The sequence below is a fragment of the Budorcas taxicolor genome, chromosome 12, assembly GCF_023091745.1.
Source record: "Budorcas taxicolor isolate Tak-1 chromosome 12, Takin1.1, whole genome shotgun sequence".
NCBI classification, from domain to species: Eukaryota; Metazoa; Chordata; class Mammalia; order Artiodactyla; family Bovidae; genus Budorcas; species Budorcas taxicolor.
The window spans coordinates 23,284,948-23,345,895 of NC_068921.1; the positions used below are offsets into that span (position 1 = coordinate 23,284,948).

General features: G+C 41.6%; 2 protein-coding genes across 2 annotated transcripts; one reads left to right on the forward strand and one right to left on the reverse strand.

Moving 5' to 3' along the window:
* Nucleotides 1-6,728: 6,728 nt before the first annotated feature.
* Nucleotides 6,729-17,713, reverse strand: NHLRC3 (NHL repeat containing 3). The gene is made up of 8 exons (XM_052650126.1): nt 17,437-17,713; nt 16,878-17,036; nt 16,444-16,591; nt 13,811-14,011; nt 13,013-13,104; nt 11,777-11,889; nt 10,585-10,812; nt 6,729-10,147 (listed from the first exon to the last, which is right to left on the reverse strand). The coding sequence occupies exons 1-8, from the start codon at nt 17,518-17,520 to the stop codon at nt 10,117-10,119; spliced, it is 1,056 nt and encodes a 351-aa protein (XP_052506086.1). The 5' UTR covers nt 17,521-17,713; the 3' UTR covers nt 6,729-10,116.
* A 354-nt stretch (nt 17,714-18,067) lies between these two features.
* PROSER1 (proline and serine rich 1) lies at nt 18,068-46,312 on the forward strand. Its single transcript, XM_052650103.1, has 13 exons — nt 18,068-18,908; nt 21,953-22,018; nt 24,278-24,346; nt 26,900-26,994; nt 27,986-28,079; nt 29,444-29,554; nt 31,072-31,155; nt 32,645-32,723; nt 33,346-33,441; nt 38,320-38,364; nt 41,810-43,478; nt 44,149-44,299; nt 44,891-46,312. The coding sequence occupies exons 1-13, from the start codon at nt 18,864-18,866 to the stop codon at nt 45,011-45,013; spliced, it is 2,727 nt and encodes a 908-aa protein (XP_052506063.1). The 5' UTR covers nt 18,068-18,863; the 3' UTR covers nt 45,014-46,312.
* The last annotated feature ends 14,636 nt before the right edge of the window (nt 46,313-60,948 follow it).

Here is a 60,948-nt window from a genome sequence, read left to right on the forward strand (position 1 = left end):
CTTCATCAATGGATCAGGTGGGCTTAAAAGAAGGGAGGATTTCACACAATCATATTTTCATGGAAAAAATTCCATACAAAAGGAATCTGAAACCCTAGAGAAATGAATAAATGATTCAAAATCATGTATTGGCAGTCAACTTCATTTCAGACTCCAAACACAGTTCTCTTCTCACCGCACCCAATATGAATTGCCGTAACTGGTTAGATTTATAACACAAGTGTACACTGCCGCTGGATTCACTTAACTGACCGACCTTTTGTCTCAGCAATGCTGTGGCCCAGCACATGGCAGACCAATACAAAGAAGGGTGCATCCCACCACCACTCTTGTCAGAAGCTTCTTACTGAACATACAAGCAACTCAGGAAGAATAGTTATTTTTTAGAGAGCATCAGGAAGAGAAAAGCTAGGGTTTAAAATCTCAGGCAGCTTCAAGTGAAATTTCTCATTGTGACTTTTGTCACACAGTAGAGCTTCTGACCTGAAAGGTGGAGCAAATGTCAAGAATTGTGCTGAGCAGCGATGAGGCACCTGTATCAACAGTGGGAACAGCAAGGCTCTTGAGGCACGTAGATCTTGGGTGAAACCAGGTTTGGTTGCTTTCTACTCTTCCACATTGACACTCGGTTCCTTAGATAAACCATTATGCTAATAGCTGCCTTGGGGAGTAATTATAGATGAAATAATGCATGAAAAGGAGTCTGGTCTGGGATGTTCTTAGTGAGGCTTCCTCTTTCATGAGTCCCCAGGACTATTCCTCAGGCTCCAATTGGTTTGCCAGTCTCTTTTCTTCCCAAAATTCAGATGAGGGAGAGGTAAGTGAGGTCCTCTGCTTGGGCACAAAATTTAAGGGGATGCCCAAAATATGGCAATCAAGGTAAGTAATATTTTAATACAACATCCTAAAATTCAAAGCTAATGGAAAAAATGAAGACAATATCAACATTTTAAATTAAAGTAGGATCTAGGGACTTCCTTGGAGGTCTGGGCTTTCACTGCTGGGGTATTGGGTTCAACACAAAGTAAATAAACTAGGTGCAACAAAAAAATAAACTAGGGACTTCCCTAGTGGTCCTAGTGAAAGACTATGCTTTCACTGCTGAGGGAACGGATTCCATCCTTGGTAGGGGAATTGGGATCCCACAGGCTTCATGGCATGGCCAAAAACTAAAAAAAAAAAAGTAGGATCTAATCCTCCACTTGTATAATGTGGCCTCCATTGCCTCAACCTCATACATATCTTGCTGAGTCCTGTCTTTATTTAAAAGTCTGATACTTTCTTCATCAGAGACTTTTTTGCATTTTTTAAAAAATACTGCCTTAAAATATCGTTTATCTTGATGAGTGTTTTGATGAGCCTTAAATTTCACACCCAAGCCCAGCAGCTCACTCATCCCCTGGCTAGTCTTCCAGGTTCTGGAAGTCTACTGCTGGGGGAGGAGGGAACACAGATGACCTGGGTAGCTCATGCCTTTATCGCATCTCTGTGTCGCTTTTCAGTCTTCTCATGATGAGAAAAGTTGGGGGAAAAGTTTTTATTTCTTAAAAACAGATCTACTTCCTTGTATCAGATGAAAATTACATATTCATGTTTCCTTCTTTACTATGGCTACAAGAAAGTTTAGAATTAACTTACTGCTTAACTGCTGTACCTATTATTAATCTAGGTTTTGAATAAATGTACTTCCCTCATCTCACACAATTTTTGACATTATATTAACATATTTAAAACATTTTATTGTGAAGAAACTCAAATTCCTTTTGAAAATGGGTGGAAGTGTATATAATGAAGTATATAAATGGCACTCTACTGCCCTCTTTTTTTCAAGAATAAAATCCCAAGCAAGAAATTATGAGCAAGTAAATTTTTTTCTAACAATAAATGTGGAAAATACTATAACTTTAATTAACATATTGCAAACATCAATCCCCAAAACCATTTTATAAAACTAAGTATTTTTAACAAAATTCCAAGACGGGAATTCCCTGGTGGTCCAATGGTTAAGACTCAGCACTTTCACTGCAGTGGCCTAGGTTCAACCCCTGGTGGGGAAACTAAGATCCTATGCCCTCCTGCTCAAACGAAAAATCCAAGACATTGAAAAACCTAACTATTAAAATTATCAAAACTTAATAGCAAATACTGTATAAATCGGTGAAGTACCATTTCCATTAAAATCAGAAATAAGGATATTCTATATCACGACTATCATTCAACATTGTTTTGAACAGTGTACCTAATGCAATAAAAGTTTAAAAATCAAACAAGCAATAAAAATATTGAAAGATGTATACCCACCCTTACTTTCAGAGTTGTATACCTAGAATATCTGAATATCTCCAATAACTAATTAAGATGAGTAAGACTTATAAAAGTGAGTAGATATATGTAAAAAGAATTGATACTTTTTCTCTATATTACCAAAAACTAATTAGAAATGGGGGGCAAAAATCCTACTATAGTAACTACTATTAATAAACACACAGGATAAATTCGACACAAGAATCAAAATGTGTCTAAAAAGAAAGGCCTGGGATGTGTATTTTTTAAAAAAACACCAATACAATCTTATGAAAGGACATAAGACACAAAAGCAGAGTGACTTATTTTCTTAGATACAGACCCTTAAAACCATAAAAAATATCCGTCCTTCCCAAATTAATACAGGTTAATTCAACACTGAATTTCTTAGGAATAATTTAATCTGCAAGAAAATATTCAACTAACAGAGGCTTAAATAACTAAAATATTTAATTATCTCACATCATAAGTCTGGAGACAGGAACTAGAAGACCAGTTCGGTAGTTTCCCAATCATAAAAATCCAGGCTCCTTCCAGCTTTCTGCCTTCCTTAAGAATGTTGGCCTGCTGCTTTATAGTTCCAAAAGGGCTGCTGTCACTCCAGGCATCACATTTAAGTTCAAGAGAGAAGATGGTGCTAAAGATACATTTTTCTAAGTCAAAGAAACCAGATGATCTTCCAGAAGTCCCAGGGCCACATTGGCCAGACCATACCACATCATATGTTTACCTCTAGATGCCGCAAAGCTGAGGAAGCAAGCACCTAGCTCTTCCAGTATCTAAGGTGGTAAAAGGTAAAGAAGATTGGGAATGGATATTTATTTAGCCAATCAAGTGTTAACATGCACCACAAATTCTCATCAGTGTCTCACTGTTCCATTCAAACTGTTCTGTCCCCCCCAAGCAGAATGTAAATTCCAGAAAATTTACCCTGCGTATCACTGGATTCCTGGTAATTGGCAAGTACGTATCTGATGGTTTGATAAATAGCTTTAATGCAAACTGAAAAGTATTTTTTAAAAAAATAGCATTTCTGTGTGATAGGTACCTTAGTCTATCACAACTATACATTTAGTTTTCAATACTGTGACTAAACACAAGAGTCATAAATAGGGAGGGTCCTCTTCCCAGTCTAAGTGTCCAAGGTGGCATGGCTGCCCACCTTTGGCTTAAATGCTGCGGGGGGCTCTCTCCAGGCTTGTTAAGTACTTCCTGCATGTTGGGGACTGAGTATAATGCTCTCCAAGCATGATCTTATTTGTATTCACGAGAATCCTGAGGAAAATACTATTATCTTCACAAATCAGAAAAATGAAGCAGAGAGCCTCAAAATGATACAGTAAGTGGCAGGGCCTAGATCAGAACTCAGGTCAAACTAACTCCAGGTTTCTGTACCAATAAGCTTTACCACTTGCAGTATTAACACAGTCCATTGCACTGCTAAGGGCTTCCCTCATAGCTCAGTTGGTAAAGAATCTGCCTGCAATGCAGGAAACCCCTTTCAATTCCTGGGTCGGGAAGATCTACTGGAAAGGGGATAGGCTACCCACTCCAGTATTCTTGGGCTACCCTGTGGCTCAGCTGGTAAAGAATCTGCCTGCAATGTGGGTAGACCTGGATTTGATCCCTGGGTCGGGAAGATCCCCTGGAGAAGGGAAAGACTACCGACTCCAGTATTCTGGCCTGGAGAATTCCATGGACTGTATATAGTCTATGGGGTCGCAAAGAATCCAACACAATAGAGGGACTTTTACTTCACTTTCATTGCAGCTCTTTGCTAGAAGGTTCTTTCACTGGGCTGGGCCAATTGGCTACTCTGCCATTTCTGTTCATTGTCTTAGTTCTAGAGGAAAGCTCACTGAGTCGTTTACTACTATAGGATCACATTACAAGGTCTCAGAATTATTTCCTAACATTGTGTTATCTTGGTCACCTGCTTTGGGACTGGAGTCTATTTGTGGGGTTTTCCCTTAAAATGTGGCATTCCAAAGGAAAACTTCAAGACCTCAGATTTGTTTACCAGGATCACAGACTATCCTGTCTTATAAACTTGCCATTATATTTACACCTACTGTTATCTGAGATTGCAACAAATTGTTTCCTAACAAGGCTTGTAATACTTTTGGCCAACAAACCTTTCAAATCTTTTTTAGACAATTTGTTGCCAAATAAGGCTTTCCTCCCAGTCTTTAAATGTATATAACTAACCATGGTAATTTGCGTTAATTTTTTTGATACAGTTGTTTTGACCTATCTGAGCATAATGCTCTTTACATATTTATTTAAACAGACACACACACACAGAAAACACAAAGAAAAAAACTAGATAAAATTTTAAAATTAGTGATCAAACCAAATGTATACACAGTTCCTATATCCCTTTAATTAAAAATTAGTATTTAAATACAGTAAACATCAAATCATTAAAATACTCTTGTACATTTAAAGAAAAATGTTACATAAACTTCGGTGATTGTGGCCATTTGTATGTAAAAGTCCTATGGGGAAAAATTTAACACATTATAGTATTTTAATACATCGATTTTAACACTGATTCTGGTAAAGAATAAATCTGAGATTTGGAACATGCTACTACGATTCTCTTTCTTGAGAATGAAGTGGCTGAAAACTGAGGAGCAAGTTTGGGATATGACACTGTTGTACCACATTACAAAGGTAACTTAATCTACCTTTTAAAAGATTTTATTCAAAAGATTCCACGTAACAAGATGCTCATTTCAAAACATGCTTGTTTCATGTGTTACATCATGTAACACATTTTCTTTACAAATATCACAGAAGCAGAACTGAATCATAACAGTATCATTACATTGCTTACAATGGAAGAAACAAAAGTTCCAAAGAGTGCTATTTTTCATTGTTCAGACGCCACTCAGTTCTTACATACAAAGAGAGTATCTGTATTAAATGTCATTAAATGTTCAGAGGATTGATTTACTTAATACACTCAGGAATTCTATGGGTAAGTACATAGTGGATAAATCACTGGGCCTCTCTATAAAATAATCCATCATTCTTATCGGTAAGAGTCAGCAACCACGTGACAAAATTGTTAAACACAACAAGGCCAGTAGGAAGAAAAATAACTCTCTGGTAACAGATACATTTTCTACTGTACTAAGCATGCCTTCAGGTCACAATTTTAAATGTTTAAAATGAGTTATTCACTTCTAGATATTAGTTTGAATTACTGAAAAGATTTAACCCTTTTTTTCTTAAGCATGGAAACGTCCAATAAAGCAGTAAATATTTCCAACAACCCTTGGAAGATGTCACCTATAAACCAATTTCCTCAAGATGCAAACAAGCTGAAGGAAAATTAAAAAGTATGGTTAACACTACTGCCTCAGATTTTCAAAAATCAGAAATACAAAGAAGGTCACGTATAGGTCAAGTATAAAGATGCCCACTTTGATTTCAAGAAATGCTTATCATAAGCAGGACTCTGCTGCCCTCTTGTGTATCAAGAATGTAACACAAGTGTCAAATGGCCCCTTCCAGAAAAGCTGAAAAGCAAGCCTGCTTTGTTTTCCAAACTAGGTAGCTTGAAGAGCTAGGGCAGATGATACTCACCTAAGTGTCTTCATTTGTGCGTTGTTTTGAATATTTCTGTTGAATAAATAAACTTGGTTTATTCTGACTCTCTATGAAAGACTTTGATTTGGATTTACTCTCCTGAGTCTGAGGAGCAAAAAAACCTGAGTTTCCTGTTTTAATGTTGGCTATCCAATCGATCCTATTTTAAAATCCAGTAATGTTTAAAATAAACAAAGGCAAAATGGAAGTTGAGCCTTGATTGCTTTTGACCTAGCAGCCTCATTGTTTGAAGTTGTTCTTTAATATGGCCTGAGCTTTACAAAGTATATAGGTCTCCTTAGCTTCTCATCAGATTGCATGTATGCTTTGATGGATAAACATTCCAATCTAAAGGCTCAATGCTTTAGTGGAGGTTAAGAAAGATTACCTGTATTCTTGATTTCCTTTTTTTTAGCCTTGGTTTTCTAAGTTAGAACACCCTATCCCTCTCTCCCAGAACAGATCTAGATGGTAGAGGCATAAAGAGATTCCATTTCTAATGCAAAAATAGAGTTAGTTCTCACTATCATTTGTACCCCATCCACCATCTTAAAGTCACAGCCTCTCCCAATATTTACCCACTTCAGCCCTCACTTCACATGTGAATGAAGAGGAGGATATACTCTCAGTATCAACCAGTGATCGCTGAAATTACTCAATGGCATAATTATATACTGCTTTTATAACAACAAAATCAAACGTTAATTGGAAAACCAGACAATACTGCATTTTCTTTGCAAAATTTTTATTTAACAGAAAATACAACACATTTCTCAATTAATTTAACCAATTAATCCAGAGAAAAAAGGTGAAATACCATGATTACAAGTATGCTAATAAACACGTTAGCAACGTCCATGCAAATATTACTTTCGGCAAGTTGTATAAGAATCTTGCATAAAACAAAGTTAAATACAACATTTTTGAAATGACAAAAATCTAACCTATATTCCTTCAAAGAGACATTTGCACTTCTCGATCTGACTTGAAAGCAAAACAAACAAAACCTCAAACTATTTATTTTCATCCAAATAGATTTATTATTTGGCTAACTGCATAAATTTATGGCATTTTGATAAATGCAAAACTAAGGCAAAACTGATAGCTGGTATCAGGTAAACAGCCCATTTAGAAGGACCTTTTCTAACAAGACACCTTCAATGTACTTGGAACTACAGAATTCAAAGGGCACATCTGTGCCTATTGCACATGTGAACCTCACTATTGCACATGTGAACCTCACAGCCTTCCTGAAGAAGGAAACACAATGACAGTCCAATTTACAGAAGAGAAAATGACGGTGACTCGTTCAGGTCACACAGCTTAATCAGTGGCACAAGCACGCCTTGGAGCTCAGGACAGAGTTCCGTTGGTAGATTACCATAAACACTGCGATAAAGAGGCTTCCCTGGCAGCTCAGACAGTGAAGAATCTGCCTGCAATGCAGGAGACCTGGGTTCAATCCCTGGGTCAGGAAGATCCCCTGGAGAAGGGAATGGCAACTTGCCTGGAGAATCCCATGGACAGAGGAACCTGGAGGGCTACAGTCCATGGGGTCACAAAGAGTTGGACACGACTGAGTGACTAACACACATGACACATGATTAGGATGAAAAGGGAGGCTGATATGAGAAATCATATGAATGGTATGGACCTAACAGAAGCAGAAGATATTAAGAAGAGGTGGTAAGAATACACAGAACTGTACAAAAAAGAGCTTCACGACCAAGATAATCACGATGGTGTGATCACTCACCTAGAGCCAGACATCCTGGAATGTGAAGTCAAGTGGGCCTTAGAAAGCACCACTATGAACAAAGCTAGTGGAGGTGATGGAATTCCAGTGGAGCTATTTCAAATCCTGAAAGATGATGCTGTGAAAGTACTGCACTCAATATGCCAGCAAATCTGGAAAACTCAGCAGTGGCCACAGGACTGGAAAAGGTCCGTTTTCATTCCAATCCCAAAGGCAGGCAATGCCAAAGAATGGTCAAACTACCGCACAATTGCACTCATCCCACACACTAGTAAAGTAATGCTCAAAATTCTCCAAGCCAGGTTTCAGCAATATGTGAACCATGAACTTCCAGATGTTCAAGCGGGTTTTAGAAAATGCAGAGGAACCAGAGATCAAATTGCGCTGGATCATCGAAAAAGCAAGAGAGTTTCAGAAAAACATCTATTTCTGCTTTATTGACTATGCCAAAGCCTTTGCCTGTGTGGATCGCAATAAACTGTGGAAAATTCTGAAAGAGATGGGAATACCAGACCACCTGACCTGCCTCTTGAGAAATCTGTATGCAGGTCAGGAAGCAACAGTTAGAACTGGACATGGAACAACAGACTGGTTCCAAATAGGAAAAGGAGTACGTCAAGGCTGTATATTGTCACCCTGCTTATTTAACTTCTATGCAGAGTACATCATGAGAAACACTGGGCTGGAAGAAGCACAGGCTGGAATCAAGATTGCCGAGAGAAATATCAATAACCTCAGATATGCAGATGACACCACCCTTATGGCAGAAAGTGAAGAGGAACTAAAAAGCCTATTGATGAAAGTGAAAGAGGAATGAAAAAGTTGGCTTAAAGCTCAACATTCAGAAAATGAAGATTATGGCATCTGGTCCCATCACTTCATGGGAAATAGATGGGGAATCGGTAGAAACAGTGTCAGACTTTATCTTTCTGGGCTCCAAAATCACTGCAGATGGTGATTGCAGCCATGAAATTAAAAGACACTTACTTCTTGGAAGAAAAGTTATGAACAACCTAGATAGCATATTAAAAAGCAGAGACATTACTTTGCCAACAAAGGTCCGTCTAGTCAGGGCTATGGTTTTTCCTATGGTCATGTATGGATGCGAGAGTTGGACTGTGAAGAAAGCTGAGCACTGAAGAATTGATGCTTTTGAAGTGTGGTGTTGGAGAAGACTCTTGAGAGTCCCTTGGACTGCAAGGAGACCCAACCAGTCCATTCTGAAGGAGATCAGCCCTGGGGTTTCTTTGGAAGGAATGACGCTGAAGCTGAAACTCCAGTACTTTGGCCACCTCATGCGAAGAGTTGACTCATTGGAAAAGAGTCTGATGCTGGGAGGGATTGGGGGCAGGAGGAGAAGGGGACGACAGAGGATGAGATGGCTGGATGGCATCACGGACTCGATGGAAGCGAGTCTGAGTGAACTCCAGGAGTTGGTGATGGACAGGGAGGCCTGGCGTGCTGTGATTCATGGGGTTGCAAAGAGTCGGACACAACTGAGCGACTGAACTGAACTGAACTGATATGAGAAAAGGCAAAGAATGACGTGAAACAGACTGTAATATGGCAAGTTTCCTTTCAACCCAAGAATAAACTAGAACAAACTGAAAAAATGGTCTTAATTGGGAGGCTAATATTCAGAACAAATGGGTTAAAAAAAGATACAGAAAGAGAAAAGCAGGAAATTATTCATCTTAATAGCTCCAAGTGTTTGGCACACACCCTTATATAAATAAATCTAAAACTTCTTTGAGGCAGACAAAAGTTAGTATGGACAGAGTCCATGTGAAAAAAAAGAAAAAGGAAGAAAAGAGGCACCGAGAAGAGAATCTATTTTTCTTGCTACCTTTAAAAACATTCTAGTTATTTTTAAGATCCCTTGCTAAAGGGCTTAGACACCAGCCACTTTATTTCTATGTTTAAGGATTGAGATGAAGCATCTTACACCTAAAGCCGCGGTCCCCAACCTTTTTGGCACCAGGGACCAGTTTCATGGAAGACAGTTTCTCCCCAGACCAGGCGATGGGAGGATGGTTTCAGGGTGATTCAAGTGCATTACGTTCATTTGTGCACTTTATTTCTAACCTAACGCTGCTGCTGACCTGACAGGCAGTACCAACCTGTCCACAGCCCAAAGGCTGGGGACCCCTGAGCTAAACAACCAAAGCCAAATTGGGCCATTAAAAGAAAGCCTGCTGAGGTTCACAGCAAGGGTGCGATTTTTCATCACTTCTCTACCCGAAACTCATGGTTTTTTCCTCCTCAGTTTTTCCAGTTGGAGCTGAAACTGATTCCCCTGCAAAGACTCCTCAACTCAGACCTGTCGTTCCTCTTCCAGAAGTCCAATAGCACGTGTTACTGTCACCACGTCGTGTGGACTGTAAGCTACTCAAAGGCACGCAGACAACCCTGCCTCTTCACGTCTGCATCTTCAGGGCCCGGCGCCCTGTGGGTTCTCGTTAATCAAGATCCCATCTCTCAAGCACTTCACTGTTTATGAAGCAAATAAAGAGAAAGTTTGTGCTACTTATATGAAATTCAACAAATTATGCTGCAAACCCATGTTAATTTCTCTGCTTCCCTGCCAGGGAAAATGAGTCTAGAGGGCAAATTACTGGGTTATTACCCTAGTCTCTCTTTCCCGTCCTATTCTTCATTAGTTACATTTCTTTAAAACATCCTTGTGCACACTGAAGTGGAACTAAATCACAAGAATGCCCCACAACCTGGTTCATGATGATATAAAAACATGTATCTCTCTGACAACAGGGTCAGGCAAAAATAAAGAAACAAATCCTTGTGCCTCAACATCAGTTGAGAGTATCTAACAGCAAATTCGAGAATCTGAGGATCTGAACTTCCAATTAAAAAACCTCCAGAAAACAAAAACAAAAACCAACAGTTATGAACTGAATAAAGAGAAATACCTATTCACGGGGATGTATTTTTGCACTTGCTTTGCTCCAATTTCAGCTACGTAGACTGCTCCGGTCTCCCTGCTGACTTCTAAGAGATGCGGGGAGACTTGATCGGCCAGCTGGATCGTGCTGACCACAGAGCAGTCGCCGATGTTTCCTACCGGGGGTGCCGCCAGGATTAACAGCCGGCTCAGATTCAGCTGGGCCACGACCACGTATTTACCATCAGGAGTAAACCTGAGGAGGAGATGTCACACCATCAACCGTGCAAAACTAACATAAATGTTCATTTTTGCAATATACGTACGTATCCCTACAATATTACATCTTGTACAAGGACCCACCTGCTAAAGGGTTCTTTTAAAGGACATTTAAAATTGATCTGACTCTGCCCCTGAGGGAACAAGAGATTTGTGATGACAGACTTAGCCAAAAATGATTAGCTTACTACTTTTTTTTTTAACTTTTTATTTTACACTGAAGTAAAGCCGATTAACAATGCTGTGGTAGTTTCAGGTGGGCAGAGAAGGGATTCAGCCATTCATATCCATGTATCCATTCTCCCCCAAACTCCCCTTCCATCCAGGTTGCCACATAACACTGAGCAGAGTATTAAAAATAACACACAAATAAACTAATGGAGAATTGGTGTCAAGCTGGGTCTGAAACTACAGACTCCAGGTTTTACTTTTTATTCTATGTTTAAAAATACACCACACCTCAAAGGCAGAGGCTGCAAGAAGGGCCAGCCTTTATTATCTCCAACACATGGGAGTTTAACGGCTTGCACTCTGCCTGGGGGGCAGGGGAGGGGGATGCGGGGTGCGGTTCCTAGATGGTGCTAGTCGTAAAGAACCTGCCTGCCAATGCAGGAACTGCCAGAGACATGGGTTCTATCCCTGGGACAGGAAGATGCCCTGCAGGAGGGCATGGCAACCCGCTCCTATATTCTTGCCTGCATGGACAGAGGAGCCTGGTGGCTACAGTCCATAGGGTCACAAAGAGTCTGACACGACTGAAGCAACTGAGCACTCTGCCTGAATCTGAAACGTGATTCCATGTTCTCTGAGTACTTCTATCCTTCCCCCTTTACCCTGCTTAACATCCACAACAAATATTTTAAACTTTCAGCTAGCTCTTCAGAGAAACTAACAAAAACCAAATTAAACAAGCATTTAAAGACCAAAAAAGAAACAATTACCTGACTGCAGAAGGCCCCTCTTCCAAGAAACAGTTCTTCCACTCTCCCAACCAATCCCCTGTGTCTTTATCAAACACCTGAAGTCTTTTATTGCCTCGGTCAGCCACCCACACCTGCGAACGCAGAAAGACGGTGACTGGAGAATGTCCACATCATAATGAAAAGGAAGGAAAAAGAAGGGGAGAGAATGACTGTTTATTTTCAGTAGTTTCATAAGCACTCCCATCGAGGACTTGGAGGACCCCAAAGGAGAGCATGTTAAAGCCCCATTTTCAGATAAGAAATTCAACTACAGAAAGGCTAAATAGTTTGGAGTGAGCTTACAATAGATGGGAAAGCCACACATGGGTTTGACCCAAAGCCTAGCATGTTCTGGCTGCTATGCTAAGCATCTGGCTAGCTAAACAGCTGGAGTACTCCACTGTCACGCAGGGAATCAGGAGACACTGAGAAGCAGTCATTCACTCACTCCTCTAACAAGCGTCTGCTATCACTGAGTCCCTCCAACCTCCCGGTTCCTGGATCAGCCAACAAGACCAAGATGTGGAAAAGCAGGCCACATCCTTAGGGGCTGAGGCCAGTGGGAAGCCAGCTGTTCACGCGTACCGCATCCTTAAACTTCCACCCTATTTACGAGGGTTTGTCCAAAGTGCTAAAGCACTTAAAGAGGAAGCTTGAGAGATTTCAGTGACATATAAAGCATGATAACAGTAGGTTTCATTAGGTTTGCGACAGGCTGTCTTGAGTTCTTCAGGGAACTGTTACTGTAATACAGGAAGGCAGACTGGCTCTAAGTGACATTTGGTGTACTGGGTTTGATGTATACCACCCACGGCATACATACAGTGAAATGGATTTTGTTTTTTGGTTTTGTTTTCTTCTTCATCTTTTGGCTGCCCCGAACAGCATGCAGGATCCCAGTTCCCAAACCAGGGATAGAACTTGCACCCCCTGTATTGGAGGCATGGAGGGTTAATGACTGGATGGCCAGGGAAGTCTCAGTGAAATGGTTTTTAATGACATGTGCCCAGGGCTGCAGAGGTATGTAGAAGAGTACGTGGGTATACCCAGTCCTGGAGGAACAGCCCAGATGCCCTGAGATACACACATTCACTAACATACACACACATCCAGGTGTGCAGACAGGCATATGTACACCAAAATCCATATATATTGATACATGCCCCACCCCCATATAATCAGACAGTCCAAACAGAGATCAGACCATATACTTACCCGACCAGCGGAATCCACTGTAACACTGTGGGGTATGTTGAACTTAGCAGGCCCTGTTCCATTTTCTCCACGCAGCCAAAGGATCATAAAATCTATAAATGGTAAACACACCTGGTCGGTACAACATGTAGAATGCCTTATGCATTAGCATGTTATATTGTATGTCATGAGTTACAAACTATTCAATTACACCCTAAGCTGATTATGCCTTCCTGGCTTTCTGTTTATGTAAATTTGTCTAATCTATATGCTTAAAAAAAAAATTCCTTCTCTGTTTCAAGCAATCAGCTTCTTCAGTGGTTTTCTCCACTTAAATTTTTCATAACCCAAATATCATTGTTTAGGGTTCATGCCAACCTCTTCTTCAAATTGGTTCCCCCTCATAATCAATATGTTATTTCGTATTACCTTGTCTCTGAGCTTACAAATTACGATTTTGTAGGTGGCCATTTTTAATGCCCCTGTATCGTGCTGAAGATGTCCCTCTCGCCCCCACCCCCCCAAAAAAGAGGCAAGCCCAAGTCTCAAATCTCCAAAGCTGTGAATGTGACCTTATTGGAAACCGGGCCTTTGTGGATACAGTTAAGGATCCTGAGGTGGAGATTACTCAGCTTAGAGTGGACCCAATGACCAGTGCCCAGATAAGAGAAAGGGGAGGAGGTGTGAAGACACAGGGGCACACAGAGAAGGCAATGTGAAGACAGAGGCGCTGACTGAAGTTCTGCTCAGTGTCAGACAAATTAGAGCCAACTAACTGAGTGATACTCTTAGAACACCACACAAAACTAAGCCACGTACCTTGGGACAATTTGATCAACCTGTTATTCAATCCTCCATCTCCATCCACAATGTAAATATCTCCTGTGTCATCTACATGTAATTCCGCAGGGTTATCAAACTGCAGGGGGTTCAAACCAGTGCCTTTTTTGCCTGGGGTCCCCAAAACTTGAACAAGATCACCAAAGGAATTGTATTTTTTAATAGTATGACCATAGAATCCTATAAAGACAAACATGCATATTTCACAAATATAACCACTGCACAAACATTTACATGTTTCAAGTAAGCTGAGGGCAAAAAATCTGAGAAAATTCAACAGCAATAAAAAGTTTAAACACTAATAATTAAATATATTATATCTGACAAGCAATGAAGCTTCATTCGTTATAGCCAAATCTATTCAGACTAGCATCTCATGTACTCCAAAATAAATAGATTCTAAATAAAATATATACAACCAAAGAGAACTGACTCCTAAAACAGAAGGCTCATGATGTAAAAGTATTGGCACATCATTTTCTTTTTTTATCTTATGACTTTCAATAAACATTATTTGAACAACAACATCAAGCTCCATCTATACATATGACTGAATCACTCTGCTGAACACCTGAAACTAACAGAACACTGTTAATCAACTATACTCAGGTGTAAAATTTAAAAAGAAAAAGGAATCAAAAGAAAATCAAGAAGAACTTGGACAACTCATATTTGAAAACTGTTATTTCAATTACTCATGGGCACATCTCAGTTTCAGTAGCTCAATGAAAAAGTTCTTTATAATACAGACACATATATCTATTTTCGTGTTAATTTTTTAAAGCTTTTTTTTTTAATTGAAGCAACACTGGCTCATAACAATACTGACTTTTTTTAAGCCACATTTTCTCCAAGTGGAAACAAATACAAAATTTAACCCATTAGCTTTTCTTTCCTAAATAAGGAATAAATCTTTCCATAGCGTTAAAATTATTACAAGCAAAGCATAAGCTGGAATATTAATAAAAAAGGAAAAACGATAAAGCAATTTAACAGAAACCAACTTGAAGGCATATCAAGACCAAGTAACTGGTAGGCATTCAAATGATAAACTGGAAACAGTGCGAATCAGCTTGCATTGCATCCTATCTTGACAATTTATTATTATACTTCTTTTGGAGACTTGAGCTAAACTTTGTTCTAATAATTGGGAGCAAAACAGTAAAGAAAACAAACTTCAAAGTCTCTAAGGAATTGGAAAAAGGATACCAGTTAACAGTGGTTTTTTTTTTTTTAATGGCTAACATGCAGCCATGTTTTAACTAAAGAGCATTTATTCTTTGAAATATAGGATGAAATAGAAAAACTGTCTTCAGATCTGTGCATGGAAAAACAAGCTATAATGGAAAGAATGAAAGCAAAATGTGTGTTCTTTCTGTTTCTGGGAACCAGTCAAGTATTTTATAAAAAAGGATCACATGAGTGGAAGGAAGTAAAAAGTGAAGGCCTCCTTTTAACCGTGAATCCTGAAAAGGGAAAAAAAAAAAAGAAGCAGAAATAGTCAAACTTCAGTAAGGTCTAACAATGAGCTCAGAAGTAACCAAGATTTTCTGATTTAACCAAAATCTTACCATACAAAATATAGCTTGAAATAAAGGACTCACGGACTAAGGCTCAGAAATCTTCTGGGTACTGAGAACAGATATGGTTAATGCACTGTTCACAAAACCTGAGACCTCTTTAATTCCAAAATGGTATCTGAATTAACCCAAAGTGGGGAAACAGAATGACTTGCAAGCCATGAACTTATCTGGCACAAGACTAGAAATATTTTCTTTAAGATCTCTTCCTTTCCTGAGATCCTGAAATAATAATACCAGGTTATCTCTTGAATCATCTTATCTTAAATCACAAGCACAGGCAACAGCTATCTCTGAACACTATTCTCACAGCTGTAACTTCAACTGTGCTTACTTTGGCAGCATGTGTGTGTCCTAGGTCACTTCCGTCATGTCTGACTCTCTGCAATTCTATGGACCAGGCTCCTTGGTCCATGGGATTCTCCAGACAAGAATACTGGAGTGGGTTGCCATGCCCTCCCCCAAGGGATCCTCCTACCTTACAGATCAAACCCAAGTCTCATGTCTCCTGCATTGACAGGTGGGTTCTTTACCACTAGCACCGCCTGCACACCCTACTAAAATTATTTAATGGAAAGGTTTCAGACATGCTAAAGTCAGCAGGTCTTCAGAAGCATTCACACCACCAGCAGTTTCTGCAAATCTTGCACTCTGGGCAAGAAAGCAGTTCTGGTTTCTCAGCAAAATCTCTCAGACAAGTGGTAAAGGAAAATAACAGGCAAAGACCCCATTTATTAGCTTTTAGAAACTACCATTTTATTTGGCTTCACAGAAGTAATCTAAGAAGAGCAACTGATATTTTAACATGCAAAAGTCCCGTGACAAATTACAGGAAAGATCACAATGATAGCCTCCTTGTTAAATGTCTCAATTATACATAACGACGATATAAAAATTTAGAAAGGCGATTTCACAAATCACTGAAGAAATTACAAATAGATTAGGCCACTCTGATTTTAAAATGGACAGGCAAGAACATGGGCAAAGAGGAGGTTTCTAGCAAGATAATTTAAGAGATATTACTACACATACCACTTCCTACATCCGTGATCCAGACGGATTTTTCCTGTGGTGTACTGGCTGCAAATATACCATGAGGTGTGTCAACTGTATAATTCCAGGATCGTAGGAAATATCCATCCTCTGTGAACACTAATACCTTTGGGATGTTATCCCCTCTCTGAAGGTATACAAAAATAACTGCTTAGATAGGATCAGTTTTAAGGAAGCAATCATTATTTTCACAACGAGAAACAAAAGTCAAAGGTTAACCAAGAAATGATGTAATGTTTACAAAACCAAACAATATTAACCTCTATCAAGCTCAAAACCAAAACACTAACTTAAAAAAACAAATTCCACAATTGGCGTAACATAAACGTACATAGATACTTAGTACAGTAACACAGGAAAGCTGTTTTCTTTGCGTTCGTAACTTTAAAAACAAAAATCCCAGTTTTACTCACCTGGGCTACATAAACCAATCCGTTGAGGGAGTCAACTGCAACACAAAATGTTGCTCCGGTGAAGTATTCTGAATACTTCGGCCAATCCACATCTAGCCGGTAAAGAATCTCCTCAGCTCTCCAGGAAATTTTAAAAGCCAAGTGCAGATGTGATGGGAGCTGGGGAGGAAGAAAAAATAAGGAAACTGACAGTGTACTTCCCTGGTGGCTCAGACGGTAAAGAATCTGTCTGCAATGCAGGAGACCAAGGTTCTCTCCCTGGGTGGGGAAGATGCCCTGGAGGAGGACATGGCAACCCACTCCAGTTTTCTTGCCTGGAGAATCCCATGGACGGAGGAGCCCGGCTGGCTACAGTCCATGAGGTCGCAAAGAGTGAGACACAACCGAACACATATACCACATTACAAACTTTTTAACGCTAATGGGCGACACGGCGGCGGTTCGGCCTCAGATGCAGTTTTGAGAGGAGCCAGTGAGAGAACCAGCTCCATCTCCATCCCAAGACCACCTTGTAAGAATGCTGCTACCCGAGAAGCAATTTCCTAACCATCCAGCTCACCCGAGAGGCACAGAACCGCGAATGCAAAACCAGAAGCGCTAGAAAGAAGCCAGCGCCGGCTATGCAAACCCAGAATCTCGTCATGACCGGACGGGAAGACTGGCGAGGGAGAAGGACTGGCAGGCGCCTGGGTGCCGGAGGACAGCCTCAGGCAGTTCGTCGCCGCAGTGAACTCTTAGCTCCAAAGCGCCTACCCTGGATGCCCGAGGTTTCAGAACCAAAAAGCACCGGACACCAGAGCGAAACACAGTCCCCACTGGGATTCCGCATTCCCGGCGCGTTCCCTCCCCGCTGCCCCGTCACAAGCCCCGGGCTTACCACGTGACCGCCCTTCCGCCCATCCAAGCTGTGGACCTTCCCTGGCCACCAAGTCGGGGTGCCGGTGGATATGCCTTAACCACTCGACGTACATTCTTTTAAATTCGGACTTACCAATCAAAAACGAGCACAATCAAACTCTCGAATTAAGAGCGTGACCCTCCAAAAATAACTTTCAGGCTTTGGGAAGGACTTCTACGGCATCCAATTCCGAGACGTACAGGCATCTGACAGGGACACCTACATTCCCACACCAGGACCCCTTCTTGGGCTCTCAGGCTAGAGGGGCCTAATCTGGCGGCGCAGTGTTGAGTTGACTCCGGCGCGACGGGCTCCATCGAAGGTCCCCTACGAACCGGGGGAAGCCGTGGGGGTAACCAGGAAGCGCTCCCGGCGCTGTTGGCGCTGCGGTGTTCGGGAGCCCCCCTACCCGAGACCGTGACCCCCTTCGCCCGGCTCCCGGTGCTCGCCGGCCGCCGGCCCGCTCCCGGAAGCGGTGGCAGCTGGTAACAAAGAGCCGGCCAGGCCGCCACTGCCCGGGCTGCGGGCCCCAGGAGTCCGGCGGTAGCTGCGGGGAGTGAGTGAGAGCCGGGCCATGAGGCCAGCTTCGCGGCGGTGAGGGGCAGCCGAGGCGCTGGTGCGGGCCGAGAAGCCGGTGCCTCCCTCCTCGCCGGCCGCAGGATTCGGGGCGCGGGTGCCTCTGCTTCTCGGGCCGCTACACCCGGGAAGGCTGCTTCCCCGATCTTCCTCCGGCGGCGCCTGGCCTTGCGTTGCGGGGACAGACGCTCTGCCTCGGGCCGCCAAACGCCGGGTTTTCTCTGCGGGACTCAGAGGACCCGGCTCTTCCCCGAGCGGTCCTGAAGCTTTGTGTAAAGAAGCCGGGGAAGCCTGACGGGTTTTGTTTTGTTTTTAATAAAAAGTTTTTGTAAGTCCCCATTTTTAGAAATTTTTGCAGACTTTGAAGTCCTCTACCTCTTGCGCATCCTTCCTCCTGCTCCTTGAGTCTTTTTCCTTAGCTGGAAACATTTTTTACTCTCGGAGCTGGCCGGGGATGATCGTTTTGTAATTGAAACTGTAACTGTTAAAACCTCGTCGAGATAGTAGTCAAGATGGACAAAAAGTCCTTTGAAATGGTGCTGGATGAAATTAGAAAGGTAATTGCACTTAATTCCTTCAATCTATGAGTTACGAATTCTCATGGTTTGTTCTCTCTGGGGGACTGCGAGCAGATTGTGTAAAATACGGATTTAAGGATTGCAAAACTGGTTGGAGTTTTAACGTCTAGTGTAGGAGTTTGTATCTTGATAAATTTCACGATACGAAACGGAGATTTGCTAACTCCAAACTGCTCGAGAATCAGACCGGTATTGCGGCGCTTATATTCAGTGCCCTCGGTTCCCAAGCCCGCCCTACAAATCTTGAATCACTGTATTTTTGGGTAAGTGATTTCGTATTTCTGAACCGATTTCTTCATCCTTCAGTAAGATTGACTGAAAACTAGAAATACGTAGAAAGTTTCTTTAATGGTGGTTATAATGACAGGATTTTTACGTTTGAGTGTGAGCAGACTGTATTTGTTGCTTCGGCGGGACAAAGTTAGTATCCTAATAAGTGTGGCATTAAGCTTAAAGGCAGATTCTTAGGAATGGGCTTCAATAACTCACATTTCAAAACTTTTTTTCCTTCTGCTTGCCAGGTTTTTGCTTCATTTTGAGACTATTTCTAGGTAGCCTACATCCCACCAGACAGCAAAAAATTCTAAAAACTTGGAATGTAGCTTTGAGGCTTAACAGTATTTTAAGCGCAAAAAGTTAAGCCTTTACAAAATTAAACCTGAAAATACTGACTAACCATTCGTATGTTAATACAGGGTCCTTTGCTTAGAATATCAGGGCTGTTTCCTTGCCATTTTCATATTTTCAAGACCCTTGATTGAGGCAGAAAGACTTGTTACCTTGTGCACTGGTGATTATTATTTATTTCAGCTTATAAAATTGTTAATGAAATTGCCTGTTTTTCTTCATTCTGTATAAAGCAAAATGCTGTTTTCCTTCATCCTTTGTAAATTTTTTTTTCAAATTTGCATGTTAGGTTACATTTGCAATGCTATTGAGTATTCTTTTTTTGAATCAAAATAAAATTTCCTCTTTTCCAAATCCAATTTGCCCAATAAAAATCTGCAATAAAATGTCAGCCTGCTGAGTACATACTTAGAATTTGCCACAATTTGTTAATGAGCTGATGTTAAACTACTGTTTATGAGAAAACAATTTGTTCAGGGAGAGGAGTCAATTTCTTTTGGAAGCTCTAGGGTGTCGGTTTGTATATTCTCTCCCTGCTAAACTGTGGAAAGATGACATGGTAAATACTAATGAAAGGAATAGGAACTTTTCTAGAGATTAAAGTCAAATTCATAACATAAGTCCCTTATTTCTGGCCTGAAATCAAGATGTATCTTTTTCTGCCTGTGCCAAATAATTAGATACATCAACATAGTACTAGGTTATTAAAATAGAATAAAAATATAGTGTGTCAAGTATGAGAGTTACTGTTGGCTTTTCAAAATTGCTCCCAGACTTTGTAAATCAGTTTAAACCAGGTAATCGCTTCCTGAGTGTTACCATTATGTCTGTAGGTAATACTAGCTGTCACTATTGTCATTTAAAAACAAAGGCATGTAAGAAGACACTAGAAAAAGAAATAGGAAGAAGAGAGGGGGGAAAGCAATATGTAATCTGCTTTCTAAGAAGAGGCTAATAATAATATTCATTATTGAGCACTTGTGAGTGTGCTTGTTCCAAGCACTTCCTCCATGCTTTATTTGATTTAATCTGCCAAATAGCTCTCTAGGTGTGAGTTATATACCCCTCATTTCACAGATGGCACGTCTAGTCTCTGGAGGTTAACTAGCCAGCTCAAAGTTACCCAGCTGATAAGGGAGGGGGTTCAGTGTTCAAGGTCAAGGGTTCTGACTCCAGCTATGGTGTTGTGCCTGGGGATACAGCTGAGCCTCTCAGGTGCTGATAAAAGAAATAAGACATGACTTGGCATCAACACAGTCCAGGATTTGGGCCAGAAACTTTCTCTTGATTGTGTCCAATAATGGCAATAATAAACCCCCAAGAGCACATTATCCAGAATCCCATTCCTTTCCCTTTTCCATGAAAATTCAACTACTGAGCTCCCTGCATGTTTCTTTGTTGACTCGTCATGGCGTTCTAGCAGCATGACGCATGTAGAAAGTACACTTACGATTGTTCTGGAATGAATGCAAAGGGATTCGTTCATTTTTGGGGGGGAGGGGTATGATTGACCATATTTCCATATGCCAGAAAGTACTATATACTGGTACTGTCCATATTTCTAGAGACTAGAAAGTGACCCCTACAGTAAATCTAGTTACGCTCTGGCACCATACAAAGGGGATTAGTGGATTTTTAATGAGTGGTTGTTACCAGATTGTGATAGTCTGGTATTTCCATCTCTAAGCTTAGCATGTAGTTGCCAGGAGAATCATAGATGATTTCCTGTGGCTCTAGATGGTGCTGGGTCAAGGCCACGAACTTCTCTCTGAACTTGTGTCACATTTACTCTTGACTGTTTTAATCCTGAGGTGGGTAGTGATTGGTGTTCCCTTTTGTGAGTGAAGAGGCTCTCAGGGCAATTAAAATACCTCCCAGAGACCACACAGCCAGTTAGTGGCAGGCACAAGGCTTGGCTTCTGGGTTCCTGTCTCAGTAGAAAACACCGAGAGCCTGGACTAGACCTTGTTTTACCCATGTTTCTCTATCAGTTAGTGCATATAGATGTGCAGTAAATAATTATCTGCTGAATGAGTAATGCCTAGTACATTTAACCTTAAAAATGATGGTTTGGTTGAATTTGGGGCGATTTAAAACTGCAGTCACTTTTACAGGAATACTTAATTTCTATTAATGTAGAATCTTATCTGTTACAATTCTATTCCCTTCCTTTGTAGGAGTGAGTAGGCAGGCCAGGGGTTTTCCTGGTGTCTAATTGTATCCCTAACAGCATGGAACCCCAAAGGTAGAATGTCACATCACCATGGTGGCTTTGTCAGCCTCCTTGTCTCTGGGCTGCAGAAGGTCTGCTGCTGTTTGAGTTGCGTAGGCAACTTTCATGTATGTATATTGCTGCTCTGCTTACATATATTTATTCTGTTTTTCTGTGTTTTTAGGCTGTTCTGACAGAGTACAAATTAAAAGCGATTGAATACGTACACGGATATTTCTCTAGTGAACAGGTATTCTTTTGTTTATTTAAGCAAAACCTTTTTTAAAATATATATTTTTTTAACAGTGATGTTCTGATTAGTGCCTTTACTTATTTACCTACTGATCAAGTTCAGAATTGCTTTTACTTTGTTGCTCTGTTTATTCAGGAACTTTAGAAGCTTTTGGTTTTAACAGAAAACTTGACATAATTTCTAGTTGGCATATTTTATAAGCATACCCACTTTCATCATGATATCATATGCTAAAATGATTTTAAAATGCAGTGTCTGAAAAACACAGTTCAAAGTGTTTATATTCTGAGCACAGTATCCTATGTCTGTAAACTTCTAATAGTTAACATACCCAAATTTGTACAGTGTTTATGAGTCAGTAATTGAAGAATTCACTACAATTTATACAACTTGGAACAAATGGTGATATATGTTCTTATGTGAAGCCACAAATAAGAAAAAAAATAGTGTCTCATAAGTAGTTCCTGTATCTTCCAGAAGACTGATATTATTAGTGGGATTGTTTAGTGGAAACTTTCACCCAACTTTAGGAGTTTGCTGATTTTGAAAAATAAGTTTGCGTGTATATACACACATGCAGAGACAGCTGGATTTCCAAGGAATACTTGGAAAGTACTCGGTAGAGATATGAAGCAGAAATAGGTGTACATCTGGAGAAGAGTTCTGGGAAATGGTGGGAACAGGAGTAAGGTAGACAATGGATGAAACTGTAGATTGAGTTAGTAGGTAAATGCCCCAACTTTTCATCTCTTTCTCAAGACTTTCAAAACTGGAATAACATTAAGCCGGTAGTTCTGCCTCCTAAATTCCTGAGAGCTACTCTGTGATTTGCACATGTTGCTGCCTGTTTAATGAGTGGTTTCCAGATGTCCCATAACTTTTTACAGTGCTTTTTTTTAAAAACTTGAATGTTTCAGGAAGATTTGTAATTTCACATAGCTGATAGCTTTTCTTTCCTTCTCTTGTATGTGTTTCTGTGTATACATGTGAAATTTTGTAGAAAACTTCCCATAGTAGAAATTTAATGACTTTGCTACAGTCATTAAAAATTTTATCAAGCTATTTCCTAAGTGTGATCTTATAAGCCTACTTATTATAATGAATATCTCCCATCCTATATCATACATGATAGTTTATAAAATGTTATGGTTGGTGTAGTCCCAGGTAGCATTCACTGTGTATAGTAAAAACATTATTCCCATAAAAGTAAGGACATACTCTTACCAAGTTGTACAGAAAGTACACACAGTAACTGTTTGCTACTTATGTATCTCTCAGTGAGGAATGAGAAGTATTTTTACTCTTCTTTACATACCACCCCATTTTCTAGTGTTAACTTTGCTTTGTGGAATAATTGCACCGGTAGCATTGTGAGGAACTCAGAGTAAAATAATTCGTTAACCCAGATTTCATTATCCTCTCATCCTGAGTCTTTGTTGCTGTTCCTTTTGGGGTGTCCTTGGAGGCGGTGAACCCGGAGACTGCAGTGTTGTGGTTTCTGCGCACCTCTGGCTGCCATGGCACAGTGTGTCCCTCATGCACTTGAACTTGGCTGGTGGTAGTACGAGAGCCTGGCTGGCTGTGCTCCCAAAGGGACTTACTATTTAGAAGCTGCTGGCGTGATTCAGGGTAGTTCTCACCTTTTCAGAGAATAGCTCTGTGGTCTAAGTCAGAATAGTGTGCGCTCCACATCTGAGTGAGAGAGTAGAAGTTGGTGGACCACCACTAAACCACGCCACTGAAGACCTTTCTCTATGACTGAGACTGTAATTCCCCACTAAATGTTTGAAAGCTTTCCACTCATACTGTATCTTTATATTCCTAAGTGCACATTTTAGGTCCATCTAGTACTTTTCCAACTTTCTTTTTCTCCGGGTACTCTCTTCTTTCCCTGCCTTATGCATTCCTTTATTTCTAGACCAGTGCTGTCCAAGACTTTGTGTAACTGTGGAAATGCCGTCTGTCTGCACTAACCACAGTGGTAGCTTCACACGGCTGTTGAGCCCTGCCTTACCACGTGGCTTATGCCAGTAGGGAACTGAGTTTTCTCTTTGATTTAGTTTCAGTTGATTTAAATATAAGTAGCTGTGCGTGGCTGCTCTGTCTCACAGTCTAAACTCTGGTGTCATGCTTATGCCTCGTCATCTGGGCCCCGGAAGCACACTTTGAATAGTGATTCAGAGTACGGGAATACATCTTGTAGAAATGTTTGCAAACACGTTGTCGGTAGAGCTAAATTAGTTCTTTGCTTTTCAGGTGGTTGATTTACTGAGATATTTCTCCTGGGCAGAGCCTCAGTTGAAGGCAATGAAAGCATTACAGCACGTAAGTAATTTACTTTTCCTTAGAATGTAGAATTTTAAGTATTTTGAATTCTCCCCTCGTTTTCTGTAATTCATCTCAAGTTGCAATTTGTTTGCTGTAGTTGCAGACACTAAATTCCGTTATACTTTATTCAAAAATAACTATGTTAAAAACATTAAAGCTTCCCAAATTGTAAATTTCAATCATATGTACTATACTGTTAAATTGTACAGAGTTCTAATTGGCAGACTGGAGTAGAAAATATTTATGGGCAAGCAAAACATAGGATTCAAATTCTAAGTATTTTTATTTACTTCCATTTTTGTGTGTCTTCACCTTCCTGTATTTAGTCTTAGAAGAATAGTCAGACTGATCTATGCCTGCATTTTTTTAGACCAGTGCTGTCCAAATGACGTTTCAGTGACAATACAAATGTTTTGTATCTGCTCTATCCAATATGGTTACATGTGGTTTTTGTGCACTTAAAATGTGTCATCTGTCTGAGGAATGGTATTTTTAAGGTGTTGTTTGATTTTAATGTAGGCAGGCAACATGTCTAGTGGCTACCATATGGGTGGCACAGTGCTAGAGCCTAGATTTTCAGAGGCTCTGAAGTCAAATGGGGTCTGACTGTATAGAGCATTTTCCTGGCAATATCAGGCACTGATAGCTTTAAAGAAATCTGCTGATCTTGAGGGCTTCCCAGTGGCTTAGTGGTAAAGATTCCGCATGCCAGTGCAGGAGAAGCTGGTTTGATTCCTGGGTTGAAAGATTCCCTGGAGGAGGGCATGGCAACCCACTCTAGTATTTTTGCCTGGAAAATCCCATGGACAGAAGGGCCTGGAGGGCTACAGTCCATGGGGTTGCAAAAAGTCAGCACAACTGAGCCAGCACGCAGCACATACAGATTCTTATCTTCCTAAACTAATTTGATTAAGAAAGTGTCTGGGTCTGTTAGTGCTTCTTCTCTTTAACAATTGGTTTTTTTCCTGCTTTATTTAAAAAAAAGAAAAGATTGTCTCACTTGTTCACCTATCAGCAGGGGTTGAAAAATCTTTCTCTAAGGACCAAAGAAAAGGAGAGCAAGGCAGAGAGCTTCTGTAAAAAATACTGTTGGGGACCTTGGCTTATTTTATCAGAACAGCAAACTCATGACAAAGCTCTGAAGCCAGCTTGCCTACCCACCTACCTTAGAATTAAGACTCATAAGTGGGAAGGCTGCACAGGCACCCCTTCATGCACTTAGACACAAAATAAATCTGATTTGACTGTGTTCATACTGAAGACTGACTTTGACGATTAGGTTACGTTCTGGACATTTTCATAAATGAGCTAGAGCAGTAGATCCAAAGTCTTCAGAAATATATAATAAACTTACATATAAGGAAATCAATCTTTTGCAGATATGTAACCTTCCAATAAAACTTTTAGATGTCCGTTTACAAACACGTAAGGGGGTATGCAGTTTTACCAGTTCTTTTGGTGATACAGGTTAATAGTGTTTAAAAACAACTTCAGTTGATTCTAACTGATCTCCTTATATTGACTTTGATTTTGAATTTCCTCCACTGCTAACATAAATATATAAATTGACCTGCTTTTCAAAAACATAGGTATCCTCGACAAATATTCAAGTACGTTCAGTTCAGTCGCTCAGTCGTGTCCGACTCTTTGCGACCCAATGAATTGCAGCACGCCAGGCCTCCCTGTCCATCACTAACTCCCGGAGTTCACTCAAACTGTGTCCATCGAATCGTTGATGCCATCCAGCCATCTCATTCTCGGTTGTCCCCTTCTCCTCCTGCCCCTAATCCCTACCAGCATCACAGTCTTTTCCAATGAGTCAACTCTGCATGAGGTGGCCAAAGTACTGGAGTTTCAGCTTTAGCATCATTCCTTCCAAAGAAATCCCAGGGCTGATCTCCTTCAGAATGGACTGGTTGGATCTCCTTGCAGTCCAAGGGACTCTCAAGAGTCTTCTCCAACACCACAGTTCAAAAACATCATTTCTTCGGCACTCAGCCTTCTTCACAGTCCAACTCTCACCTCGTGTCACAATGCACATTAACTTTCTTAGAAGTTCTTCAGTAAAAGAACCTGTTAATATTTAACCCATCTTTCCCCTAATCATGTGATTGGAGTACCTTTTTTTAATAACACTATTCAGCACCATGGACTTCACTAGAAGTGCTGATTGTGACATAACCTAGCACTCCGAATTACAGTTTTTTTCTAACTTTTCGAGCAATGTGTCTCCCTTATTTGTAAATAGCCTCTTTTTATGTAGCCTTTCTAAGGAAAGTAGAATATGTAATTTTTTTCTATAGATGAACATATTGAGAGATGTGGATAAGAAAGAGCACATAGGAGAACTTAGTTCTTCAATTAAAGTAGTTACATTAAAAAAGCCTAGTTTTAATCCACATAGTTGTTAGGGCTTACTTTTGATTAAGCAGCTTTCATCTCACATATTTATATTAAGAACATTTAATTACACTACCCCCCACCCCCAAAAGGCAGATTCTGGCATGAAAATTTCTCATGTTGAAAGTAAAATTATTTTTTTATTACTAGAAAATGGTGGCTGTTCACCCAGGAGAAGTGGTCAATATACTCAACTGTTTCACCTTCAGTAAAGACAAACTGGTTGCTCTTGAACTGTTAGCTTCGTAAGTATTTCTTCTTTTTACTCAGAGAAAAATTTGGAAAACTTTTCAAACATCTTTTAACTCATTAGTGTATGTTAATGTGTCAGAATTATATTGGTAAATGGAACTAATAAAATGTATGAAAGCATAGAGCTGAATTCTTATATCTAAGTAGCTAGTGTGCTCATTACACATGATTATAAACTTGTAAAATTAGTGGGCTTATTGAGTTTCATTCTTTTGATTTGGCTGCATATCAGTGACTTGCTTTGCCTTCCCACTCAGAATAACTTGAAAGGCATGTTGACAAATCCAGAGGACTGATGGTTAGATGGGTTTTCCACATTCTGACAGTATATATTTTTTTGCTTCACATACACTTATTCTCTCTGGATCTTGTTTTCCTCAATTGTGAAAGTAAGGATCTTATCTATGTGGTAGGGATGCAGATTTTTAATACTGTAAGATTTAAAACACTCGGCACAGCATTTGAGAAATGATTGTGAAATAAATTTGAGAAATGAATGTTAGAGAAAAGGAACCTACTCTCCTATAATGTATTTATGAGAGTCTATAAATTGCTATTTATTTCCAGCACATGCAGTTTTTAAGTCCCTAATATATTTATAAACGACCACAGAACACAAATTTAAAATTAAACATAACTTCATTTTTAGATCAACCTTGATTTTTATCCATTTAGCATAGGGGTTTGTTTTATTGCCATTAGCTCTCCTGACACAGACAGGGTAGCTTTGCATGAATCTCAAAATAGTGATTTTTTTTTTAATTTGAAATATTACTTTGTTACTTTCAAGTAGCCAGATAAACATCATTGAGTTACTATATTTACCATATTTATATAAACATGTTAATTACACTCATTAATCAAAACTGAATAATCATACTCTTCTTATTACATCATGGAAAAAAGCTTACTCAGATATATCTGTGTATTAAATGTGTGTGTCCAGGTTCTTAAATGAAAAGCTAAATTGTATTTCCTTGGTAGAAACATTGTTGATGCACAGAATTCTCGACCCATTGAAGATTTGTTCAGGATAAATATGTCTGAGAAGAAACGGTGTAAGAGGGTGCTTGAACAGGTAATTTCCTCAAGATTGCTATATAAATGGCACATGGTTTTCCTGAATGCTGATGAAGAAAACAGTACCAATCTTATTACTATGCTAACTTTTTTTTTTTTTTTTTTTACTATGCTAACTTTTGATGAATAACCTGATTGCTATTCTGTGATGGGTTAATAATGACAGCCCTGCAGTCTGTGGCGGGGAACTAGAGGTTTTAGGGGGACACTGGGGTATGAAGAGATGGCTTGAGAGTGAGAAGCCAGTGGCGCCTCAGTATGAGCCTCATGGGGTGTTTATTCTCAGTCCCTTGGTAACTCTGCCGTGTCTCCAAGCTTTTGTCTTTATGTGTTCAGGAGGAACTGACTCAGACTGTAAAGAATCTGCCTGCAGTGCAGGAGACCTGGGTTCAATCTTTGGGTCAGGAAGATCCCCTGGAGAAGGAAATGGCAAACCCATTCCAGTATTCTTGCCTGGAAAAATCCCATGGACAGAGGAGCCTGGCAGGCTACTGTCCATGGGGTCACAAGAGTCAGATACCACTTCAACTAAACCACCTCCAGGAACTTGACTTATTTGTCATCAGGCTTATTTTCATCAAACTTACGAATAATTATAAGACTAAATTCCAGTTTGTTCTTTTAAAATCTCTAATAGTGAGAGAAGTTGTACTTGTCCAAGTCTAGAAAACTTGATTCGTCATTCAAGGTAGTTATTTCTTCGGATTTTGACAGGTGGCAACTGGATTAGTGGTTAGAAACCTGCTCGAGGAGGGCATGGACTGTTCCCCTAGGAGCTGCAGCCCAGTCGTATTTAGTCCTTGCACACAATTTACAGAATCCGTCGTGAAGAGATCTTTGGGTAGGAGTCTACTAGTTGCGACGATAAAAACATTCTGTTACCATTTAAATAATTCCATTTAAGTGAAGTGATTTTACTTACTAATTTTAGTCATGTTCACCAGTGGAAGTGCTGACTGATGTATGAACAGATTGAATGTGATGCTCTTCCTTAATCCATCCTATTTAGCAGGGCTTCCCAATATCCAGCATACTAAATTTCGTGCTGCTGCTGCTGCTAAGTCACGTCAGTCGTGTCCGACTCTGTGTGACCGCATAGACGGCAGCCCACCAGGCTCCCCTGTCCCTGGGATTCTCCAGGCAAGAACACTGGAGTGGGTGGCCATTTCCTTCTACAATGCATGAAAGTGAAAAGTGAAAGTAAAGTCACTCAGTCGCATCCGACTCTTAGCGGCCCCATGGACTGCAGCCTACCAGGCTCCTCCGTCCTTGGGAGTTTCCAGGCAGGAGTACTGGAGTGGGGTGCCATTGCCTTTTGTGAGTTTATTTTTTTAAACAGTCCTCCTCTTTGTTATGTTTCAGGCTTTCAAAGGGGGTTGCAAAGCTCCTCATGCGATGATATCTTCTTGTGGAACAATCCCAGGAAATCCATATCCCAAGGGAAAACCTAGTCGCATCAATGGAATTTTCCCAGTAAGCATACTTGTGTGGCTACATGTGCAACTTCTTTGTATAAAATTGAACACAGTTATGGTATGTAAAGAAAATGCCAGTTGATGATGCTTCTACAAAGTAAAGGAATTTTACTATGTCAGCAACATAATTCATAGATTCACCACTGAATGAAAGCTCATACATAAGCTATATTAAAATATTTCTATAAAATATATAGAACAACAAGCCACAGAAGAGAGAGTGATTTAGTTTTGACTTGTTTTGGCAAGTATTTTAGAAGCACTGATTTACATATAATAAAGGACTATTTCTCAGATTCTCAGTATTCTTCAAACAGTTGCACACACTTAAGTGTGTTTGGGAAATCCTGCATGCAGTGTCTCTTTTGAAGAATCACATTGCAAAATAAAGGCTCTGAGAAGTCCCACAAGAAAGACTTATTTTTATGTCACCCAGTGTTTCACTCAGATTTCTTTGTGAAATAATTTTTTCAAAGAATGGTATATTTTTAATGGCAATGTGACAGATAGCCTCAAAACTTACTGGATTGAAACAATAAACATTTAGCGTCTCATGCAGCTTCTCTGGACCAGGAATCTAGGAATAGCTTTGTTTGGTTCTGGCTCAGGGTTTCTCATGAGGCTGCAGTCATCTGATCGCTTGATTGGAGCGTGAGCCTGAGCTTCCAAGGTGAGTCACGAACCTAGCAAATTAGTGTTGAGGCTGGCAGGCGGAGGGAGGGTCTTTGTTCTTCGGCATAAGGACATTTCCGTAGTGCTGCTCGAATACCTCTTGATACGGCAGCTGACTTCCACCAGAGCGGATAGTCCTGGAGACGGCCAGCCAAGGCCATGTTGTCTGTTATGGCTCAGCCTTGGGAGTCAAATGCCCTCAGTTCTGGAACATCCTGTTTGTTACATGGGTCAGTCCTGTTCGTGTCGGGGGCTGCACAGGGACACACAGGAGCGAGGATCACTGGGGGCCACCTTGGAAACTAGCTCCAAACTAGTATGTACCACTTAGAACACAAACAATTAGCAGGACACATTGTAATAGGGTGTCAGCTTATTTTCATCTGTTAATTAGAGCAGTCTCGAGTGAGGTCAGTATAAGTGATCACACTTAATACTTACAGAGAACACCATTTCTTGTTACTTATTTTCAACTGTAATATAAGTACTGTTTTTGATTCTTTGAGCATCAGATAATATAGCACTGGAGCTGTCTCTGGCTGCTCCTACTGTGCAGTGAAAAAATTAGAACATACTTTCTCCTCCTCTGTCTCCCCATGTGTATTGTGTGTTGCCTTGAACCTCTGTACGTATTATGAGGACTGCGTCAGGATCGTGAGCCAGCGCAGGACTGGAGCTGTGGTCCCTCCTTACACTCCTGCCAAGTTATGTCCTTTCTTCAGGGTAGCACAGCAAGGGTCTGGATTTGTTTTGTTTTGTTTTTGCTTTGGGGTTTGTATGGGTTTTGTTTTGTTTTGATCTCAGTTATCCTTCCTTCTTTTTCTTTCTTTTTTTTTGAAATAGGGAACCCCTTTGAAGAAAGATGGTGAGGACTGTACCAATGAAGGCAAAGGAATAGCCGCACGGATTCTCGGACCATCCAAACCAGTATGTTTAGAAAATAAGTGACAGGACAAGTCTTGATGCTTATATCTGGTTTTCTGTCTATTCAAAGCATAAATTTCATGTTTTGTTGGGCAGTCTAAAGTGCAGTAGAAACTCTAGGAAAGTGAATGGGTTCCTAGGGAAATACACTACAATTAGTTAACAGTGTTAAAGGCCCCTTTAAGGATGAATGGCGTATGTTAAAGGTAGACCAGTTGAACTGCTATTACTGTTTTTTTTTTTTCTGCAGCCATATTCAGCAGTTCGCTTGGAGACGTGGAGAGTGGAGAGTTCACTTTAACTAAGGTTGAGGTGTGATGGCTGGATTAGTGTTAGTGTTAGTGAAGTGAGGATGGAGCCAGGAGGTGGAGTGTATTTTCAAGGGAGTGATTGGAATATAAACTGAGCAGAGAAGACAACCTCATGAGTTGAAGGATTGTACTACAAGAGGCCAACACTCAGCCGCCTTGCAGTCCTGACTGCCCACCTGACAAGAATTTGGGTGGCTGTTGTTTACAGTAGAACAGTTACAGACCATCGTCCTTGCACAGAACTAGCACATTCTCCAGGGCTGCCATTAAGAGTGCTGGAGAGAGTATAGGTTCGTCACTCCAGGGCATCCCGTCTGCCCCAAGATGTGGGTGCCAGCCCCCTCGAGGGGGTGTGCGTGATCTCTCATCCTCTCCATCTCTGTAGTTACAGTTGCAGCATGTGGCCTAGCTTTGCTTACCTCTGGTCCTCTGGAGACCAGCTCTTTGAATGTTCTTTCATACCTAAGTCTGTAAACTCTAAAATGGAAGATTTGTGGATTTCAAAAGGTAAAAAGACTGAGCTACTGAATTCATAATTCCAGTCTGCATTCTACAAGAGTTGTCAGAATGCCAAATGCCAAAGGAAATAGTGCTTGTTTCTTTCAAAAAGAGAAAAGGGGGTAAGAACAAGATGATGACTTTCCAGGAGGATGTGGGAAGTTCTTGGGTGTCCGAGACTCCAAAACCTGGTAGGTTTCTTGTGTTCCATGGGAGGAGACAGGAATCCTTGGATTAACCTAGACTGGGTCAGAGAAGAATTTGCTGTTCAGGACGAGCTTGGGCCTTTTGTTGGAGATGATCTTCAACTGAAATGAAAAATTAACACCTCTAGAGCAGACCAGATGGCGTTGAGTTTGAGCAAACTCCAGGAGATTGGAAGCCTGGCGGGTCGCAGTCCATGGGGTTGCAACGAGCCGCACATGACCGAGCGACTGAGCAACAGCAACCGCAGCAGCAGTCTTTGGCAGGACCTCTCTTTGGACTTTAATAGGAGCCACATTTATTAAAGCAAAGAAATTTCCCTCCTTTGTGCCATTTGTTAGTGCAGTGGCAATGGATATGCTGGGGCATTTTTGTCCTCTTAGACCTAAATGTTTTGAAAGACAAGTTGTATTTTGTTTTGGCAGGAGACAGCTTCCTTGATGTTCTGCTGACTGCTGTACTTTCCCCTCTCATTCTAGCCTCCTTCAACATACAATCCACATAAGCCTGTTCCTTACCCGATACCTCCATGCCGACCACACGCAACTATTGCACCAAGTAAGGAGCTCTTTCAGGGTTCATTTTTTTTTCCTTTTTGCTCCTTATTTATTAAGTTGAAAGTAAAGGTTGGTATATATACTCTGGAAATCTGGAGCACTCATGAAATATGCTATGCTGAGCTTTCCTTTGCCCACAGGTGTTTACTCTAGGGTGTTGGTCTATAACAGTGCAGAAGACTAAGAGTCTCATTTAGGATATTTTCCTTTTAATAAATTAATTGTAGGTTTTTTTTTTCATTGTTAATGATTTATATAAGCTTTTGCTTATGGGTAAATCATCTTGAATCCCTTTTTTGATAGTTGGTATTCAAAGACATCATTAGTGCATTTAACTTGAAAGGGCCAAGTGTGTGTGCTTGACATAAAAGGCAAATCATACAAGTCTGGCAGGTTCTGCCCACTGTGCCCTTCAGTGAGTTAGGCCTGGAGTGTGCCTGCACTGGGAAATAGAAGTCTCTGCTTGTCTCATTCGATCTCACTCTTCACCCAAGCCTCCGTGTAAGACGCAACTGTACCAGATAACACAGTTTCAGAAATAAAGTAGTTGGCTGTGCCAATACAGCTTGAACTCGGAATGATGCTAAATTGAACTTTTTTTTTGTATTATATTTTTGTTTTAGGTGCTTATAACAATGCAGGTCTGGTACCGTTGGCCAACGTCATAGCTCCAGGAGTGCCCCCGCCACCTCCATATACTCCTAATCCAGTAGCAGCAGGTAAAATCAGGTTGTTTTGGGGTGTTAAAAGCCAATACCTTTCTCACCTTGCATTCAGAGGGGACAGATGTGTGGTGTGGTGGTATCCTAACGGGGAGCACAGCCCCCGAGCCTGCTGATGGAGCCGAGTGTGACATCCAGGCTCCACTAGAGCGATCCTTGGCCCACATGCAGGATTTCTGTGTGTTAGTTTTGTAGCCTGCAGCTTTACCAAATCCATCGGTGAGTTCTGGTAGTCTTCTGGTAGCATCTTTAGGATCAGCATCTATTTAGGGTCTTCTGTGTATAGTAAGTATCATGTCATCTGCAGTCAGTGACAGTTTAACAGCTTCTTTTCCAATTGGGATTCCCTTTACTCCATTTTCTTCTCTGATTGCCATGGCCAGGATTTCCAAAACTATGTTGAATGGAAGTGGAGAGAGTGGGCATCCTCGTCTTGTTCCTGATCTTAGAGGAAATGGTTTCAACTTTTCACCATGGAGTATGAGGTTAGCTGTAGGTTTGTAGCATATGGCCTTTATTATTATGCTGAGGTAAGTGTGAACACGAGCAGGCCGTAGAAACGGGAACCGTTTCTCCTGAGTAGGACACTGACAGGCAGTGGAAGAGCATCGCTGACTCAGCGAGTGTCGCTGTTAGGGCCCCTTGTGTCTGCCGTGGGCAGGAAAGGCTTGTTAGGAGGTGCTCAGAAGCGCTGAGCCTGCCCACACGCTTTCCAGGCCAGCCTTTCCTTTGGGCCCATTGGGAACTCAGGATACAAAGTGTAAATGTTTTTTTCTGTCTTGTCAAATTCTTCCCCCAAAAGACTGCACCTGTTTATACCAGCCAGTGAGGGTATATGAGCATACCATTTCTTCACACCCTTTCAATGGAATGAAAACAGGCTGTTTGTTTTACTTTTGCCAATCTGATACACTGATTTGGCTGATAACTTCTTTTGTCTGTCTTTTATAAAAGTTTATTTCATTCAGCTATTTGACTCTCCTGAATTTTGTCTTGTTTAGGAAACCCTTCCCCAACCCAGCAGTGCAGCAAGATCTGTATTCTCTAATTACTATTGTAATGATTGTTTTTAAGTGTATAGCTTTTCATTTACTTGCCATTTATTTCTGTACGTGTGTAGGGTAGGGCTAGAACTGAAGTTAAATTCTGTCTTAATTTACTTTTGCCCTTCCCCAAGATTCAGTTACTTAATAATGTTTAATAAATTCTTTTTTTCTAGTCAGAATGGCTCTGGTGTTTGCTGCTGAGTACTCTGATTAAAGTTGCAAAATCTTTTTTCTAAAATCTGTCATTCTATTTCTTGCCCTTATTCACAGTATGTTTTAACCTAAGGGTTTTACATTTTTGTGTAGACAGACAGCGGTTGTGAAAGAAAAGCTAGAACCATGTTACCTTCCCTGGTGGCTCAGATGGTAAAAGCATCTGCCTGCAATGCGGGAGACCCAGGTTCGATTCCTGGGTTGGGAAGATCCCCTGGAGAAGGAAATGGCAATCCACTCCAGCACTGTTGCCTGGAAAATCTCATGGACGGAGGAGCCTGATAGGCTGCAGTCCATGGGGTCTCAAAGAGTCGGACACGACTGAGCGACTTCACTTTCACTTTCCAGTATCCTTGCCTGGAGAATTCCATGGACAGAGGAGACTGGCCAGCTACAATCCATGGGGTCGCAGTGAGTCAGATGTTACCTTAGTTCAGGCATTCTTAACCCTAAATAGTTAGGCCAGGTAGTCTGAGTCTTTTAAGATTCCTACTCCGTCTGGAATTCATTTTCATGTGGGGTGAAGTAGAGGGTTATCTTAATTTTTTTTCCAGACAGTAGTCAGTTCGTCCATGCCAGCACTCTTTATTAACTAATCTGTTTTCCCTGCTGCTTTGAAATAATACGTTTATTTTAAGTTTTCATTTACACACCTGGCTCTAATTCTGGGCTCTTTATTCTGTTCCAATCTAGTTACTTTATGTTGCGATGATACCATATTGATTTAATTAGCAGATTTACAGTGTATTCTGACATCTGATAAGGCTAGCTTTCTCTCACTGTATTTTCATATCTTTCTTATCCACTTTTGGAAATTGATTCTTCCATGTGAACTTTTAAGATCACCTTATGCAATTAGAAAAGAATTGAATTTATGTATTTATAGTTACATAGTAATTTGGAGAGATGACTTTTTTTATATTAAATTTTACCATTTAATTATATAGGTATGTCTTTAAATCATGGCAGGTGGTAGTGTTTTTCCAGGCTTTATGTTATTGCTTGCAGTAAGTGTTTTTTGAGGGTGGGGGAGGTTTATTTAAGTTATAGCTGATTTACAATGTCTTAATTTCTGCTTCATTCAAGAAGATTTTGTAGTTTTCTTCATATAGGTTTTTTGCCTTAGATTTGTATCTAGGAATTTTAGAGGAGTTTTTTGGTTACAGTTATAAATGGATATTTCATTTGTAGGTGCTTGTTACTGATTTCCTATTTTAGTGTTTTTTTCCTTTGAAAGTCTCTTATTCTGGGTATAAAATGTCAGCTGACTTATACTTTACTGAGTATAAGTAATCCACCTGCCCTCCGCCCACCCCCACCCCCACAACCCACCCCAGCCTTATTGCGTATTGACCCTTATTGGGTCCACACTTTTTTGTTTTCATTTTTCAGAAGTCTTTTGCTTGTATCTTTATTTATAATATTTTTTTAGGGTTTTGTTTATTTGGTAAGTTAGTTGTTTTGTAAATTATATATACTAGAATCTGATTTTTGTAAACCAGTGGGAAAGAGACTTTATAGGGGTTTCAGTTCAGTTCAGTCGCTCAGTCGTGTCCGACTCTTTGCGACCCCATGAATTGCAGCACGCCAGGCCTCCCTGTCCATCACCAACTCCTGGAGTTCACCCAGACTCACGTCCATCTAGTCAGTGATGCCATCCAGCCATCTCATCCTCTGTTGTCCCCTTCTCCTCCTGCCCCCAATCTGTCCCAGCATCAAAGTCTTTTCCAATGAGTCAACTCTTCGAATAGGAGTTTCAGACAATCATAAAAATTGCATATTTGTTCTTAGTCCTTCCATTTTATTTTTGTGCTCATTATTATTCTTTTATCCCAGTTTTTCATTTTTCTTGTTTTTGTTTATTTGGATTCATTCAAATTACTTTAAAATTTTTTAACAACTTTTCTTTTCTTGCTCCTACTCAAACTTAGAATTTCTATCTTTAAATATCACTAGTGATCATCTTCATATTCTTAGTGGTTGTCAGTGTACAGAAAGTAAAAACAGCTGTCCTGCATCCCACCACTGACTTCCATACTCCCTCTCCTTGATCATCAATTTGTGTCTCTTGATGGAATACATTTTTCTTTCTATGCCTCTGACTCATGGCTTCTTAACTTTGTGGCTTCTCTTTGATGCCCTGTCCTCATATACTCATTCTAATTTTCTTCTAGTAGAAAATTTCTCTAATCAGCTTTTTCAGAAAGGGTAGAGGTGTAAGAATATAGATGAGAAACCCATTTCTCACTAGTTTTATTAGAACCTTAGTCTCTTTCTATAAACTTACAAGGAAGACATTCCTTATCTTTAGAGTTCACAAATGTCTTTAGTCTTGGAGTTCAGATATTTCACCAGGATATTTAGGTGTGGATCTTATGGTTAATCCTTCCTAGAACTCTGTAAGCCCTTTAGATGTGAAAACTCAAGTCTTTAAAGCTTTGGAAAATTTTGTCTTTTTAATTAATGATATTTAATCTCTTTTTTTCTCCTTCTAGTACTCTTATTTTTCAGTGTATTTGTTCTGAGTCTCTTAGCTAGTCATTCAGTACCTTAAAAAATTTTTCTTTGCCATTTTAAATGGAACTTTTAATTTCAACTATGTAATTTAGCTTTCAGTAGTGTTATTTCTGATCTTCACCATTCTTTGCATTTATTAACTTGGAGTACATTTTTATATCGAAAGTCTTCAGCTTCTCTGCTCATTTTCTTACAATATTATGTGAGTATATATCATTAGCATTACGGATTTTAAAGTTCTTTTTCTTTCATTAAATCTCTGGATAGACACTGTCTTAAGTTTATTTGTACTCAAGTCCCTTAAACAAGCTTGATCTTTTTTATTCTCTATGTCAGGGCTTGTGGGTTCCCTTTTTGCATTTTACACCTGTCACACTGATGCTTTCTTGGGCAGTTAAACTGTCAAGCCATGAAAGGTCATTTGCTTGCCACTGTATCTCTGACTAATGGCTTAGTAAGAGGGGTCCTTTCCCATGGGGCTGGAGAGGGTGTGCTTTAGGCTGTTGGTCTCATGGGCTTCAAGTCAGCCTCAGCTCGGGCAGTTCCCCTTGACATCTCCTAGCATGGGGCCTTTTCTAGAACTGAGTACAGCAGTGGACAGAGCCACTTTCTCTCCATTTGCTTGGTGACGCACCCACCTTGTGAGATTGGCCCCTTGGGCGGCAATGGATTCTGCCCTCAGCGTTCACCTCCCCCTTCCAGGTCTCCCCTGCATTGTAGGCAGCGGTGCCCAGCAGTGCTTGTCCGCTTAGCCTCCTGTCTGCACTCCTACTGCACTCCCTCCTAGAGGCACACGAGGCCTTCCACCGTCTTTCCTAAAAGCCTTCTTAAATGAATCTGTGAAACAACAGTGTTTCCTTAAAGCCCAATATGGAGAAGTGGTGGGGACAATTGCTCATAATCCTTGCAGTCTTTGTATAGTTACTACTATGATTTTTGTTTATTTCCTTTTTTTTTAATAGGCATATGTTGTTTTTCCTAACACAGTATACATACATATTCTGGATTGTTTTCCTTTTACCCCAGTCTCTGATTATTATGATGGTGAATAATTTGATTAAAGCCGGAAATCAACTTTTATTTATTTATTTTCTCATAGAAAATGAAGACCTCTCCAGTCAGTCAAAACCTACACAGAATCAAGGTAAACACCAAATGTGATGTCTGTCCTGGCTGCCTGCTCTGTTTTTCACTGAGATCAATTTGAGTTTGAGTGTATTTGAAATCTTTATGCTTTAGGGAAAGTTCCTGGTTAAAAAATTTAATTAATCGATGCTTGCTAAAAGTGACTGAAGAGTGATACATTTTACTTAAAAATAAAATTTTAATGGTGCTACATCTTACACGCATAGCATGCAGTATAGAAAATATAGTCTATAAAATGTCTATCTTATAGAATCATCTAAGAAAGCTTTTAAATCCATGTTAACTGGATTTAAAAATAACGTGTCTCTGTGTGTTGTTTGTAAAACTTTGAAGCCGTCTCAGTGCTATGTGACATTGTATCTGCATTCACTTTACATTATATGATATTCGAAGCCTCATTCTTTAAAATATATAAACAACATTTCTTTTTGATAAAATCCCTTTTTTGACAAATGCTGTGTCAGATAGATTTTTTAGACTTAATTATTTCAACAAGTATTCGGAGTGGTGTAATTTAACGTAAGGAAAGAAGAAAGAGTTGAAGAAGGGGCAGCAGAGCAGGAAGCGCAGTCAGCAGGTGAGGGTGAGGCGAGGCCTCCACGAGGCATCGGTTCTGTGACATTTTCCCCTCCCCGTAGTGGAGGATATGTGTGCTCAGGAAAGAGGTGCTGTCTGCTGTGAGACAAAACCTGGGACCAGTTCTTACGTAGCAGAGTAGCACATGAATCTGATCATCACAGTGCACGGGTAGGAATCTTGGTGGGAGAATTCCATTCCCCGAGAATGTGTGGAAACAGTGCTTTTTAGCTGGTAATTTCTAAGGCAGTAGCATAGCAGGGAGGAAAGGAGCCTAAGTGAGATGTCAGGACATAACAGTGTGTGATCTCTGGTGCCACCTGGCTTTGTCACCTTAAGCAGCCGATTTAGCTTCTAGCAAAGGGGGATGAAGGAAACCTCAGCCTTTATGCTCGGCTTTGTTAATAGATCCGTTTTTGAAGAGAATAAACCATCAGCACCTTTGTTAGGAAGAGCACACTTTGCTTTTCCCTTGCTGTGTTATGTTAGCATGCTTAAGATTGTTTTTCCTTTTTGAACCATATTAAGGAACAAACAAGTATAGTGCTTAAGCCCACAAGTATGACAGACCTTGCGGAAGTCTTGGTTCTGTCACTTCATGGCTGCATGACCTTTTTATCATCATCATTGTTATCACTGCGGTGAGATCTCTTATTGAGATCTACCCTTGTAGCCAATTTTTAAGTACACATTATAGTATTGTTAACTGGAGGCATGGTGTTGTGCAGCCAATGTCTAGAACTCACTCATCTTGCATAACTGAAACTTTATGTCCTTTGAACAGCACTCAATAGCTGCATGATCTTTTAACAAATTGCTTAATCACGCTAAGCCTGAGACTGCCCATCTATGAAATGGGGGTGTTAGTGCCTGCCAGGGTTCTCTGAGGACAAATGAAATGACGGGCGTAAAGTAGTTAGCACAGGACCTAAGACGCCGTGTTTCGTGGTTACAGCCACATTAGATGGCAGGAACGGGGATTCCCATGGTGTGGCTTTGGGGGGTGGGGGGGTCCACTTTTGTTTCGTTCCATTTTGCCTGCAGGCACTGTGATTAATAGTGCATGGCTTTTGTGTCATTATACATAAAGATCTCCAACAGAGGTTGCTATAAAGAACACTGTGGGACAGCTTGGCTTTCCCTTGCCATCTGTCATTAACTACATGGTCCTCAGCATGAAGTTAAATAAGACAGGGACTTCTCAAATGTTTTCCCCACCAGATGTTTCCCAGCCAATGTTAACCTAAATCATTTTTTGGTATATTATTTACAAACACAAAACTAGGCATATATTCCTTGTGCTTCTAGTTCTTATAAAACAAATGGAATACAGAGCTACAAACCTATTTTCATATGTACTCTCAATTTAAAATGATAGTGATTTTCTTAAAACTATCATGATATGAATATGGTATGAACTGCTCATGATATGAATATGGTATGAACTAAGATCTTGTGTGGAGAAGGCAATGGCAACCCACTCCAGTACCCTTGCCTGGAAAATCCCATGGACAGAGAAGCCTGGTAGGCTACAGTCCATGGGGTCCCAAAGAGTCGGACACAACTGAGTGACTTCACTCACTCACTCACCCACAGATCTTTTGAGTTTAATGTTTATATATTTATGTTTTACTATCTGTCAATTCTCCTCCCATATTGATTATCTAAAACAGCTGTAAGATTTGTTCAGCCCCGTGTAGCACCCTTTGGCCATCACTGAGCACAAACGTATTATGTGGGTGTGGGCTTCCTCTATTCTTTTCCTGTGGTCCCTTCTCTGTCTGTGATTAACACAGTTCGTCACTTTATGGACCATGTCAGCTTCCTTATGTCCAGAGTCCTTATCATGCATAGATTTAAAAAGTGAAGTCTTAGTCCACAAAAAGGTCTTTCAGTTGACTATCACTGCAAAGGGGACATTCTCTGTTTACAACTGAAACAGACTTCAGTGTGAATATAGCATGGACGGTAGTTGTCATCATGACATCACCTACCTAAGTCTTGCATTCCGTTTGGCACCAACAAGATCAGAAGCTAAGGTTTCCATTAATTGATTCAGGAGGGAATCGCAGGCATTCCCAAAATGCCTGTATTATTTGTAGAGTTTATCACAATAAAAGTACTGTAGCAAACTCTAGAAGTGTTGAGAATAAGTCCTTGGGTGGGTTTGAGAACTGTAGCTGAAGTAATCATGAGGTATCCAGTGCAACAAACACTTACTAAACACATAAATGCCAGGCACTGGGCTAGGTGTGAAGACTAAAGAGGAACTTGATATGGCTTTTGCCCCTAAAGCCTAGGACAAGCCAAGTAAAGTTAGAGGTTAAAAGGAGTCAGTATGAGAAAGTGCTTGGGGGAAAATCTGTAGAGATTGGTAATTAACTCACACCGTGGCAACCAAGAATGCTACAGAGATGGCCTGAGTATACTCGGTGACCTTGGGTGCCTCTAGAGGGGGCGATGTCCTGACAGCTCTTAAGAGAGGGAATGACTTGTCATACTACCCTGGACAAGTAGCCTGAGAGAATGAGCACACCAACACTAATCACAAAATAAATTCTTTGAATTTTTTTTAAATTGGGAAGCTATGAAAGGAAAGTTTTATTTGCTCACTGTCAAGGCTTCCTCGCTGTGAAAGGGAAGGCGGTGCTGATCAGAGTCCAGAACTCTGCAGGATCTAACCGAGGCTGCCTGGTGAAAATGGAATCCAGCAATGTGTACACTTCAGTAGCCTCTTAAACCTGTCATTGGTTTTTCTTTGACATCTGTTAAATATCACATAAACTTTTATCCATTTTCTTTTGAGTTAACATTTGAACTCTCAGCCGTGATGATCACCTCTTGCCTCTCCTCCCCTCCCACCGCAGCATTCTCCACCCCGGCCAGTCAACTCTTTGCCCCGCATGGCTCCAATCCCTCGACACCCGCTGCAACTCCAGTTCCTACCGCTTCCCCGGTCAAGGCAGGAACTCATCCGTCAGCGTCGGCCACCGCCAGCCTTCCAGGGATGAACTTGGCGAATACCGTCCTTCCTGTGTTCCCGGGGCAGGTCTCCGCCGTTCACCCGCCCCAGCCAATGACGCCGAATCCCACGGTGATCAGGACGCCTTCGCTGCCGGCCGCCGCAGTGACCTCTGTCCACAGCACCACGGCCACGCCCATTCCTTCCGTGTTTTCTGGCCTCGTTCCCCTGCCGGGGCCTCCCGCCCTCCCGGCCCCAGCCCCGCAGGCCACGGCTGCGCCTCGGGCCACCCCGGCTTCCAGTGAAACGTTCACCAGCCTCCCCTTCCCCGCCGCCTCTACCGCTGCCGCCGCCACCGCCAACAACCTCAACTCCGCTTCGCTGTCGTCGGTTTTCGCAGGGCTGCCCTTGACCCTGACGCCGGTGTCCCAAGGCGTGTCCAACCCGACCCCCTCCGTCATCGCCGGGGGCTCGGCGCCTGGTGTCGCCTGTCCCCTGGGTGTGAACAGCCCCCTCCTGTCCGCCCTGAAAGGCTTCCTGACGTCCAGCGATACCAGCCTCATCAGCTCCTCTGCCCTGCCCTCCGCGGTGACCAGCGGGCTGGCCTCGCTGTCCTCCCTGGCCAACCAGGGCGCCGACGCCCCGGGCTCGGCCCCTAACAAGGGCTACGGGCCACCGCAGGCGCCCACGCCGGGCCTGGCGCTGTTCCCCGGGCTGCCCTCGCCCGCGGCCAGCGCGGCGGCCTCCACGCCGCCCGCCCTGCCCGCGCCCGCCGCCCCCTCCTCGGCCTCCTCGGGGCCGGCCGCGGCGGGCTGCGGCTCCTCGGCCGCCCACCCGCACGGCCCCGCGACCCCCGCCGTCACCACCCTGCCCGTGGTGGTCAAGACGGAGCCCACCAGCCCCACGCCCTCGGCCTTCAAGGGCCCGGCCGCCGCGGGCGCGCTGGGCCTTTCCGGGGCGCTGGGCCGGGCGTACCCCGCGGCCTCGGTGCCCATCAGCCTGCCGTCCTGCCTTAACCCCGCGCTGCCAGGCCTCCCGGGGCTGAGCGCGCCCCTGACGGGCTCGAGCGCCCTGCCCGCCCTGCCGCTGGCCCCGCACGGCTCCTCCACACCCATCACCCCGGTCTTCACCGCCCTGCCTCCGTTCACGTCCCTGACCAGCAGCTTCCCTCTGGCCGCCACCCCAGCCCTCAACCCCCCGGCCTCCGCGCCCGCTGCCCCCGCCGCCTCCACCTCGGCGGCGCCCCCGCACCCCGGCCCCGGCTCCGCGGCGCCCGCGCTCCCCGGACTCTCAGCCCCAGCGCCCGCCTCTGCGGCCGCGGCCTTCCCCCTCAGCCTGCCGGCCGCCGTGCCCTCACTCTTCTCTGTGGCCCAGGGCCCGCTGCCAGCCTCGGCACCCTCCTATCCCGGCTTCGCCGTCTCCAGCGCCCCTGGGGCCCCCGCACTTCCCACCTTCCCGGGGCTACAGCCGCCCGCCACTGGTGCCGCCACCGCCCCGTCACCAGCGCCCGTCCTCCCGGGCTTCGCCTCTGCCTTTAGTTCCAATTTCAACTCTGCTCTGGTTGCGCAGGCCGGGTACGTGCATGGTCTGGAGAGACGGGAGATGGTTCTTCACACGACTGATCGTGTGTGATCTTGAAGTCGTTCAAATGAGTCAGAAGCGAATTGTTGGTGCAAAATTATCTTTTTCTGGGCCGACACTTAAAGGGGCTTAAAATGTTTCTCCTAACATGTTTGTTTTTGAGATAAATGTATAAACTATCAATGCCTGCTCAGATAATCAGCAGGGATTCCCTGATGGCTCAGACAGTAAAGAGTGTAATGCGGGAGACCCAGGTTCTGTCCCTGGGTCAGGCAGATCCCCTGGAGAAGGAAATGGCAACCCCCTCCAGTATTCTTGCCTGGAGAATCCCATGGACAGAGGAGCCTGGCCCAGTACAGTACATGGGTCACAAAGGGTCGGACAGGACTGAGTGACTTCACTTTCACTTTCTTTCAGATAACTTTAAGATTTGCATTTGGTGATTTAAAGTTGACAAAACAGCAAAATGTAAACTCACTGAAATCAGAATAGCCTTAATAATGGAAAGTAGGTTTTACATCAGTGCGTGAAACCTACTTGTAGTTCCCTACAATAGAGAATTTCTAGGATGCTTTTTAACATCTTAAGATAGTATTTGACAGATGTAGAAGCAATAGCTTTTATGTTTGCCTTGCATGTTGACCCATTCTCTCTGTGTTTCAGCTTATCATCTGGACTTCAAGCTGCAGGCAGTTCAGTTTTTCCAGGCCTCTTGTCCCTCCCAGGCATCCCGGGATTTTCCCAGAATCCCTCACAGTCATCCCTGCAGGAATTGCAGCATAATGCAGCCGCACAGTCAGCATTGTTACAGCAGGTGAGCAGCCCTGCCTGGAGCAAATGAGGATGGCAACAGGTGTAACATAGCTTCTGTAGTGATAACCTTGCAATACAGATAGTGGTATTCCAGCACTGACCCAAAGTGGCTCTTAGCAGAATGTCTAGAGATTTGATGACTAATTCCCTCACCCAAATCTACAAATTATCCTTGTTTTCCCTCAGGAGAGTAACAAAGGTGGTAGAATAGATTCATCTATGTGTTTTTTCTGCTTAGAGACTTTTAAATCTCAGTCTGGAGATTTTTACATACAGAATCTTTAGATGTAACAGTTAAATTTTAGCTTGTCGTCTTTAGTTAAAGCTAAAGTAGTGGACCGTTGAGGCAAATTTTCTCCAGAAAACCTGTTCTTTTTTTAAAGGATGTTAAACATTTTAAAGGCATTTCTATGTACCTCTACCATCTGAACTAGTCTGAATGTTTCTTAAAAATTTCAGGAGACTGAACAGACTTACCTTGCCCCAGCATTTTGTTTTTTCTTTAAAAAGAAAAAAGTGGGACTGGCAAAAGCAAGCACAGGCCTGGTGGAATTTGGCAGTCTGCTCACCTGTGCGTTCTTCTTTCCATCAGGTCCACTCGGCGTCGGCTCTGGAAAGCTACCCAGCTCAGCCCGATGGGTTTCCTAGTTACCCTTCAGCACCAGGGACACCATTTTCTCTGCAGCCAGGCCTGTCTCAGAGTGGGTGGCAGTGAATACATTTTAACGCATATCATCCTGAAGAGCAACGTCAACATCAGAATTGCCCAAGGACCCCAGACTTGCCCAAGGACTGCAGTGAAGTGTCTAACAAATGTGAAGTCGGCCAGAAGTCAGGAAATGAGGCTAAAGGATGATCCTGGGGAAACTGTGATAAGAGTTTAAAAAAAAAACAACACACAGTTGCATTCTTTAAAAATGTTTTTAAGTGTGAACACTTCCCTGTGTAAATATATTGATGACAAATTGTACAGAGAATAGTATTTTAAAAAGTGTTTGGGGACTTTTCACCTGCACCCTATGACATTTTGAACGGTGTACATGAGTGGTGTAGGGGGACTACTAAAGAGGATGTCAAACTCTTTATAGCCGAATACAGCCTTAACTCTGCCTGTACAGCACCCACTGACAGAAGTAATGGTCGTGCCTCAGACTTACGGGTTGCATGTGGCCCTGGGGGAGTTACCACCCTTGATACGCTTGAGTGGTTCCTATTAGCATCGCTGGAACTCAGTATCCATACTCCAGATATATCCACAAAAGGGAACTTGAGACCCACCATTATTTTTAACCCCTGACATTAACAAACATACATGTACTGCTGAATTTAACCCAATGTATTTCAGGTAAGTGAAAATGGTGCTTCATATAGTCCTTAGAATGACTTTCAGGTGTTTTCAACTAAAAACATATATATATATATATATCCAGAACTACTTTCTTACAGAAATACAAGTAAGGCCTGTGATAATTTGCCTTCAAAACATATTTCTTAATCTCAGCAGTATCCAAATGTGAGTGAGGAACATTGGACTGACCCTTGGGCCACCTCTATTACTCATTGTACTCTGGAAGCTCTTGGTGAATGTTTACAATCATGGGATGTAGTATTTCTATTTGTACTTAGAATCAAATGCTTATCTAAAATAATGATGTGGCAACAGATAGAGAAGATTTTGCTCTGTTAGTAAATATGCAGTGTGTACTCTATTTAAGGACCTGTGGTAGTATAACATGATTGAATGTCATTAATTTAAGTAAAATAACTGCCACATTCAGGGGGATCGGGGGAGTAGCAAGAATGATTTCCAATCCTGTGATTAAAAGTATAAACTATAGAATCTACTGTAGTACATTTCAGCATCTAGAAGTTTTACTTTTATAAAAACGGTGTCTAGAAGATGTTGCTAATGTATTTTCCTTCAACATGGGGAACAAACTTTTTAAGTATATTAATAAATATTCCTGTATGGTCAGTTTTTAACAATTTTTTAAAATAAACTTTATGGATACAACATATTTTATGTGTTTTATTCAGCGCTTGGATAAGTATTTTAAGTTTTTGTCTTGGAGCTAATATATAGGGCATATTTGTCTGAATTTAGTTGGAAGTCAGTGTCTACTACTGATGCTCACTTAACACCTCATGTGAAAGTTGAAACACACAACTAACACTTGAAACAGGCTGTTTATGGCTTTATCTTCCAACACAGACTAGAAGTTATCATTTGTTCTTTTTGAGTCTACACTTTGTGTGTGTGTGTGTGTGTGTGCGCGTGTGTGTGTGCACACACGTGCATGCTCAGTCACTCAGTAGTGTCTGACTCTTGGTAACCCCATGCACTGTAGCCCGCCGGGCTCCTCTGTCCATGGGATTTTCCAGACAAGAGTACTGGAATGGATTGCCATTTCTTCCTCCAGGGGGTCTTCCCAACCCAAGGATCAAACTTGTGTGTCCTGCATTGGCAAGCAGATTCTTTACCACAGCGCCACTGGGAAACCCTCATATAATTGATGAAGTTTAATCTTAAGCTTTATACTTGGCTTGCTAGATGGGTCTCCTCTGCATTTATAAAGTAGTGTCCCAGAATTTTAGAAAAGGCTTAACACCAAATCAAGTTTAATGAGCCTTTTTTGTTTTTAAAGGTAACAGAATAGTAGGTTCAGTTAACATATGAAATAATGGACAATATTAGGTAAGTTGAGAAAAAAGATCAAAGTTAAACATATCCCCAGGGTCCTTGTACTCAGGAGGGACTTTATGATAAATTTTTAACTTTTAAACTTTATGCCCAATAAATATGATAAGGGTTAAAAGTTGTGTTTTCAACTCCTAATTGGTGAGGAGGAGAAAATAGAATAAGAAAAAATCATCCAGAAAGAAAGCACGGAAAAGTGGAAGAAATAAGCACACAGTAAGGTGTTAGCTCTGATTGCCTATGTGTTGGTTTCAGAACAGTGGAGACAAAAGGAAGAAGCAGGCTCAGATGGTTTTACAGGCAGGTTCAACTGAACAGACTCTTCCAAGAAAAGAGAAAAACACTCCTCAACACATTCTTGTAGACCATTATAACCTTGAAACAAAAACTGAGGCTAGAATAGTATGAAAGAAAAATGTAAGTCAACCTTTTTCAAGTAAAGAGTAAAACATCAAAATATGTGCTACGTATGAAAAAGAAAGTGAAGTCGCTCGGTCGTGTCCGACTCTTAGTGACCCCGTGGACTGTAGCCCGCCAGGCTCCTGCGTCCATGGGATCTCCCAGGCAAGAATCTGGAGTGGGGTGCCATTTCCTTCTCCAGGGGATCTTCTGGACCCAGGAATTGAACCCAAGTCTCCCACATTGCAGGCAGACTCTTGACCATCTGAGCCAGCAGGGAAGCCCCTTGTGCTACATATACAGAGCATTATTCTTAAACAATATGATACACCACAACAAGTTGCATTTACATGAGGAGTGCAAGGATAAAGTAACATAGTCTAAAAGTGTGAGACTTCCTGGTGGTTAGTGGCTAAGACTCCAAACTCCCAATGCAGGGATGGGTTTGGTCCCTGGTCAGGGAACTAGATCCCAGATGCCACAACTAAAGATCTGGCGTGTCTCAATGAAGACTGACAACCCCAAGGGCTACAACTAAGACCTGGGGCAGCCAAATAAATATTTTAAAAAAGAAATCTAAAAGTGCAATTCAACACATTAGCAAGTAGAGAAAAAATTTTCTCAGTTTCTCTTAAAAAAAAATCTGATAAAACTTAATCACCATGATGTTTCACATACACATAGCAAACTAGGAAAAGGAGGAGACTATCAGGTAAAGGAATTATAAAAGTATAACACACACTATTTTTAATTATGCAAATTAGAAATATCCTTTTACAGAGACTGATCAAGTAGCATCCTAGCTAGCATAGGAAGGTACAGAAAAAGAAGTAAAAGGTATAATTATTGGAAAGAAATACATTGCTTAGTGAGATTTACAGACTGTTATATTCAAAAGTCAATCGCAGTTTCAAATATGAGCAACAGCAGAAAATCACTGGATCTCCAAAGAAGTCCTATATGTATATTATTTTAAAAGCTTTAAAAGCGAGAGAACACAATTACAGATTGTGGTTATAGTTATAGGGTTATAGGGTGAGAGTTAGGAAAGAATATTCAAATAGCTTATGGTGTTGGTAATGTTCTTATTCTAAAGTTGGATGGTATATTCATTGTTCATTTTATTCAATAAATATACACATACATGCATGATATATAATTGTATATATTATTGTAATAATACTGTATATATTATTTCACATGCATCATAACATTTGCATAATTAAAATGTCTATCCAATGAAATAGTATCTAATGCGTAGACTATTCTGTGGGCTGGGTGTTCAGGTAGATCTCTTTTGTGCTCCAAGGAAAATAAAATTTAGTGCTTCAGGATACATTATCCTGTCTATCAAAAGTATGAATAGAAATTAGACTTAAAAACTTAGCTGTCCTATGCGGGGAATATTGCCAATATTTTGAAATAAATGTAAATGAGAAAGTAGCCTTTAAAGATTGTATATAAATTTAAAATTTTTAATTAAAAGAGTGAAGTATATAGCTGTGCTACATGTGAAATAGTGCCAATTTTTATAATAATTATATATGGGAAGTAACTTTAAAAAATTTTATTAGCAATCAAAATTTCTTTAATTAAAAAAAATAGCTGTTCTCATTTCAGGACTTTCCCTAGCTAAGGAACTGACAGAATGAAAGTTTAGAACCATAGAAAAATCTTCATCAGAAGTATGTTACTGCAATTCTTAATCTGAAGGAGAGAAAATTCCATGAACTGGCACACAATGGTTTCTATTTTAAGCAAAGGAAGAGGAAACATTGCAAATAGTCTTATGTTTCATTCCTTTCCTGAGACTCTTGGTTAGGGACTCAGCTTGTCCTAAATGTTTCTTAATTGTTAAAATCATTCTTGCTTTCCTGAGATATTGGAAACATTTTGCAGGAAGAAGAAAAACAGTTGCTTAGTCATCTTCCAAGGGCAATGTGTTTGCCCTAAGTACTCTGGAGGCTCTCTACAGCTCCCACCAGGGAATAATTATTGTTACAGTTGTTTGGAACCTTGCACCTCAGTAACCGGCGGTGCTGGCGTAAGTGCTATTTGGCCAATATTAAGGAAAATAGATTGGAGAAGGAAATGGCAACCCACTCCAGTGTTCTTGCCTGGAGAATCCCAGGGACAGGGGAGCCTAGTGGGCTGCCGTCTGTGGGGTCGCACAGAGTTAGACACGACTGAAGCGACTTGGCAGCAGCAGCAGCAGCAACCCAGCACTTGCAAAACACATTGTTTTCATGACTGTGAAGGGGTATCCCATTTGGAGGGAAAGTGGCTTCCTATTCCAGATGAAGACTGTCTATGACCTAGTCTCAAGAAATGATGGAAACAGGAAGTTTTCCTGTTGCTCTTAACATCAGAGGTTAGTCCCAAAGTGGAAGTGACATAGTCATCAAGTAGAGGCCAGGAGGAAACAGTGGAATCTACAGATGGACGGTATAGGAGGAATGGACTTTGAGTTTTCAAATGTGCAGCAAACTGGAAAAGCATTAGACAAGAAGAGAAGTGATAAACGTTTGAACACACCTATCAGTCAAAGGCTTCCCAGGTGGCGCTAGTGGTAAAGAATCCACCTGGCAATGCAGGAGAAGCAAAGTGGTTCTGTCCCTGGATGAGGAAGGAAGTGGGAAATGGCAACCCGCTCCAGAACTCTTGCCTGGGAAATCCCGTGGACAGAGGAGCCTGGCGGGCTACAGTCCAGGGGGCCGCAGAAAGTTGAACACGACTGAGCACAGCGTGGCAATCAATGACTCAGCAATCTTCTATCCGGACAACGCTGTGAAAATTAACACCAAATTCCCATTTTAGAAAGAAGACAGCTGAGTCCCGAGAAATACAGCTCAGTTCCCACTCATGGGAATAATAGTTATCGTGTATTAATGCCAGTTATTATTCTGAATTTGTTTGTTTGTTTGTTTTGGTCTGTGAATCATGTGGGATCTTAGTTCCCCAACCAGTTCCCCAACCAGGGATCAAACCCATGTTCCTGCAGTGGAAGCATGGAATCCTAACCAGTGGACTGCCAGGGAAATCCCTATTCTGAGTATTCTCCATGCACTATTTCATATATTTCTCACAGAGATGACCTTGGTAAAGACAATCTGCATGCCCACTTTACAGATGGCAGAGAAAAACATGAAGGGGTAAAGTTACCCAGTGTCACACAGTCAGTTCATGGTAGAACCAGGATTTCTTTAAGTCTAGGCAACATGGGCGCAGAGCCTATTTCTTAACCTACTATGACTGGAGCATCATTTGCATATCAAGCCATAACCCAGGGTGTATGAGGAGCACGCAGAGGACAGGAGTCTAAAGCAGAATGTCTCTGACTGTGCGTGGGCTTGTGTGTCCATTTTAATCTGTTTCTGGTCCCCAGCCGCCTTTTCTTAAGTTCTAATATTCCATATTAATTCTTATAATTACAATCTGTGGATGACAGCCCTGCCTGGTTATTACTGTAATTTGAGTTTGTGGAGAAGGCAATTATGGTTATCAAGCAATTGGCAAAAGTAACCCACAATCTGGGAGGTTTTTTTCAGATGAAGTTGCTAAGAAGAAAATAACTACATGTTTGGGAAGAAAAAAGACCAAGAAAGTTGAGATGGGCTGGGAAATCTCAGAAGTTGTTTTGTATTATTTTGTTTCCACCAACAAAATATGATTTGGAATATTGGTATGAGAAAGATGAACATCAGAAAATTAGAAGATTAGTGTTTTTGGTATTGGAATGAGTGCAAAATTGCCCTTGTTTCCAAGCGATATGATGAAAGAAGGACTCCTGGGGTAGGAGCCCGGGGATCTGGATTTGAGAAAGACCTTTACAATTTAGGAGTTGTTATCTTTGATAAGGGCTCCTTGATGGCTTAGTGGCAGAGAATCCACCTGCAATGCAGGACAGACGGGTTCAGTCCCTGGTTAAGGAAGATCCCCTGGAGAAGGAAATGGCAACCAACTCTAGTATTCTTGCCTGGGAAATCCCACAGACAGAGGAACATGGCAGGCTACAGTCCATGGGGTTGCAAGAATCGGACATGTCTTAGCAACTAAACTACCACTGTCTTTAATAAATTACTTATTCATTCATACAAGTGTCTGTTGTATGATAGCTATGTGTCTGCATTGTTCTAAATGATAGAGGTGCCATGGCAGAAAAAAAAAAAAAATTCAGTTATTCCCTCACAGAAGTTACAGTCTACAGGTCAGGAGTCAACATTTTCTGTAAAGGGATAAACAGTAAATATGTTAGATTGTACAGGCTATACAGTCTCTAAAAAGCAACCACTCAACTATGCCATGGCTGTTTAGTCGCTAAGTCACGTCCAGCTCTTTTGCAACCCCATGGACTGTAGCCCACAGGCTCCTCTGTCCATGGAATTTCCCAGGCTAGAATTCTACAGTAGGTTGCCATTTCTTCTCCAGGGGATCTTCCTGACCTGGGGCTTGAACCCTTGTCTCCTGCACTGATAGGCGGATTCTTTACCACTGAGCCACCAGGGAAGCCCAAGAGTGACCAAAAACAACATAGAAACAAAAAGACATGGCCATGTTCCAGTAACAGTTTATTTACAAAAAAATCAGTGGTAGGGCAATTGCCCAGCTGATTGCAATTAGCCAACTCCTGATCTAGAGGAAGAAACAAACATTAACCAAATAATTATATGTATGGTCACATGTGCAAAGGCCCTGTGGCACAGAGGACACATGGGTTTAGTAGGGTTTTAGTAGGGTTTAGTTTAATAAGGTTGATCAAGGCCAATGGGGCAATTGCTAAATGAGTGAGGGACAGATCATGTGAGTGCGCCTGGAAAAGGAGGGAGAGACAGACCAGCAGTTCTTTTAGGGCACATACGATTTTCATCTTTACATACTAACCATTGGCAATCATTGGATTATTTTAAGCAGGATTGAGATATCAGATTCGAGGCTCAGAAGATCACTCACTGCAGTGTGTACAATGCATTGGATGAAATTCCTCATCGGAAACTTAAGGGTGGAGATACGTGCCCTGTGGATTGGACAGTTCATTATGATAAGCAAATTACATGTGGTATAGATGTGTTTTATAAGATATCAGCGATACAGACAGCTACACGGGGATAGTCTGCAAGAAGCACCACAGGCAGAAGGTCCTACACATAGCTTTGAATTTTCTGTATGAACAGTGGCAGTTTGAACTCAGGAAGGAGATCGTTTTGTTTATGTGAACAGACTTCCTTCACCAGGGTAACTAATCCTCAGGGTGCTCATGAAAGAAGAGGAACTTCTCTCACTCTCTCACTCTGCCTCTCTGCTCTTTCTTCTCCCAAGCACATCTGGGTGCTTCCTGGAGCCCAGGTCTGGCTCCACTCCCATGAAAACTTGCCAAGTATAAAAGCTTCTCAAGAATGAGATGGATCCCGGGGCGTCCTCTCCAGAGAAGCTGGATAAAGAGAACTTAGTGGGTAAGTTCATTTTTCCTGCCTTAAGTTTATTTTATGTATATTACACAAAATGGGAGGTGTATCATTGCAGAGAGGGAGCACGAGGTGAATTAATGCATATTGAAATTGGCTTCAGTTTCATTTAGAGCCCAGAATTTTGAAGTCATGGCATATTGTGGTTTTTATTTGCTTCGTGAAGACCAGTCTATGACTTCCCCTTTTTTAGTATTAGATAGAATTTGTGTTTATCTTTATATTCATTTTTTGGCATTAGCTAGCAAAGTTATGTTGAGCAGGCTAAAATTTATTCATTCTCAAATATCATTTGATGATACTTTGATTAAATAGAAAAGTTGGTTTGAGCTGCACTATGTTTGATATACTGATCTCTCAAGTTGAGGAAAATAGAACAGCCTGTAAATATGAAGTGTAGCTTGAATACTAATGTTCTTCTGTACTGCAGAGCATTTTGCTTGCATTATTTTAGATCTTAGGGTATTTCTAAAGTAGATCGTTTTATAACTTCATTTTATGGTGGAGAAAACTGAGCCTTCGAGAGTTTGAAAACTTGGAGGTCCAGAAAGTGGTGATGGTGATAATGGCGATGATGTTGGTATATATGTGTGTGTGTGTGTGTGTGTGTGTGTGTGTGTGTGTGTGTGAGTCCTAACCTGTGCTCTATACAAGTAACCTGTGCTCCATAACACCAGTTAGAAATGCTGGACACATTTGGTATGATCAGTTTGTAAAAAAGAAAATATATGTTTAGAGATACCTACCTGAATTGGAAAAGAGACTTTTCTCTTGAAGTAGACCTAACAACGCAGCTATATTGAAGACCATGGACATCATTTGGAAGGTGCACGTGGGAGGACTCTTCCAGTGAACCCTTGATTATTTTCTTAAGCAAGAAGTTTCATGAGACTTTTTAGCTTCCACTTAACAGGTTAAGATATCAACTGGATAAAGGGCACGGCTGAATCTGTATCACCAATGAAATATTTTAAAGTGTTCGTGGGTCTACTTGGTTTTGATTTTTGACTACAAGGAACAACCTGCCCTATCACAGAACTAACAGAAGTAGGGCTTATACACTACAGCTTCTGATTTCACGTGCTGGAGGCAGTTTATGAGGTACAATGTCGGTCCTTCTCTGAGATGTGTGGGATATGTCCTCCATCTTGGACACACTGACAAGACAACACCATTTGGTTTTTCAAGCTGTATAGGAAATTCCACACACAATGTTGAGAGTATTAAATTAATAACTGAGTCCTAGTTATCACCCCCAGTAGAAGCTCTCTGCAGAATGTGTCTCAGGCTTGTCCCAAATTTCGAAAGCCCCAAGGGTACATTTCTGCCCGACTTCAAGTTCCGTGACGTCACAAGGATAAATCAGAATGTACAGAATGCTATAAATTAGGGCTTTCCCTCCCCACCCAGGGACCTCATTAGACTTCTCATTAGCCTTGGACAGAAAACCCTACCGCTTCCTTTTTTTCTTTCTTGTTTTTCTTTAAGAGGTAAAGTGAAGTTAGTTGGCATCTCGATCATCTCCATCCTAGAAATTCTTCTCAACGTCAGTGTGCAAAAGAATCTTCGTGGGGGTTGTTTTTAAAGCACAGATCTAGTCCTCACCTCTACAAGTTTTCATCCTTCTCAGACCTTCCGAGTCTGAGATGGAATTAGAAGTTCGCCTCCAAGTAAATTCCGAAACTAGTGAGGTTGCCAGATTAAGATCACACTTTGAGTGATTTAATTTAAATTTAGTTTCTTAAATTTAGCAATTCTGCATTTTTCCTTAAGAAAAAAAAAGCTCTAGATACAATCTGTGTGCATATTTGAGAGAAAAAGGGAGGAGGACAGACAAATTGCAGGTGATGAAAAGATAATGTTTACCTGTTGGGTTTTGCTTTAGATTTTATGTTCCGTACTTAAAATCCTTGTTTCACTAGAGAAAGGAAGTTGCTGAGACACTGTTTTACTGGCTATATCTCCCCAGGATCAGAAGCAAACAGAAAAGGGGAAAGAATTTGTGACACTCTTTGCCTGGCTCAGAGAAAGTGATTGTTTTTATTCCCCGCCCAGCAAGAAGCATCTGGTCTTTCCTGCTCTGAAAACACAAAGGACTTTTTTTCACTTGACTTGAGTAGTTTTTTTGCATAGAGAGTCCCATGGACAGAGGAGCCTGGAGGGCTACAGTCCATAGGGTTGCACATAGTCAGACACGACTGAAGAGACCATGCAGATGGGTAGATTTTTATTTTTAAAGTGCTTCTAAAAATTATAATGGTAGCAAAAAATAAGAAAATTCTGAGCAGTATAAACTAGCCATACTTCCATCACTCAGAATTAACCACTGTTAATATTTCAGAGAAAGCAGTGGCACCCCACTCCAGCACTCTTGCCTGGAGAATCCCATGGATGGAGGAGCCTGGTGGGCTGCAGTCCATGGGGTCGCTAAGAGTCAGATACAACTGAGCGACTTCACTTTCACTTTTCACTTTCATGCATTGGAGAAGGAAATGGCAACCCACTCCAGTGTTCTTGCCTGGAGAATTCCAGGGATGGGGGAGCCTGGTGCGCTGCCGTTTATGGGGTTGCACAGAGTCGGACACGACTGAAGTGAGTTAACAGTAGCAGTAGTAGCAATATTTTGGTTAATTTTCATCTGATATGGTTGTTTTCTTTTTTATTTAATATGGGCCATTTAAAAAACTTGTATTGATTTTGTTACACTACTGCTTCTGTTCTATGTTTTGGTTTTTTTGCCAACAAGACATGTGGGATTTTAGCTCTCCCCGCTCCCAGCATTGGAAGGTAAAGTTTTAACCACTGGACCACCAGGAAGTCCCCATCCAATATTTTTTCTAAGCATACTGTTTTACTAAGAAGGATTATACTGTCCATATAATTTTACATCTTACTATTTTTTTCTTTTAACAATATACCACAGCAATTTTCAGCTTCCCTGGTGGCTCAGATGATAAAGAGTCTGCCTGAAATGCCGGAGACTCCGGTTCCATCCCCGGGTTGTGAAGATCCCCTGGAGAAGGGAATGGCAACCCAGTCCAGTATTCTTGCCTGGAGAATTCCATGGACAGAGGAGTCTGGCAGGCTATAGTCCATGGGGTTGCAGAGTCTGACACCACTGAGTGATTTACACATATAGCAATTTCTTCATGTTTTTGTAACTTAAAAAATTTTTATGGTTTTGTGGCGATATGTCATGGTTCACTTAATTATTCCTCCATTGTATTTTCAAGGTGTTTTGATTTACTGCTCTTATAAATAACACTATTATGAGAATGTTTGGGCATAAATCTTAAGGACAAAGTATTTGTACTTATTATGGGTAGTTATTTCAGACAGAAAAAGGAAAGGGAGAGATGAGAATGATTTTAAGGAAATTGTTTTCTCTTTATTTTCTTGCTATAATGGTGGGAGTTGAGAGATAACACCTATGAAGGAGAAAACTTGAGGACATGTGCTTCTCAGGTTAATTGACTCTCTTGAGAGCAAACAGAATCTCCTCTGATGGATCATTATTTCCAAACAAGAAGCTTCAAACGTATCACTACATCTATCCGTCCTGTTGCTGAGCATCGTTTTTGATAGTCCAAAGTGTTGAGAGCACTGCCCACTTCATTCATTCAATGAATGAACCCAGAAGCCACTGTGTTTCAGGAGATGGAGATGTCAAAAGAAAATAACTGCTCTCAGAGCAGTAAAAATCCACAGGAAAGTCAACTAAAAATTACAATGTACTATGAAAAGTGATGGTAGAGGGTGTTGTAGAAACTCAGAAGAGGAGCCCCTGGAGGTGTAAGATTGGAAAGTCTTCCTAGAAAAGAAAGAGAGAGAAAGGAGAACGTAGGGTGTGCAGGGGGTCTAGGGAACACAGAAGGCCACATAAAGCACAAGAACGCGTGAGGACTTGGGTGTTTTCTCTACTAAAGGGGATGTTTATGTGCTGTCAGTGTGTGATCTAGTCACCTAGATCCAGAAGTGAGAGACTGGGAGTTCCCTGGAGATCCAGTGGTTAAGACTCTACCCTTCTAATGCAAGGGGCGTGGGTTCGATCCCTCATCCAGGAACTGAAAGCCCACGTGTTGTGCAGCAAGTTCACAAAACTGAAACAAACGAAAACCAAAAAACAAACAACTCCCTCCCCCAAAAGAGAAACAGCAGAAGTGAGAAAAGAAGGCACTGCCACTTGAAAAACTGGATCGAAGATGCTCTAAGAGCGCATGTGTCAAGCCTGGTCTCTGAATGGCAGGTGTGGGCATGGCTACTGCGTTTGACCGATGGCGATGGATGGAGTCCTGCTGGAGGCTGTGGGCCAAGCTGCCCCTGGGTAGGAGAAGGTCATATAAAGAGGGGCATGTGAGCGGGGCTTTGTGTTGGCGACGCTTACATTCTTGGGCTGAAAGGGAGCATGCACAGTACTAAAAACATTATTTTTACACCTTTTTGAACATTCCATTTCAAAATATATCTTAACTCTTTCTTTAAAAGACCAAATGGTTAAAAAGAAGCTCAGTATTAATATAAATGTATCATGAAGTTCCTGTCTGTAGTTGAGATGTAAATCTCCGTTTGGAAAACTCTTGGGCTTATGGAATTTTGTAGCCCTAGGACTAGCGATGATGATAAAATCATCACCTACACTGATTTGGTAGTTTTACAGCAAAGATCTGGTTGTCTCTCTCAGTGTCTCTCTGTCTCTCTCTCCTTCTCTTTTTTAAGGTTCTAAAAGTGATATGAAAGAACTTATAAAGTCAGTGACCAAGCCACTTTAGGAGGTAGAAACCTGCAGCAGTTAGGGTTCTATTGTTTGTTCTCTTTAAAAATATAGTTTTTGCACATGGAGAAGGGCCATCCATTGGATGGGCCAGAATATCCACAGCAGATATATAGAATTCTATGGTAAAAATATATAGATCAAGAAAAACGTGGATACATGTATATGGATGGCTGAGTCCTGTCACTGTTTGCCTGAAACTACCACAACATTGTTAGATGACTATACCCCAATACAAAATAAAAAGTTTAAAGTTTGGAGGAAGAAAACAACAAATGTCAGTTGTCAAAGCACACACTGACCTGGACAAAATTAAATAGGCAAAAAAGGAAAACCTTACTCAAGCCTATTGCCGTCGAGGAGAGAGGTCAACACTCAATCTGAACTAGCACCACTGAAACGAAGAGGTGTAGGGTTTTTCTTGTTTGTTTTTATAAAACTTTGGTTGTTGTTGTTTGGCTTGCAGAATCTTAGTTCCCCAAGCACAGATGGAACTCAGGCCCGGGAAGTGAAATTGCCCAGTCCTACCCACTAGACCACTGGGAAATTCCCCTGTGTGTGAGGTTTTTAAAAGGCTGCAGTGCACTAGTGGAAAAGTATGGAAGACTTTCAGGGTGGTCATAGACCATCTGGGTTTGGTTTGCTGATAAACTTCCCACATCTTTATGACAGGAGGTATATTTTACAACTTGCAGCACAGTGTCTACTGAAGTCAGTCTCCTACCGCCCACAGAGACTGGGAGCGAGGGGTGCTGTCTTCTTAGCGATTGCATTTCAAGAGAAGGTCTCCCAGGTCCTTGAGAAAGATAGTCCCAGATTGTAAAAACTGGCAAGAGGTTTTGAAAAAGGCTTACATCTCAAAGGGGCAGAGGAAGAATTTATAAAGATCAATGTTCTAAAGGAAGTGCTCATGGAAAAGGGAAATCAGGGGCCTTGAGTCAAGAAGAATCTCTTTAAAGGTCCATCAAGCTTAAGGAAATGTTCAGAACTCGTGGAAATTCCTAGGCAGTGGCCTGACTCACTAGGGGGCTTCCTAATGAGGTTAATAATTTCTTTGTGTGTGTGTGTGCTCCATCACTTCAGTGGTGTCCAACTTTGCAACCCCATGGACTGGAGCCTGCCAGGCTCCTCTGTCCATGGGATTTTTCAGGCAAGAATACTGGAGTGGGTTGCCAAGCCCTCCTCCAGGGCATCTTCCTAACCCAGGGGTCGAAGCCACATCTCCTGTGTCTCCTTAACTCCAGGCAGATCATTTACCACTAAGCCACTGGGGAAGCCCTATTAATCCCTTTACATGTAATTTATTTAATCCTCAAGGCTAGCTATTATTGTGCTAACAGAGAAGGAAACTAAGACCCCAACAGGCTGAGTAACTTGGAAGGCATCATCTAGCTTTCATGTGGCAATGTCTCAATTAGAACGCAGGGTCACGGGACCTGGGACCTACAGTTTCCATCCCTGTAAGCGCTGTCCACAGGCTGGTTGTGCTAAAGCTCTTCCATTCTCTCCATCCTCTTTTTTTTCTGAGTTTGCAGAGCAAGCAGTGAGCTTTCCATCCTCAGTATGACCCTGCCCCTGGGTATCCTCTGGTCTCTATGTGAATCATGTTTTATGTGGTATGAGATACATACAATACAGTGCATAAGTCTTAAGGTCTTGGCTTGAGAGACTGAATACACGAGCAGACGAAAGCCTGGACCGTATCTAAACATAGGACTCTGACCACCAACCTGCAGCAACCAGCCCAGAAAACCAAGCCTTTATCTATAATAACCAACCCGGGAAGCCAGCCTGCTAGATGGCAGCTGAATCTCTGACAACAATTCAGGAAGCTGAACAATTACTTCTGTAACAATCAACCCCCAGTGGCCAGGGCTTGATTAATAACTGACATCTCTCTTGCTTTGTGTCTCTGATTGCAACTTAGGATCCACAGAAGAAAACCACACAGCACTGCGTGTGATGGCTCTCCTAGATCATCACATAGGAGGCTCTGCCTCTAGTTTGTCCACCTGTAGCTTCACCAGGGTGACAGCCTCCAATCAAGGCACACCTGGAGCCTTCCATTTTTTCCCACTATAAAGCTTTCCCATTCTTCTGCCTACCTTTGAGTCTCTGCCAAAATGCTAATGATAGAAATTGACTCTTTTATGATAGCAAATTCTGAATAAATAGCCTTTGCTTTTCTCTTTGCTGGCTGGTTTTTATTCCCACAGGCTCAATATATGTTCAGTTCAGTTGCTCAGTCGTGTCCGACTCTTTGCGACCCCATGAATCGCAGCACGCCAGGCCTCCCTGTCCATCACCATCTCCCAGAGTTCACTCACACTCACGTCCATCAAGTCGGTGATGCTATCCAGCCATCTCATCCTCTGTTGTTTCCTTTTCCTCCTGCCCTCAATCCCTTCCAGCATCAGAATCTTTTCCAATGAGTCAACTCTTCGCATGAGGTCGCCAAAGTACTGGAGTTTCAGCTTTAGCATCATTCCTTCCAAAGAACACCCAGGGCTGATCTCCTTTAGGATGGACTGGTTGGATCTCCTTGCAGTCCAAGGGACTCTCAAGAGTCTTCTCCAACATCACAGTTCAAAAGCATCAATTCTTCAGCGCTCAGCTTTCTTCACAGTCCAACTCTCACATCCATACATGACCACAGGAAAAACCATAGCCTTGACTAGATGGACCTCAGTCGGCAAAGTAATGTCTCTGCTTTTCAATATGCTATCTAGGTTGGTCATAACTTTTCTTCCAAGGAGTAAGCGTCTTTTAATTTCATGGCTGCAATCACCATCTGCAGTGATTTTGGAGCCCCCAAAATAAAGTCTGACACTGTTTCCACTGTTTTCCCATCTATTTCCCACGAAGTGATGGGACCAGATGCTATGATCTTTGTTTTCTGAACGTTGAACTTTAAGCCAACTTTTTCGCTCTCCTCTTTCACTTTCATCAAGAGGCTCTTTAGTTCCTCTTCACTTTCTGCCATAAAGGTGGTGTCATCTGCATATCTGAGGTTATTGATATTTCTCCCGGCAATCTTGATTCCAGCTTATGCTTCTTCCAGCCCAGCGTTTCTCATGATGTACTCTGCATAGAAGTTAAATAAGCAGGGTGACAATATACAGTCTTGACGTACTCCTTTTCCTATTTGGAACCAGTCTGTTGTTCTATGTCCAGTTCTAACTGTTGCTTCCTGACCTGCATACAGATTTCTCAAGAGGCAGGTCAGGTGGTCTGGTATTCCCATCTCTTTCAGAATTTTCCACAGTTTATTGTGATCCACACAGTCAAAGGCTTTGGCATAGTCAATAAGGCAGAAATAG

Bases quoted from the DNA above. Each gene is read 5' to 3' on its own strand.
- PROSER1 (XM_052650103.1), top strand. From the start codon at position 18,864: ATGGACAAAAAGTCCTTTGAAATGGTGCTGGATGAAATTAGAAAG. The intron at 38,365-41,809 runs GTAAACACCAAA...CTCCCACCGCAG, and splicing joins AAAACCTACACAGAATCAAG to CATTCTCCACCCCGGCCAGT. The intron at 43,479-44,148 runs GTACGTGCATGG...TCTGTGTTTCAG, and splicing joins GCTCTGGTTGCGCAGGCCGG to CTTATCATCTGGACTTCAAG.
- NHLRC3 (XM_052650126.1), bottom strand. From the start codon at position 17,520: ATGACGAGATTCTGGGTTTGCATAGCCGGCGCTGGCTTCTTTCTAGCG. The intron at 10,813-11,776 runs GTAATTGTTTCT...TCTCCTCCTCAG, and splicing joins GAGGGGCCTTCTGCAGTCAG to GTTTACTCCTGATGGTAAAT. The intron at 10,148-10,584 runs GTATTTCTCTTT...CTTCATAAACAG, and splicing joins AAATACATCCCCGTGAATAG to TGAAGTGCTTGAGAGATGGG.